The sequence below is a fragment of the Amblyomma mixtum genome, chromosome 4 (genome assembly GCF_055824585.1).
Source record: "Amblyomma mixtum isolate Tamu chromosome 4, ASM5582458v1, whole genome shotgun sequence".
Classification (NCBI taxonomy): Eukaryota; Metazoa; Arthropoda; class Arachnida; order Ixodida; family Ixodidae; genus Amblyomma; species Amblyomma mixtum.
Window position 1 is genome coordinate 2,436,372 of NC_143015.1, and position 71,916 is coordinate 2,508,287.

The 71,916-nt window shown below is 50.0% G+C and overlaps 1 protein-coding gene across 1 annotated transcript; it reads right to left on the reverse strand.

Moving 5' to 3' along the window:
* Positions 1–9,194: 9,194 nt before the first annotated feature.
* LOC149345490 (uncharacterized) lies at positions 9,195–47,558 on the reverse strand. Its single transcript, XM_089586091.1, has 4 exons — positions 47,546–47,558; positions 14,279–14,973; positions 14,055–14,240; positions 9,195–9,203 (listed from the first exon to the last, which is right to left on the reverse strand). Exons 1-4 carry the CDS (start codon positions 47,556–47,558, stop codon positions 9,195–9,197), a joined length of 903 nt encoding a protein of 300 aa, XP_089442217.1.
* Positions 47,559–71,916: the final 24,358 nt, after the last annotated feature.

Below are 71,916 nucleotides of genomic sequence, written 5' to 3' on the forward strand. Positions count from 1 at the left end.
CGTTCGCCGTAAGCACACAGGACGACACGCGTACCTGAACCTACTCAGCGCTGAAGAGCATCAGCGTCGGAGAGAAAACGTTGGAGATGTATTCGTACGTTCCACCGCCAGACGGCACAATGCGAGAAATCGTCTTCAGTGCCTACAGCTGTGAAACGAACGCAGAGATGTTTGCCGAGTTCTCGAAGCGCAACCCCAAACTCAACGTGGTCGGTGGACGCCGGCTGGGCATGTCGAGGCACATGATCGTCACGATAGCAGGGAAGGGGCGGCCGAAGTGGATTCAATACGTGGCGTGTGTCCTTCGACTGTTTCCCTTTCACGACCATGGGAAGGCATCTTATAACTTCCGGAAGACGGGGCATCCGACAGATGTGTGCCCGTTACCTCATCGTACCCTACGTTGCCGTTGAGGCGGGGTGCACCACCACAGCGTTCGTGGCGTCAGTTCTTTCTTGTCTCTTGTGTATTGCGCGCGTAAAGACGCTTCCGAGCATCCACACCCGTCGGAAGGGACTCAGGCTACATGCACTCCCAAGTGCATTGCATGCACCGGGCGCCACAGCACCGGCAGCACAAACTGCAAGTACCGCTTCATCAAGCGAAAGCAGGCGAGCAGCCTTCACACCGACGAGAAGCAAAGGACGGATGGAAGAGCGGGAGGGAGAGGAAGATCCAGGCTCCGGGACAAGGAGCAGCGGGGAACGAGTACAGGAGCTGTTCGTCCTCATTCCAACCTTGGCTCAGGAACGCGGACGTTCATCGTCAAGGGCCCGCAACCCCTGGAGGGCGAAAAGTTCTAGGCGAGGGAGAAGACCATCGGTCGGACGCAAGACTGTCGGGTGGAAGCAGGAACATGAAATCGAAGCCCTTTTATTGCGAAAGCAATACTACGCTCATTAACGTCCTTTCGCATAGCGGCGGCCGGTAGACACGTTTGATCTTTAGAAGGACCTCGGACGTCATACCAGGGTTAGAGAGGACCTACCAAGTCGAGTCGCCGCGCAGCGGTGGCCGGTAGTCATGCGTGACATTCAGAATGACCTCTTACGTCATGCCATGCCTAGTGACGTCATAGCGTGAAGTCACACCAGGGTGAGAGAGGGGCTACTAAGTCGAGTCGTCGCGCAGCGGCGGCCGGTAGGCATGCGTGACCTGTAGACGCAGCGCACTGTCTTCCTGTTGTTGGTGGCGCTGCGCTTTTCCTTTCACAACCTACCAGGCTTAACCGGAGCTAAGCCCCCGCCAATTTTGTAAACAGGTGGGGGAAACCTCTAACACCATACTAGATCTGCAGTCCCGGCTCAAGGAACGAAAGAAGCCAAAGCCGAAGGCAGGTATCAAGGTAGTAGCCAACCCGCCAGCACTAACGCCGGTAGTTGTTAAACCTGCGGTCCCCTCCGTAGAACCGCACGGCAGCACTTACAACAGGATCCAAAGGAATAGTGCGATGGATACCGGGACATCAATTTCCTCCAAAGGTAGGCTCCCCCTAAGAGGAGGAGGAGGTCGAGCAGAGCGAGCAAAGAGCAGATAGGCTCCTTCAGAGAGGGCTGGACTACGCTGAAGGTCCCGTCACAACTCATCACGCAGCTGTGAGAGCGCATGGGCGGTTCAGACGCTAGGATCGCCGCCCTTGAAAACAAAATGAACGCTAGGATTACCGCCCTCGATATGAAGGTGGTACAGCTCATAGTGTATATTTACGGGAAGTTTGATGTGTTCACGCTGCTAATATGGCGAAAACTAAGATTTATTATTCGCGTGCACCAACAAACGAAACAAGGAAATTAGGGTCCGGCAATTTATTTTCTGGGGTTTCGGCAGGACCAAGGGCCACCTGCATCTCCGCACTCAAATTGTCGAGGGCAAACCCGTTGCAATAGCACTGTAGCAGAATACAGGGCTAGTCTCATTAGCCAACTATGAAGCACGCCATCAGATAGGAGTGGTGGATAAGCGGGAGCTGCTAACCGCGATTCTCGTTCACAGAAACATTACACCAATACAGCACGAGGTTGCTGGAACGCAAGCGAACTACACCCTTGTAGAAGTGGTCCCCAGCAAGAAAGAGGAGCGGTACCTCTATATCCTAAACTTGTAGAGCTCTCCGGCGGACAAGGACTCGAGTGTCCTGTACCCCCTGTGGCACATGGTGAAACTGGTAGCTAAGGCAGAACTTATTGTAATAGGGTATTTTAATCCAGTGATATGCGTTGTGGGGCTAGTTGGTTCATACTCAGATTTCTTTTATGCGCACAGATAGACGACACAATAAGACAAGGTAGACAGCACGGAGCGCAAACTTTCAACTATTTTATTCCGGAAAAAGTACATGACATTTATACCAAAAAAGAATGGATAATCATCAGTGCCACGTGCAAGCCAAGACCCGGGAAAAGCACATAGGAAGGGCACAGGTGACTCATCTCTTATGTAATTTATCTAAAAAGGCAAAATCTTTATCATATATTGTCACAGATGGTGCACTGACACATGAACTACCGCTTTTCCTTATATGGTAGGCCTCAGCCAATTCTCGCGCAAGCGTATCAGTGCTCCTGCACAAAATGCTGGTGCCTTGGAGCGCTGCATCACACAGTTTTCCTGCTTTCTGTTTTTCGTCGTTATCTTTTCCACACTCACAGATGTGCGCCGGCAGGTGCAATCACCTTTGACCTATCCACAAGTCGTGGAGGACATTACTAATTTTAGACGACTCTCCAAAGGATTGGAATTTACTTTTGAACTCGCCAATGACAGCTGTTTGCAATTTTTAGACTTGAAAATAACCCTTAAGGACGAAGGCTTTTGCTGGAAGTACCAACCGCGTGCACAGAAGAAATTGTTGCCTTTTGATTCAAGCAATCGGAAACTGTTAAAAGTGCTATCGCTTTGATGTGCCTTGAGTCATCTCTAAGAAATTCCTGGTGTCACATGGCGCAGGAAAGCTTTCACGATCAGGTCGCGAAGCTAAAACAGGCAGGCTTTCCCCAGATAGTAGTGAGTTCAGTTGCTGAAGCTCTTCTCAAGAAGATCAAACAAGAAAGGAGTAGGAACCCGACAATAGTTGAAGTTGCAAAAAAGAAAGTGAAACCCGTGGTCATTCCATATCAGCATAAAGTGGCTCATAACCTCAAGCGCGTGGCTGACAAGTTTAAGGTACCCGTGGTTTTCTCGGGCCCAAGGAAACTCTCTTCACTGTGTCGCCTGATTTCGCAAGATGGTAGCCGCAACTCAGATTGCAAAATAAAACGTGTTAATAAGTTTGTGAAGTGTGAAAAAGGGGTAGTGTACAAAATTCCGTTGAAGTGTGGGAAGGTGTACATTGGGCAGTCCGGCCGATGTGTTAATGAGCGGTCAAGGGGACACAATTTGTCTTTGAAGAACGGTACCGGTTCGCACCTGCCGGCGCACATCAGTGAGTGTGGAAAAGATAACGACGAAAAACAGAAAGCAGGAAAACTGTGTGATGCAACGCTCCAAGGCACCAGCATCTTGTGCAGGAGCACTGATACGCTTGCGCGAGAATTGGCTGAGGCCTACCATATAAGGAAAAGCGGTAGTTCATGTGTCAGTGCACCATCTGTGAAAATATATGATAAAGAGTTTGCCTTTTTAGATAAATTACATAAGAGATGAGTCACCTGTGCCCTTCCTATGTGCTTTTCCCGGGTCTTGGCTTGCACGTGGAACTGAAGATTATCCATTCTTTTTTGGTGCAAATGTCATGTACTTTTTCCGGAATAAAATAGTTGAAAGTTTGCGCTCCGTCCTGTCTACCTTGTCTTATTGTGTCGTCTATCTGTGTGCATAAAAGAAATCTGGATATTTTAATGTGCACCGCCCGGCATGGGAATATTTCAAATGCGACCAGAAAGACGTCAAATTTCGGAAACGATTCAGGACTTGAGCCTCACCTTCCTAAACGACCCACAACTACCAACCCGCATTGGCAACAGCGTTAGTAGAGACAGGAGCCCTGACCTCACGGTGGTGAAAAGCGGTAAAGAAGCTTAGTGGCTTAATACAGGCGTATCGATGGGTACCGACCACTACATAGTCTCCACCGTCTTTGATATGACACAGCACCGACGTAAGACACCCCCATCAAAAATTAGATTGGGATAGATTTCGCACCATGAGGGAAAAGCGGGCAGGCGGTGGCATCACTGACCTGGGCGAATGGATCGACGAACTGAAAACGAACGCAGAACTAGCCACCAAACAGGTGGAAAAGACCTAGGGCCACCCTTGCGTGGACCAACGGCTTATGCAAATGTTTTCGGCACACGCGTCCCTCCTGTGTATTTGGATCTCGGGCAAACACAACAGGAAGCTCAGAATCTGAATTTACAAATTAGAAAGGCAGATAGAAGAACAGGCGGACGAGCTAATCAGACACCAATGGGGCCAGATCTGCGACGGGTTAAATTGGCAGCTTAGAAATAAAAAGTCATGGCTACTGCTGCGGCCCCTCTTAGATCCGACACAGAAGAAATCTGCGGCTCGGACCCATCTGAACCAAATCGCACTGAAATACATTGGGAGGGGTGAGGAACTCGGAGATAATTTAAGAGGCAGGGACCTCAACACGCACGGGATGCAAAGAAGCCCCAGTATATACGGGGATGGATAATGAGTAGCTAGACGAGGATACCACGAGCAGGGAGGTGGGGGCGGCGATAGAGAAGCTCCGCACGACCTCGGTGGCAGGCCCGGAGGGATAACAAACACAGTCCTCAGGAACCTGACAACTCTATGCAGCCTCAGACGAATTGTATGATCGAGTGTTTCAAGGAAGGGAAGCTCCTGCAGGCATGAAAACACCCCAGAGTCACTATTATACTAAAGCCTCGCAAGAAGCTCGATATTGACAACGTCAGGCTCATTTCACTTGCGTCGTTATTGGGAAATCTCATGGAACACATGATTCTCACTACACTGCAGAACCATGTGCAGATCCACCACCTAAAGCCCCCTACGATGATAGGCTTTAGGCCACACCTGTCTACGCAGGCTATAATTGTACAGCTATCGAAGGAAATCGTAGACCACGGGGACGGCTATGGGACACGGCTATCTTGGGGCTAGATTTAAAGAAGGCCTCTGACAACGACTGGCAATAGGCGATCCTGCACAACCTTTCGCAACTAAATGTAGGGCGCCACGCCTACGAATACATGCGGGACATCCTGTCGAACAGAACCGTGGAGCTATCTATTAGAGAGGTAAAATCAGGACACATACTTCAGGGCCACCGCGGTACACCGTAGTGATCTGTATTATCCCCTTTCCTAATTAACACGGCGCTAGTCACGCCTCCCCGTAATCTAGAACGCATCGAAGGAATCAGACACACTCTATATGCCGACGACGTCACAATATGGACAAACCGCGGGTCAGACGGTCACATTAAAGAAGCCTTGCAAAAGGCGGCGGACGCGGAGGATGTTAACGCCAGCTGGGCAGGCCTAGAATGCACCCCACAGAAGATGGTGTTGCTGGTGATCAGCAACAACGGAAGAGCTAGCAAGGAAAAACCCACCAAGATACGGATAGAGATCCAAGGCCACAATATTCCGGAGGTAAATACAATAAGGCTGCTTAGGAGATTTTTGCAGACCAACAGATCTAGCAAGTAACGCTGGGCATGGACGCTGGCCTCAGTCCAGCAGAGCATCCTACTCATTAAGCGCGTGGAGACTTGGCGACAGGAAATGACAGAGGGAGACGCATGTCTGCTCGTTCAAGCTTTTGTAATCAGTAGGCTCGTGTACGCCACCCCCTATCTGCACCTGAAGAAGGCCGAGAGCGAGAAGCTGAATGGCCTCATAAGGCAAGCATACTTTCACGTTGTAGTGACGGCAGTCCAGCGGTCAGGAAGACACCTACCAGTCTTAAAAACGAAGTTCTTTATTTGGGCTGACTTGCGCCCACAAAAGACCTGAATCACTCGGCGGCGGCGTAAGAAACAGACGTGCTCGTCTGTCGTCGAACTACGAATGCCCGCTGCTCGCGGCATCGTTCAATTTAAAGCCGGCAAGGAAACTTCGAGATAACAGGTCGAGATCATCTAGAGTAATCTAGAAACACGTAGATGCAGCTCGGCGTGGCTGTGACCAATCGAGATTAGTCCGGTCGCTTCTCGCGTCACGAACGCAAATGATAACACCCCTTTCCTGCGGGCTTGCGCGAACGAACGGACACTACAATGATACCTGGTATTACCCCCCTCCCAAAGAAGCATCGTCTCGATGCTTAAAAATGAAAATAAACACGGAAAATGCAAACTTTGAGTCCTTTAGCGTTCATAATATGGCTTCAGGCGTAAGACATGTACGACTTCCGGGCGTGTGCGGCGTCGCTGAGATGCTGTCCTGCCCTCGGGGATGACTTCATAGTCGAGGTCACCGATGCGACGGTGCAACGCGGCTACTCGCCAGATGTCTGGCCGCAACACGTGGCGCCTGTTCCGCGCTCTCATCGATCCAATACAAACACGCACGGAAACCCAACGCCAATTACATAGGGTCTTCCACAACTTTACAGGAACGACAGAACAGCTAGCGCACACGCTCAGGGATCGATACCTGTGCACCACTAAGGACCCCCGGAAGGCGGCGTTCTCGTATGCAGGCGAAGAGAACACGGAGCTGGACAAGCCTTTCCAACTCCACGACCTCCAGCCTTAAGCAAAATGAAGCGGGGCACTGCACCCGGGCGCGACAGGGTTACGGTCAAGCTCTTGGCCAACCTTCCCGACGCAGCCTACGCCGCGCTTCTCAAATACATCAATAGCATTTGGGACGGAGAGACTCCTCTCCCTCTCGATTGGAAATCGGCTCTCGTGACCTTTATTCCGAAGGCCGGCAAACCTATTGATGTGGAGAACCTTCGCCCCATCTCCCTCACGTCTTGTGTCGGCAAGCTGATGGAGACGATGGTGCGCGACAGACTCTCCGATTTTCTCGAAACACAGCACACTTTCGCGGACACCATGTTCGGTTTTCGCCCTCACAAGTCAGCACAGGATATACTTCTGCAGCTTCACCACGACATCTTAGATCCTGTCGAATGTCCCCACAACGACAAGGTGGTCCTGGCCTTGGATCTTAAAGGCGCATTCGACAACGTCAAACACGAAGCAATCCTGGACCACCTCAGTAACCCCAACTGTGGCCACAAAACATTCAACTACATAAAACAATTTCTTACAGACCGTCAAGCCTACATACGCATACAAGATACGGAACACGGGCCATACACCATCGGCTCGAGGGGAACACCTCAAGGCGCGGTCCTGTCCCCCCTCCTCTTCAATTTGGCAATGCTTCATCTTCCCTCCAAATTGTCTTCTTTGCCCGGGATCCATCACGCTCTTTATGCGGATGACATTACTATCTGGGCCACGCAAGGTAACCTGGGGCACATGGAATCCTGCCTGCAAGCAGCGGCGACCCTAGTCGACGACTACGCGGCCTACTGCGGACTCCAGTGCGCCCCATCTAAATCAGAATTTGTGCACATACGTCCCTCCCCTCGGGACACAACACCGCTTTGCATCAGTCTCCCCTCGGGACCGATCCGGGAGTCCAAGGAGATCCGCGTCCTTGGTCTCTTCATACACCATCAACGCAGGGTCGAAACTACCCTAGCCAAACTTCGCACAGTGGGAGACCAAGTGGGCCGCATGGTCCGCCGGGTCTCCAACAAGCGGGGCGGATTACGAAACAAGGATGCACTGCGGCTTGCCCATGCTTTCGTGACGAGTAGAATTCTCTACTCAACCCCCTACTTGCACCTGCGCAAACATGATGATGACCAACTGGAGGTCATCCACCGGAAAGTCATCAAGCGGGCTCTCGACCTCCCGGTCACCACGTCCAACCAGCGACTTCTGGCTTTGGGCGTGGTGAACACATTCCGGGAGCTTCGAGAAGCCCACTTAGTCAACCAATACACACGTCTTGCACAGACCACATCCGGTTGCCGCCTCTTGGACCGGCTACACATCAAACATAACTACCACATTGAGGAAAGGGAGAGAGTGCCAGAACCCTGGAGACGCGCCCTCCGGGTCCGACCCCTTCCCCGCAACATGTCCAGAGAAGACCATAGCGGTCGTCGCCAGGCGCGCGCGGAAGCGTTGGCGCGATACTATGGTAACCAAGAACACGTGTATTACGTGGACGTTACCGGCCCACACCACGGGGGGTGGTACACGGCCGCAGTCGTACACAACACAAACACAGTTAACGGGCTGACTTTCAAAGCCTACAACGCAACACACGCGGAGGAGATTGCCATTGCTCTGGCTCTCACGAATCCCAAGTCAAAACACATCATCACCGACTCGCGAGGGGCCTGTCGGAACTACGAGTTGGGCTGGGCTCCCCCGCTTGCCTGGCGCATATTGGAATAGAGCTGCCGATGCGAAGATCCAACTCCACGCAACCTGATTTAGGCCCCCGGTCACCAGGGCCTACAGGGAAACGAACAGGCCGATCAGGCCGCCCGCGCACTCTCTCCCCGGGCTATCTCCCTGTCCTTGGAAGCCTACTCCCAATCAGACAATCTGGCCCTTACATTCAAACACATCACCGATTACTACAAGGAGGAGCACCGGCGCTACCCGGCCCCTTGTAAGGGACTGGATCGCGCTGACGAGCGCCTCCTCATGAAAATTCTTACTAACACTGTACTGTGCCCGGCGGTACTTAAACATTTCAACGAATCCTTTGATGGCACGTGCCAGTTCTGTGGGGAGGTGGCTGACACCTTCTACATGGTTTGGGCGTGTCAATCCAACCCATCCATCCCCCCCAACCCCACCAGAGAGGACTGGGAGGCGGCCCTGCTCGGCTGTCAGGACCTAAAGAGCCAAAAGGCCTTGGTTCACCGGACGCGGGCGGCGTTGCTTGCCAATGGGGCCCCGGAATAGGGGCTCCACCTAGTATTGTTAGGGGAAAGGGCCAATAGGGCCTACCCCAATCACCTCTTTGTAAATATTTATTGCACTATAAATGTTTTTCACCACCACCACCGACGGAGAACCCTTGTCACAATGTTCGGCGCATTTTTGAAACAAAGAAAAACATCGCCGCGCGCACGGCGTCTCGCCGGCGCGAGCCGAGCGGGGGAGAAGGAAAACCCCCGCTGAGAGCGTGGCTCTCTCTCCCCTCCACCTCCGCTCACCGACACTGCGTGCGCCGAGGGAATGAGTCATCCATGTCGAAGATTTCTCTCGAACGTGCGAGTCGCTTCCACGGTTAACCGTGTGAAAGGGGGTAGCCTTGCGTGCGCTAAGACACCTCCCCCTCCTCTGCACTCGGACGTCGGCGACGGCGCCACGCCAGAACACCCTCGAAACTTCGAGTTGCGACCCCCGTACTCTGACCAATGGGGACGCGCGGCCGGCGAGAGAAAGGAAGGGAAACTATACGGGAGATACTGCGTGTATGTGCACGCCTACTCTGGCGCGTAGAAGAAACAGACGTGGAAGCGAGCCTATAAAAGAAGGCGTTGACCGCTATCAGTCAGTCCGGACCGCCGTTTAAGCTTCATCGAAGCGCGCCCGTTCGACTCCCGGGAAAACACCACTCGGCCAGCATCGGACCAACGAGGCAACTGTCGCCAGTCTGCGGGACGGCATCGTCGTGGAACTCTGGTCGTCGGACTGCCGCAGTGCCCGGTGAACAAATTGTGTTTTGTTTGTTTGCCTCTCTCTTGTGTTAGTGCACTTTAGGTGCAATATTGCCTTTGTGCTGTAGTCTCTCTCTCAAGTTTAACTTTACACGAGTTGCATTGTTCCGTTAATCACTTTCTATGTGTCTGTACTAGTCATTGTGAAATCCTCTGTATCGTCTCATTGCTGTATAAACCTTGTTTTGTTTTGTGAACCTTTGGTTCCGACCCATTCTCTGGCTTACGACCAGCGAAAGCTGGGCACCGAACGCCCAAAAACGGCTTGTCACTTGGTAGCTGGTCTCCGCTCAGCTTGCCCCGCTGAGTCGAGGGCAGCTCCTTTGAGTCCGAGACCGCTACCCTCACGCGCTCGAAGGGTGTCTGGGAGCTTCCCGCTTAAAAGTGCGCGGAGTGTGGGTGACAACCCTGTACGGGCCAAAGTAGCGTCGCAGCAACTTTTCACTCAATCCACGGCGGCGAACTGCCGTCCATATCCAAACACGATCACCTAGCTTGTAAATGCGCCTCTTGTCGGCGCAGATTGTAGCGTCGGGCGTCGGCGTGCTGCTGGTCTTGAATGCGAACCCGAGCAAGTCTTCGGGCTTCCTCGGCGCGACGAAGGTAGGCGATTACGTCGAGGATGTCTTCGTCAGAAACGTGCGGGAGCATTGCGTCGAGTTTTGTCGTGGGCTTCCTGCCGTATACCAGCTGGAATCGGAAAAAAACCTGATTGTCTCCTGGACGGCAGTACTATAAGCGAAGATCACGTAGGGCAGAATGGAGTCCCACGTCTTGTGTTCGGCGTCGATGTACATGGAGAGCATGTCTAAGATAGTCTTGTTCAGACGCTCTGTGAATCCATTGGTTTGTGGATGATAGGCAGTTGTCGTCCGATGGCTTGTCTGGCTGTAGTTTAAAATGGCTTGCGTCAGCTCCGCTGTAAATGCCATTTCTCTGTCTGTGATGAGCACTTCGAAGGCGCCGTGTCGCAGGAGAATTTGTTCGACAAAAAATTTTGCAACTTTCGTTGCGGTACCACTAGGCAACGCTTTTGCTTTGGCGTAGCGGGTCATGTAGTCGGTGGCCACGATGATCCACTTGTTAGCTGATGATGAAGTCGGAAAGGGGCCGAAGAGGCCCACCCCTATTTGCTGCAAGGGCTTAGTTGGCGGTGGTATGGGGTTCAGGACTCCGGCTGGTCTAGTCGGGGGCGTTTTGCGTCGCTGACACTCACGGCACGTTTTCACGTAATGGGAAACGTCGGTAGCTAGCCGCGGCCAATAGTACTTCTCCTGGATTCGGTGCAACGTGCCAGCAATCCCGAGATGCCCCCCAGTCGGCTCATCATGAGATGCCTGCATAATTTCCTGCCTGAGATTTTTAGGCACGACAAGAAGATGCACTGTCCTGTTGGGCGCGAAGTTCTTCTTCAGGAGGACATTATTGTGAAGGACGAAGGACGACAGTTGGCGCTTGAACACCCGGGGAGGCGATGCGGTCTTGCCTTTCAAATAATCTTCTACGCTATGCAACTCAGGATCCGAGCGCTGGTGCTGCGCGAAACTGCTAGCGCTTACCGGAAAGCGTCGTCGTCTTCCTCTTCCGGTGCTGCGTCTCCGTGGGCTCGCGATAGGCAGTCTGCATCGGAATGCTTGCGGCCAGATTTGTAGACTACAGTTAAGTCGAATTCTTGAAGACGCAGGCTCCAACGAGCAAGGCGGCCGGAGGGATCTTTCAAATTGGCCAGCCAGCACAGAGCATGGTGATCGCTCACAGCCTTGAATGGTCCTCCGTATAGGTGCGGTCGAAATTTGGACGTGGCCCAAATAATGTCCAGACATTCTTTCTCTGTCGTCGAATAGTTGGCTTCGGCTCTCGACAGTGAACGGCTAGCGTACGCGATAACTTTCTCCTGTCTGCCATTTTTCTGAACGAGGACTGCTCTTTAGCCCACACTGCTTGCATCGGTTGGGTTTTTTCAGCGTTTCGGCGTTTTCATCAAAATGCCCGAGCACAGGAGGGGACTGTAAGCGGCGCTTCAGCTCGTTGAAAGCTTGCTCTTGCGGCCTTTCCCATTTAAAAGAAATGTCAGCCTTGGCAAGTTGGGTCAAAGGCTCAGCGATACGCGTAAAGTTCTTGACTAATCGCCGGTAATAAGCGCACAATCCAAGGAATCTGCGTATGACTTTCTTGTCATTAGGCTTTGGAAACTCTGCGATCGCAGCCGTCTTCTGGGGGTCTGGGCGAACTGCATCCTTGCTTACGACGTGACCAAGCAACAGCAGCTCCTCGTAGGCGAAGTGGCACTTCTCTGGTTTCAGTGTCAGGCCTGAAGTCTTGATCGTTTCCAGCACTATCCGAAGCCTTCTGAGGTGGTCGTCAAAGTTTGAGGAGAAGACCACAACGCCATCTAAGTAGACTAGGCAAATCTGCCACTTCAAGCCGCGAGCAACGTATCCATTACTCGCTGGAACGTCGCTGGGGCAGAGCAGAGGCCGAATGGCATCACCTTGAACGCGAAGAGTCCGTCTGGCGTGATGAACGCAGTCTTCTCGCGATCTCTTTCGTCGACTTCAATTTGCCAGTAGCCGCTCTTCAGGTCCATCGATGAGAAGTACTTAGCGTTGCATAGCCGATCCAATGTGTCGTCGATGCGGGGGAGGGGGTAGACATCATTCTTCGTAATGTTGTTCAGGCGGCGGTAATCGACGCAGAAGCGAAGAGTGCGGTCTTTCTTTTTCACTAGGACAACTGGTGCTGTCCAGGGGCTCCTTGATGGCTGGATGACGTCGTCACGTAGCATTTCCTCTACTTGCCTACGGATAGCTTGGCGTTCTATCGGCGATACGCGGTAGGGGCTCTGCCGCAGTGGCCGGGCGTGTTCGTCTGTGACAGTGCGGTGCTTGGCAAGCCGGGTTCGTCGCACATTCGATGCTGATGAGAAGCAGTCGCTGTACCTTTGAAGAAGACTGCGTATTTGGTCTTGTCTGCTCCGGGTAATGCCGGGTTGATGTCAAACGTGGGTTGATGGCCTTGGTCAGATGGTTCTGCGGGTTGGTCGTGGAGGGCAAATATGTCTCTGACGTCTGGCAGCTCGTCGAGAAAGGCAATCGTCGTACCTTTGTTTAGATGCCGGTATTCTTTGGTGAAGTTGGTTAGCAGCACCAGGGCTTGGCCATTCCGGATTTGGGCGACTCCCCTTGCGACGCCCAGTCCTCGATCAAAGAGTAAGTGGGTGTTCCCCTCGACGATGCCTTCGACAGTTTCGATGTCTCCAGTACCTATGCAGGCGACGACACTTGATCGGGGCGGCACGCTCAATGCTTCGTCGAGGAAATTTAAGACAATGTGATGAGTCGCTGTCGTCGCGGCAGATATGGCTTTGTCGGTGGAAAGCTTGGTCGACTTGGATGGAAGGTCGATAATCGCCCGATGTTCATTCAGGAAGTCGATTCCCAAAATCACGTCTCGCGAGCATTTCTGTAGGACTAGGAAGGTTGTAGCATATGTTCGCCCATTTACTGTAACTCTCGCGATGCAGCGTCCTGACGGCGTAGTAAGGTTACCACTGCGGTGAGGATCAGCGGGCCATCCCATGTTGTTGTCACTTTTCTGAGTCGGACAGCGAGTGGCCCGCACATCACTGAGTAGTGAGCTCCCGTGTCGACCGAGGCAGTAACTGCGTGACCGTCGACCGTAACTTCAAGATCACTTGTTCGCGTTCCCGTATTGTACGTTGTTTTCGGTGTCCGATCTCGGCTTCGTCGAGTAGTGAGGCTGCGGTGCGCGTACTCCGACGTTATTTCACTGGGCAGCGGTAAAAGCTTCAAGTCTGGCCGCGTCGTCGTCGTCGGAGTTGTCGTCGTAGTTGAGGCATGGTCTTGAGTACTCGTCGATGGAGGATCTTTGTCATAGCGCTTAGAAGCAACCTCACCTCCAGAGGCTGCTTTATTCAGTTTAACCTTCGGGGGCTGGGGGACCCACGGCGTAACCTCGGCTAGGAGTACAAAGCGCGGGGACGATGGCGACGGGGAACGTGATAGGCGGCTCGGCGATGAGCATTCATCCCGACGCAAAAACTCTTCGATTTCGGCTGGTCGCTGGCCTGGTCGGGCTCGTGGGGCGTCGTAAGAGAACCCTCGGATGCCCATTCTCCTGTATGGGCAGTACCGGAGAATGTGACCGGCTTCGCCGCAGTGGAAGCATAGTGGGCGACGCTGGTCGGGTGTGCTCCACTCGTCGCATTTCCCCGGTCGTGTGCGACTCTCGTAGGACGGGCGGGCTGGGGCGAGAGGGCGGCGGTCCAGCGCAGCTGGCTGAAGGCGATAGGGGCTTGGGTCCCGTCGTCGAGGGGCAGGACGGCGCACAGCTGCGGCGTAAGTCATGGCTGGGGGCTGCAGAGGCTGCGTGGGTGTCGGCGTCACACCCAAGGCCTGTTGAACCTCGTCCCGGACGACGTCTGTGAGCGATGAAAGCTGCGGCTGTGTTCCCGTTGGCAGCAATCGTCGGAGCTCTTCTCGCACAACTTGACGGATAACCTCCCGCAGGTTACCCTTGTTAACGGCGTCCAGGCAGTTTGCTGAAAAGACACGCTGCTGGCGGTCATATTGGCGGGCTCGGCGTCAAAAGTTTTTTCCATTGTGGATGCCTCTTCTACGAATTCCGCGACGGTTTTCGGTGGGTTCCGCACGAGGCCCGCAAAGAGTTCCTCTTTAACTCCTCGCATGAGCAACATCACCTTGTCTTCTTCCTTCATGCTCGCGTCGGCACGCCGGAAGAGACGCTTCATTTCCTCAGTGTACACTGCAACGGTCTCGTTTGGGTGTTGTATGCGAGATTGTAGCAGCTGCTGAGCTCTCTCCTTTCTCACGACGTTTGTGAAAGATTTGAGAAGCCGCTCCTTGAAGGTTTCCCAGTTCGCAAGGCTGGCTTCTTCATTCTCGAACCAGACTCCTGCTGGTCCGTCCAGGGCGAAGAAGACGTACCTAAGTTTCATGGCATCGTCCCAGTTGTTAAAGACAGCCACACGGTCGAACTGCTCCAGCCATTCTTTGGGGTCGGCGGCAGGTGAAGCGTGGAAGGATGGCGGCACTCCGGGCTGCTGCAGAATGATTGAAGTGGTCGTCTGGGGCAAGCTCATTGTGGACGTTGCTACTTGCTTTCGCTTAGGGGTAGGGTCCGTCAGAGTCCCGAACTCAGGTGCGTCGCCTAGCAGACGTCTGCTTGCGCGGTGGACTGGAGTCAGGTCCTCCGGTGAATGACTCAGAGGGCTGGCGTCACGACTTGCTGGGGGTGTCCGGTACATAGAAGGCTACCCCGCACCTCCACCAGATGTCACGTTGTAGTTACGGTAGTCCAGCGGTCAGGAAGACACCAACCAGACTTGGAAACGAAGCTCTTTATAGGCACCCTGCACCCGCCAGGCACCGCCACCGTCGAGGCTGCGTTCAGCTCCCCCGCGCGGCCAGTTCCTCGTCCCTGTCAGGAAGGCCCGCGACTGCGAAGGGATGGCGTCTGCTAGCGGCTGCCGCTGTTCGTGGAGGCGGGATTTCGACCTATTCATTCATGAGGCTGAAAAATTCTTTCGAAGAGCGAACGTCAGGAAAGGAACGAAGCTTTTTGAAGCAGGCCATGTACACAATGTGAAACAGGTGGTGTCGTGTGGCGGGAGCGAATCTAGCTCCCCGGTGCATTCCGCAGACAAGCATCACTGCGCCGCTGAAAACGAGCAGATCAACGCTAAGAAATATTTTTATCTAATACCTGTCAGCTATCATGTAGCTATCTTCCCGTAGACAGCGTGTAGCCGCCAGCTGCAGTTGCAAGGCAGGCAAATGTAAACACGCTGCTGCCGTTTCCGTCGTTTTGGAGCGGTGTAAAACGCTCTCGAAAACGAGCCACCTGCAAGCCTGGGGTGTTCCTGCATTTAGATAGGCTTACCCTGAACTTTCAAAGACGACCAGGTGGCACAGCATTGAAGGTAATTAGAAAACTCCAGTTTCTGAGCGAACGGCGCAAACCTGACTTCATAACATTCTCGTTTGCCGCACCTCTGGTGTTCGATATGGAATACCCTGCCCAAACTACGCCTTGAAATGATGTGCCAATTGCGTAATCTGCCACTCATATTTTCTCTTTGTTCAGCAACTGCCAGGCCATTATCGCTACAACACGCGCGTCAGTATTTTGGTTATATGAAATCCCCAATGAGCGATCTTTTGCAAGCAGAAGAGACTGCAAGCTGCGGCGAAGCGCCTGCGCGCACTGAAACTCCTGTGGGAAACATAAAGCTTTTTGACTGGGATTCTGCAAAAAAGGGGTATCCTGGCTATATCATGCAGGATTCTTGCAGAAAGTTTGTGCTCAAAAAGCAGAATTTCATTGTAACGATTGTTTAATTTCTACGCATTTAGTACAAGTGCCCTGATTCTTCGACATTAGGATTTATGATTATTGTACAAAATTATCACCCAGTCGTTCGAACGTGGAGGCAAAGATTTATCAGGAGCATGTTGCCGTTGCCCCGAAAACGTGTCTTTACTGTCGAAAAAGACGCTGTACGACAAGGCGCAGTGGAAGTGAGCAAGGATTGCGCGCATAGCTGAAACTAATGTAAACTATTCTTTGCAGCGCAAAATTTGGGCTTCTTCCTAACGTGTGACTGCGGGCGAGTTTCGGCGTGGCTTTTTGAGCCCACATATTGTTTACACCAATGCATGAGTCAAGTAAGCTTCTGCACGGGTTTGACCACTGCTAGACCAGAAACCGCGCGTGCGTGTTGCCCGTCGCGAAGGGCGGGCAGTCTCCCAATGTCGCGTCGGAAATCTACAAAACCTTGTCCCAGGCGAATTTATATACGCATTATTGCATCCTGTAACACAGCAGTGTGTCCTGCTGTTGTTGTGTGCCATTTTTTGCTCGGTAAGGACGCCCAAAACTGCTTCGATACGGCGCCCGCAGCGCAGCGGGAGCTGTCGGACTTCTCCCGCCTTCCTGACAGGGACGCGCGCCGCCGCCAGTGGCGCGCGCGTCGCGCTGGAGTTAGATGCGCAGGGTGCCTATTTGGGCTGACTTGCGCCCACAAAAAAACTGAATCACTCGGCAGCGGCGTAAGCAGCAAACGTGCTCGTCAGTCGCCGAACTACGAACGCCAGCTGCTCGCGGCATCTTTCAATTTAAAGCCCGCAAGGAAACTTCGAGATAAGAGGTCGAGATCATCTAGAGAAATCTGGAAACACGTAGATGCAGCTCGGCATGGCTGTAATCAATCGAGATTAGTCCGGTCGCTTCTCGCGTCATGAAAACAATTGATAACACCCCTTTCCTGCGGGCTTGCGCGAACGAACGGACACTACAATGATACGTGGCAGTACATAGCGTCTCTTGGCCACCTCAGGAACACGTCCATCGCGGGACTCTTGTCTCTTCGGATCCACAACACAACGGAAGAACTCATAGAGGCAGAACTCACGCTACAGGAGCAGTAGCGGAGACACACAGAGCCGGGGCTCCGTATATTAAGCGATCTGAGCGTACGGGGGAAGACAGCTCAGACCAAGCAGCCCTTCCGATCGATACACGCAGGCGCATGCGAGTTGAACCTCTCCACCAAAACGTGCATGCAGGACACATGAAGGACGCAGCAGGGACAGGGCGATAACGCGAGGCGCAAAGTACGAATGGGACAAAAGTGCCGTATGCGTCGATGCGGCAGAATATCGAATCAAAGACAAGACCACCTTTGCTAGGGCCGCGGTTAGCATCTTCCGCGAGGTAGCAGCCATGGCGGTCACGGACAAAGTAGACTCCGCGGAGGCCGTCATAGCCCTTGGAATGTTCAGGAAGGCGCTAAAGCAATTCTTGGCGATTCCAAGACGGCCATTCACTGCTTTGCGAAGGAACGCATCTGGGGCACAACCTATACAATTATAAAAACGTTATTTAAAAACAGGAGTGAATTGGACCTAGTTTGAGTCCGTGCCCACGTGGGCGATCCGGGTAATGAAGCCGCTCACCGCTATGCTGGACGTCTTGTCAGCCGAGCAGGTGAGGAGGCTTCTGACATGGGAGCGCCCCGAAGTGGGGCCGTGGACTCGTATCAGGTCATAACGGCATACTAGAAAGAGCTACGAGTGTCCCTGCATCTTCCAGAAGATTCTCTCAGCAGAGAACAGGCTACCACCTGGCGACAGCTGCTGACGCGGTCGCAGCCGAACTCATGTACATGCTCTAACATATTCCCTGATTTGGTGAGCCCGTTCTGTCTGTCAGTTATGCCGCGAGCCTGCCACTTTGGACAATATAATCTGGGTCTGCTCAGAAGATCTCCTTCCAGTAAATCTAACTATATCTCCCTCTCCTGAGCTAAGGGAAGCTGCTCTCGCCAGTTCGGAGCCGTGCTTTCAGTCTAGGGCGAAGACGAGAGCGCTTGAGGTCGCCGACAGACCACAAAATGCCGGCTAACTGGAGCAGCTGATTGACCCAGTACACCCGCCATTTGATTTTATGATTTTTCCTCTCCCTTATATACAACCACAAAGAACACAAAGCTGCGGGAAGCTGCGGGAGATAGTTGACATGATCTTGGAGAAGTGCCATATGAAGTCTTTTTTTTTGTCATTAAAGAACGGTGGACACCACTTCAAAATAATAACAAAACTCCAGGTGGTGGTGGTGGTGCAAAACCGTTGTTAATGCCATTTGCAGGAGATGATGGAAAACGTTTATTTATAATATTTGCAGGATAGAGAGGCGCGCCCTTATGGCGCGCCCTTATGGCGCGCCATAAGGGCGCGCCATTTACAAATTCAAGGAGAGAGTCTCTAGTCCGGGATCCCTGTGGCTTCCGCGGCAGCGCGGGCACTAGCCACGAGAGTTTGTTGGCTCTTTAAGGTAGAGCAGCCGAGCACGGCAGCCTCCCAGCTGTCTCGGGTAGGTGAGGCGAAAGGAGGGTAAGCGGGGTTAAGGCACGTTCGCACTTGGGCATTCGGCAGCAAGAGCGAGCGGAATTCGCCGCCGCGGCGGAAATTCCGCCGAAATATTCAACGGAAACCGGATCGGCAAGGACAGAATTCTGCCGCTGCAAAAAATTCAAGAGCGCCGATCGATGTGTGCGAGCGAGTGAGCATTGTAAGATGCGCGGATCCTTTAATCAGCAGTTCCGGCATTTGTGTCCTTTTTATCTGCAGCGCTTCCAACCTTTTCGTCTAACTGAGAAGAAAAAAAAATTATAATAAGTGACTTAACGAGACTTTACCATTCAAAGGATATTCTTTGCAACGCTCGCCTCGGCGCATTGTCGTGACGCTTTCCACTGCAGAAAACAGATGGCGCCACTGTCGCCCTTCAGCGAAAAAACTGTGTTTGTGGGTTTTGGTTCAACGATCTCTACGCAGGCGATTACGTTTTCGCATCATGCACGGCTCAACTAAGTAAGTACCGGTGTAAAACTTGCTACCATACAAAAGTTACCATAATACGCAACCTCTGTGTGCAATTTCACCGCAAAAGAGCTAGCGGTTGAGGCTGGAAAATTTTTGAAAACATTCACGATAAAAACGCCCAATACTCTATATAAGCGAAGCAGCCAACGCTCCCAGCGTTTTGTTTGCCCTTTCGCTGTGGGATAAAAGCGGCTAGGCTGTGTTTGGTAAAAATTAGGAATGTTTTCTGAGTGACAGCCGGTTTAAGTTACGGTACCTCAGGAGGCGAGTGTCGTGGCGATGCCCGGTGGTTGAGCGCTCCAAACATTACACACGTGAAGGAGGTCGCCATAGTACTCGCCACTAAAAACCGGACTCCCGGGTTATTATCACCGATTCCCGGAGAGCCTGCCGGGGTTTTACATAGATGCGAGTACCGGGATCGCCCGGACACTCGTGTCGTAATCTGGACTAAACTTCAGTAAGGAGAGTTAACCGTAGGGCCCAACAGACGCCCACGTGTATAAACATCTCAGTCTAAAAAAAATAAAAATGGGATACGAGGACACTACTTCTACTACTGTTACAATTACTATTACTACCATGTACAATTGGAACACCTACTAGAGTGGAATTAGAGAATAACAGACTAGTGCAGTCATGCCTAGATAAAATAGCAGTAAGAGCACCTGATTGCTCATTTTGTTCATGTATAATTTCAGAAAGGTTGGCCGACCACTACTTCGTAGCATGCCATCTTGCTATACCGAATGCGTCTGGAACCTCTAACCGGCAGCTGATTCTCGTCAACGCAAATGTCTTATCACCGTTGTCAATCAATCCAAGCTTGATAATCTTATCGCTTCATTTGTTTGGGCAACGTTAACGAATGAAATTTCAGCGGGCAAAGTCTATGAAAAATTTTTTGTGCAGCTCAAAACCTTTGAACTACAGTGCACTCGGTTGGTAACTAAAGCAGTCAGAAAGGGTCACTGCTGTATGAGGCCGGAAAATCTTAATGCAATTTTGTATAGAGGCAGTTTGTGGAAACGGTGCAAAAGAAGTCCGAGAAACGTATCTCTGCGTTTAGAATACAAGTCAGCAAGAGACACGGTTGTCGCCCTTTTGCGTGGGGCCAAGCGCCGATACTTTCTTTTATAAACTCAAGCAATCTTCAAATGGTGTGAGTAAACTTGGTCGTTGTAAATTATCTCAGAGGCTTTAATTCTAATAAATGTTCTGTTTTCGAATCTTTTCCGCAGTAGCAGATGCTTTCAACAGGCACTTTGTAAAAGCGTCGCAAAGAGCTATTATTCCAACTACTTGCTCTAGTTCGTTAATGCAGTCCATACTTGCGTCTGCTTTCCTTCCTAGGCTCTTGAAATGTGAACTGGAAGAGACTCTTTTTAGTTTTCGTGCTAACAAGCCAACTGAATATAAATGAATGCCGTTACATATTATTCGCAGGAACTTTAACGCTCTGTAAGATATTGTCCTTTGTATACTGAATGGTTTTTTGTAGGGTGACGAAAGTCCGGAACGCCTGAAAACTGCAGTTTTTTTGCCCCTACACAAGTCAGGACATAAAGATGAGATTGAAAACTACCGGACAATTTCTGTTTTGCCTGTAAATGCCCAGGTCTTGGAAAAATTATTTTTGCACTATGCCTTCCTTTCTTAACAAATTTTCGGTCCTTAACGATCGCCAGGTTGGCTGCATCGCTGAGCATGGTATTATTGCCCTTCTCGAGGAATTTTCGGATGAATTCTTTCCAGCGTTTAACCACTATCTTTTCACGTGTGCTCTCTTCTTAGATGTAGCTAAAGCATTTGACTCCCTTAACCATCAAATATTGTTAAGCAAAGTGTATTCGTCAGGTTTCCGGGGGCCATTTCACGACATTCTCTAAAACTATCCCAGCAAACTATATCAAGTTCTGGCTACCGATGATAAGAGCATTTTTAGTTGTATGTTGCCGCTGAATACGGGTGTTCCGCAGTAGTCAATTTTGTCTCCATTGTTGTTTAATATGTTTGTTATTGACTTCCCTTCGGCCATTTCTAAATGTTTGGTGTTCCAATAAGCTGATGGCATGACACAGCGTTACTGGCAAAGCATCTATTCTACAGAATGGCCTCTGGTTTGTTGCAAAATGACATTTACAATGCCATGCGCTGGTTTGTGGAGAATGGAATTGCTGTCTATGCACAAAAACACAGCTTGTCTGTTTTCGTTCCCCACTAAAGACAACTGTTATTAACATTCCTATTTTATGCGAAGCATATTACTAGAGCTACACTACAGCCCGTCGAGCGCAGGGGTGGAGCTACCATTGACCTTTAGCGTTACCACATGACACCACGTAACAAAATGATGTCACAGCAGAGGAGAGATGGGCTTCCGGCTCGCGCGGTCGGCCGCGGCGGTGGAGGCTCCACATCAGAGTCGCGGCGGCTGACCACGTGACAACATGACGTCACAGCAGAGGAGAGATGGGCTGCCGGCTCGCGCGGTCGGCCGCGGCGGTGGAGGCTCCACATCAGAGGCGCTGCAGGTGACCACGTGACGCTACAGCAGCGATATAAAGCTTAGCTTGCCTCCCTCTCCGGGCACTTACGAGGCGGCTAGGTGTTGTGATGCCGCCTAGAAGCAGGGCTGATTTGAACGAGAAGCGTAAGCTTCAGCGTGCCACAGAGACCGATGAAGAGCGGGATGAACGTCTGGCTAAGCGGCGTGCTCAATATGCGGCTCGGCGACAACGTTCTACAACAACTGAAGAACAAAGCGAGGAACTTGTCAGCAATGCTTCCACTAGTGCTGCCACCGAGTCCGTCAGTAGTTCTACAAGTTTGGAACGCTGGAATGCTACGAAACGGAATAGGCGTACGTCGAGGGGAAATATTGCTACAACCGCGGGTACTACAGCTGCAGCTGCTGCTGGGGATACATCAATACAGTCTATAGGGAATGGTGGCGGTGGTGGAATAACTAAGGGTGTTTCCAATGTACTTTCCATGGGTGCCAAGAATGCTGTTGTAGCCGGTGCTGGGGCAGCGGTTGTACACTCTGCATTGAATTCACCGATGATCCCGTATATGGCTGCCATGGCAATCCTTGCTACACTTCTAGTGGTTGTATTAAAATGACCAAGTATTCAACCAAGGAAAGCCATGTATTACCAAGCCTAGCCATCAATATGCTTCGCATCTGACTAGGCTTGACCTTAGCTAAGCCTCAGCCATTTTATTTATTTATTTATTTATTTACCCTCAGGGCCGTTAGGCGTTACAGAGGGGAGTGGGAATAACATGCAAGTATAAAAAACAAAACAGCAGCTAGAAAAATTGAATATAGTTACAGCACACACTGGTATAAAATCAATAACAGAATTAACAAAAGGCAGCATTACACAAAACAAAACACAAAAGAAAGCAGCAGCTAATAAATTAACAAAGTTATAGACACATACTTATATAAAATTAATAACAGCGTTACGAAACGCAGCAGTATCCGTAATTACAGCAATATTCTGGGGAAGGTGATTCCAGCTGACACAAGTTCTGGGTATGAATGAATCGTGAAAACATCTTGTACGACAAGGAGGGATCCAAACTTTGTGATGGTGATCAATGCGTGCGGAAATATACGGTGGTCTTTTTAGTAACTTCTCTTTAAGATAAGGATTATGATAAATTTTGTGAAAAGTACATAATGAAGCTATTGACCTGCGATGGGAAAGAAGCTGTAAGGAAAGGTTAGTTTTCATGGCAGTTACACTACTAGTACGATGATAGTTGGAAAGTATGAAGCGACAACCGCGGTTTTGAATAGATTCTAAGTCAGAAATGAGAGATTCGACCCCAGGGTTCCACACCGATGAAGCATATTCCAATTTAGAGCGGACCAATGTTTTGTAAAGTAATAGTTTTAATGAACTCGGTGCACATGAAAAATTTCTGCGAAGGTATCCAAGCATGCGATTGGCGTTATTTGTAATGTAGTCAACATGAGTTACTTATATACTTATATACTTATATACTTCAAACTGTATTTCTTGTAAATGTTCACCTATTGATTATGTCGAATGTGTTAGGTAGCTAGGAGTGTCTTTTAACAGTAGCTTAATCTGGCATCACCACTTATCTAATCTGCGTTCTAAATTGAGGTCAGTGGCATGGTTCTTGTTTAATATCAAAATCTTTGTGCCTTTATCTATAAAAGATTATTGTCAATGCTTTGTCATACAGTGTGTTAAGATATGGTATTACTATCTTTGGCTTTTGCTCGGAACGTTGGATTTGCTGGATCGACTGCATTTTAAAGAATATTCTGAAAAACGTAGCTCATAGCACACCCACTTTGTCAGCTGAAAACATCTTCCGTGAACTAGGTCTCCCGAACTTCATATCCTTGTTCATTGATGCGGTTGTCCTTAAGCATTGCCGGTCCAGTGAATTTAAACAGGAATATACCCCGACGAGACACATTAGAAAACATAACCGTTACAATGTCCTCGTTCAAACACGAGGTATAGTGCGGCCAGGCGTTGCGCTTATGTGCCGGCTACTTTTAACAAACTGCCGGATGAAACCTTTACAGCTAGTTCTAGGGGAAGCTGAGAGAATTATTGAAGAATGAATGGTAGAGTTTTTGGTTTAGTGCAATCGTTCTCGCTTTGTGAGATTTTGTGCCTTTATGCACTTTCCAGTTTTGTTTTTATTAACTTACTAATTTTTAGCGTGCTCTTTTTAATCTTTATTGTTTGTTTCTGTCTTTTTTGTATATGTACGCATTTTCATGCTTTTCAGTCACTATGTATTGTTTTTAGGGACGGTCCTACAAGCTATCTAAAGGCTTAGACCGGCCTGTCACGCTTGGGTTGCTACTGACGGGGACAAAATAAATTATTGTAATTGTTATTATTAAACGCTCATTCAGCAGAGTAGACGAGCGCTCTACGTGGATGAAAAGAATTGTTTAGAAGGTCACAATGAAGAAAATAAGTGATACTAAACGAATAGCGGCGAAAAGCGAGGGGTACTAGGTGCAAAGAATCACGGGTGTGAGCGAAGACGTCACGTGTTCGACGCACCCCGTCATCCGAGCAGGATTTTGTTTTTGGACGACGCCTGGTCTGCGCCACATTCTAGGCAAACAGGACTGTTGCCATTTTATCAGAGCCAGAACTATTATGGAGACGCCAATCACCGAGCTGCCACAAAACTAGTAGTTATTTAACTGTAACGCCAGGTTTACACGTGATCAAAACACAGACCGCACCAAAACGGTAAATTTGGTTGAATTTAACTCGTTAAAGAGCAAAGGAAGTGCATTTCGCAAATTTTCAGCGTTATCTGTTCACTCATATTGCAAGGAAGGAAGTTAACGTAACTTCTAATGGGGGTACTTTCTGAATACTGGCATATTTAGATCATGAAATTTCCTAAGGGGGGAGGGTTTCGCTGGCGGTGCTTTTACTGTAATTTGTGAAGTAATGGAATGTTACCCTTCCAAACTGTTTACAGCACTGGCAATTGTAGAATGGTCCGTACCGCAAAACAGGGTGTCGAAGGGGTGCCATACCTAAACCTAAACCTCAAGTAGAACCAATACTATTGCTCCGAATCAACCCAAGTAGCTCATAATGGGGACCCTATAGTTGGTCCCACATGGGCAAGAGGGGCTGGGCAACCACTAGAGCGCTTACGCTGGCCCCCTGTGGGAGATAAGTGAGCCGGCCCAAATTAAGCTCTCCCCTCTTTATTCTACATGGGTCCCATATTGGTGTTGCTAGAGGTACCTAAAGCCACATTCCTATACCTAACCCACATCGGATCCTTGTCAGTTGGTTGGTTGGCAACAACTATATTGTGTGAGGGTGGGTGAAGTGGGCAGGGTGTTAAGCAGAACGGCGACGGGCCCTCAGGCCACTCTAGATGACCGGGCACTGTTGGGCCGCGGCGACCATCAAGGCTCAGCCTACGATGCGCATCTGTAACTCCGCCTGTGAGCTGCCAAAGCAGTCTCACATCGCTCCCGTGATTTCATCTCTTGGAAGGGAGGTTTCGATTTGTTCGGGCAAGTCTGATAGGTGTGTTTGAAATCCGCTCTAGGGATGGGGCATAAGTTGCACGTTTAAGATTTCTCTCCTCTATGTATGATGGAGAGGAAGAAAGGAGAAGCCACGCTGGCGGTTTGTAACCGTTTCCATACTACCTGCTCTGTTTTGGTAAGCGAAGGGCGAGGAGGTCGGTAGATTTTGCGGGAGTTTCTATAATGCATAGGGATGTCGTGATGGTTGAGGAGGCGGTTCGTCGCACTTCGGAACGAGGGCAGGCCGTCGACAGCCCGGTTAATGAGAGCTCGTGCTTGCTCCTGGGCGGCCGTGTTGCCCGGGTGTCCGCAGTGCGCTGAAACCGAGCGAAGGGTGATGTGGCGGTTGGGAGTGGGAGCAGACTGGAGGATCTTAGCAGCCGGGGCGTGAATTTTTGTACTTTGCAGAATTTAAGATGGCTGTCTGAATCAGAGAAAATGTATTTTGAGGAGGATTGGGTAACCGCACGTGCTATTGCCGCCTCCTCCGCTTCGATGAGCTGGGTCGAGCTTCAAATGATAGCACAGGTAACTAACTTATGAGCAGTGTGCGTCACAGCAATAGCGAATGCGGACTGCTGAGGATATTCGTCGGCGTCCACATGGGCGGCAGGGTTGGATGGAGGGAAGCGTTTGTGAAGGGCCTTAACTCTGGCAAAGCGTCGCATGTGATTGTACTCCAGGTGAGTGTTTTTCGGGAGTCGAGGGACATACATATTTCCATTGATGGCGTCGGGAGGGGAATACAGAGAGTGATTTGACCGGGTAGGTGAATTTGTAGTCAGTTTAAGAGTTTCTGCCCGGCTATCGTCCGATAGAGTCGTTGGTATTGGTCCATTATTTGTGCTTCGAGTAGCTGTTTCAATGTATTATGTACCTCCAGCTAAATAAGCTTGGTGGTAGCTGTAGTTTTGGATAGGAGAAAGGCCGTTTTGTAGCCCGTTCTGAACAGGCCATTCACCTGCTCGGTCTCTTTGAGAGAGAGGTAGTGGAGGGAATAGGTAATTGTACACAGGCAGAAGGCCAGGTTGAAGCGGCGCGTGTCCGCCTCTCTGATGCCCCTGTGGCGGTTGGTGATGCGTTTCATTAGTTTGACGATGTTCTGCACAGATTTTTGAATAACTTTTATAGCATTGGTATTAGTGCCTTTGTTGGAAATATAGAGGCGTAGGAGCATAATAATTTCGACTGTTTCAAAGCTGCTCCTTCCAAGGTGATGTGAATTGCAGGAGGGCGATGTTCTTTCAGATTTATTACTAACATTCTGATTTGGATGCCGAACAGCTCAGGCCTATACTTTGGGCGTGTGAGGACACAACGTCGGTTGCTTGCTGCGGACAAGATTATGGTTGGTTTATGGGGTTTAACGTACCGAAGCGACTAAGGCTATGCGAGACGCCGTAGTGGAGGGCTCCGGAAATGTCGACCACCTGGGGTTCTTTAACGTGCACTGATATCGCACAGTACACGGGCCTCTAGAATTTCTCCTCCAAAGAAATTCAACCACCGCGGCCGGGTTCGAACCCGGGTACTTCGGGTCAGCAGCCGAGCACCATAACCACTGAGCCACCGCGTCGGCTTGGACAAAGTTATATATCACCGTGACTACCATTGTTAGTCGAGACTGTGATGTCGTCTGCGTACAGGGAGTGTTGCAGCGACGGGATGGTTGCCCATTTGCGTGCTAGGGGAATGAGGGTAATATTAAATAGGAAGGGGGACAGGGCAGCCCCACTGGGGGCCCTCTACTTCCTTTCATGAAGGCTTGGGTCTGGGTCGTGCCTAGTTGCAGGCAGGTGGTCCTTTCACGCAAAAAAGCAGCTATGCACCAGTGCGTACGGGAGCCCACGTTTAGTGTGCTCTGTGACTGAAAGATGGAGATAAAGGATAACTCTGGTAAGATGAGGGAAATCAGGCTTGAGTACTTCTTCCTTTACTGTAGCATGACGTTCTGAGCCCACAGCACTGCTCAAAATTATAACATGTGGACCGCATACTCAATAAGCTTTTGCGCGCACTATGTCAAGGAGATGGGGCGCATATCTTGCAGGTCAGGAGGTTTATTTCCCCGCCGGAACACACTACAGGATTCTAGGACAGAAAATGCTGTAGACTTGCCGTATTTTTGGCATGTCTTCTGTAGTGTGCATTGTATTCTGTAGTCTGCTTTCTTTCTGCAGTCTGTCATGTCTTGTGTAGTCTGTCTTGTCTTCTGTAGTCTGTTTCTTGGCTTCTGTATTCTGTCTTGAGTAGCGCCTGATACGCTTTGTCACAGTCGTTACTGAACAGTTATTGTGTTAACCGTCACCTGTCAGTTAACACGGGCTATATGTATTCTGAAGTCATGCACAAGAATGTAGTAGTAGTAGTAGAAGACGTTTATTCGGCCAAAATTTACAGGCCGAGCATATCGACCGCCTGGGCGACCAGAAGTCTCTGTTCTTCCTCCCCTTCAGCGCCAAGCCAGTCGAGCCAGGTGGTGATGGATAAAGAAGGTGGGGGGTAGGAACCCGACTGCTGAGCAGCCGGGCAATAGAAGAGGCAATGGGCAAGGTCCGCATAGATACAGGGGCAGTTGGGACAGGAAGGGTCCGATCGATAGCGATAGAGAAAGAGGCGAGACGGGGTGATGATTGCATTAATTTGAACGTGCCGAAGAAGGCGAGCCTCCGGCACTGTGAGTGATGGATGAGGGGGAGGGTAAAGGCGTTTGTCGAGGCGGAGCTCGAGGTAGGCCTCTTTTATGGTGCGGCGAAGGGTGAGTCTCCCACCGTCCTCCGAGGGCTTGGGCCAGGGGATCAACGGTGCCCGGAAAAGTGTGTCACGGGCGAGCTGATGAGCCACCTCATTGCCGTCAATCCCTGAATGCCCAGGGACCCAGCGGAGGAAAACGATGGAAGGCTGCAAAGCGGAGACCGCCCGTTCGACCTCCTGTTTAAGAGAAGGGGTTAGGGTGCGTTTCTGTATCTGGTGTATAGCGGCTTGTGAGTCTGAATAGACTGTGTACTCTTGAAGAGAGGAAAGGAGGGCAAATGACTGGAGGGCATGCGCAATGACGAGGACCTCGAGGGACAATGCATCCGGAGGGCGTAGAAACGGCCCGCTGGTGTGAGTTTCAGGAGCGGGGAGGTGGGGGTGGTACAGGGCGTAGCCGCAGGAACCTCGAGCAGCCACGAAGGAGGCATCCGTGTAAGCTACACCTTGGGTATCAAAGAGAGGGGAATGGTGCTGTGCGGCCGCATGACGACGGCCGGCGTGCAGAACGGGGGACATGTTGGACGGAAGGGGGAGGATCCGAAGATTGGGAGCCGGGGTGGGAATAGGAGAGGTAAACGGGGCGCAGGGAATGGACGAGATACCCGCTTGAGTCAGTAACCACTGACCCTGACGGGTAAGGGAAAGCCGGGCAATCTGCGAGTCATGATGGAGAGAGAGCAGAGAACGGAGAGGATGAAAGAGGCCTGTTGCAAAGATCTTTGCAGTAGAGGTAGTGATAGGGAGGTTGAGAGCTGCCTTGTAGAGGCCCACAAGGGCAGTCTCAAGGGCGTAAAGTTGAGTCTGATTGAAGGAAACGTAGGGTGCAAAGTACAAGACCTTGTTGAGGGCCAGCGCGTGGGCAACTCGGCACGCATGAGCCTCGTGGAGACCTGAGCGCCGAGTGACCACGCGCCGCAGGAGGTGAGTTACGGAGTAGCAGGTGGTGACAGCACGGTGGAGGGCTTGCACGTTCTTGGCTGCATGCAAAGGAAAGCCAAGAACTTTGCACTGCGTGACGACAGGAATGGGAGTGCCAGAAAGGTGGAGAGAGACGAATTGGTTGTGTGAGCGCTGGTATGAGGAATGGTTGAGGAGAAGGAGCTCGGATTTTTGAGGAGCAGGAGAGAGGCCAGCAGTGGTGAGAAAGGAGTCGATGAGATCTAGGCCACGTTGCAGGGTGTCCTGTACGTGACCGGGAGAGCCAGACGAACACCAGAGAGTGATGTCATCGGCGTAAAATATATGATGCAGGTCGGGAATTTCAGCTAGCTGGGAGGCGAGAGGGGCCATAGCAAGATTGAAAAGGGTAGGAGAGAGAACAGCACCTTGAGGAGTACCTCGGGTGAGGTTGTGGGGGTCGGACAGATAGGTGTCGACTCGAAAGCGAGCGACACGTTTAGAGAGGAATGAGCGGATATAACAGTACATGCGAGAGCCACAGTCTAGGGAGGAGAGTTGGGAAAGGATGTGGTCGTGGCAAACACCGTCGAAGGCCTTGCGAACATCGACGGTCACAAGTGCGTGAATTTGAGTGGGGGTAGGTGACAGAAACGTGTGCTGGAGAACTAGAAACATGTCCTGTGCACAGACGTGGCGTCGGAAGCCGATGAGAGAATGAGGGAAGAACTCCCTCGTCTCGAGAAAATTAGAGAGGCGAGTCAGGGCCATTCGCTCAAGGGTCTTACCAACACATGATGTCAGGGAGATTGGGCGGAGGTTAGAGAGAGAGGGAGGCTTGCCCGGCTTTGGAATCATAGAAATGAGGGAGGAGGTCCAGGAGCTGGACAGGCAGCCGCTGTCCCATGCATCATTGTAGGTTTTAAGGAGGAATTCTTTGGCGCAGTCAGGAAGGTTGCGAAGTTTGGTGTATGTAATGGCATCCTCACCGGGAGCCGAGCGTGTAGCATTAGCAGCCACAGCCGATTCGAGCTCCCGGAGAGTGAAGGATTGGTCCAGATCGGGGTTAGGTCCACCGCAGTACACCGGGTAGGAGGGTGCCAGAGGGGGCGGGAGATAGAGAGAGGCGAGCTGATCAAAAACATCGGAGGGAGTTCCTTGAGTGAGGGCTTTAGCTAGAGTGGGAGCAAAGGCAGGCTTAGTGCCAAGGAGGGATTTGAACAGAGACCATGTGGATCGCGAGTGCAATGCAGAGTCAGGACGGTCACAAAGAGCACTCCAACGAGAGTGCTCGAGTGAGGCGCAGTGGGCGACGATCTCGGCCCGCAGAGCAGTGATCCGGGAAGAAAGTTGGGCATAGTGGGGTTGGCAGCGGAAGGAGCGTTGAAGGCGTTTACGGCGACGCCATAAACGGAGTAGGTGAGGATCTGGGTCTGAAACTGGGTGACAAGAGCGAACACGACGGCTACTGGACGTGAGCGCTGCAGTGATGCGCGACGTCCAGTCGTCGTAGGATTGAAAGGAGTCAGAGGAGAGATTAGCGCGGAAGGCGTGCCAGTCAGTATCAGTGACCGGATGACTTCGAGGGATGTGGGAAAGAGAGGTGGAAATGTGGACAAGATAGTGGTCACTGAGAAGAGTTTCGGCTGTCACTTGCCAGTGAAATGAAAGTGAACCCCGAGAGAAAGTGAGATCGGGTGTCGTGGGACGCTGTGAGGCAGTGCCCGGTCGAGTAGGGGAGCCAGGAGTATTGAGAAGGGTGAGGTGGCGTTCCTGGGCCAGACAGTGGAGGAGACGGCCGGGTTTGAGGGTAGCCCCAGAGTGTGTGAGGGGCATTAAAGTCACCACCAAAGAGGAGATGGGAGTTAGAAGGAAGAGAGTGAAGGAACTTGCCCAGGGCGGAAAATAAAAAGGAGGTAACAGGGGGGTTGTAGAAAGACAAAAGGGCGAGTGAGACGCGGGAAGAAGGGTGGTAATAGACCACACCAACTAAATATTTAAGAAGGACGTAGGGGATATCAAGTGGCTCCACGAGCACGTCGCTACGTACATAAATAGACGCAAGTGGTGTGGCCGTAGCGGCATGGTAGGCGCGGTAGCCTGGGACAGTGCGGGCCGTCCGGGTCTCCTGGAGAAGGAGAAAATGGGGCAGGGAGGGGCGGGCGAGTAGATACTGGTGGAGGGGGGTCTTATTATGGCACAGATTTCGGCAGTTCCACTGCACAATCTCGAGGTCCTCGCCAAAAGCCATCATGATAGTGCAGAGGTAGAACTTCGTGAGGGTACGCGTTCCTTCTTTTTGGCCGGGGGCAGTGACTCATGCAGGGATTGGAGCGTAGAAGTGAAGGATTCTAATTGTTTGGATTGTGCTTGGAGGGTGGTAAGAATCTGCAGAACCGATGTCTCTAGCTGAACCAAGCCAGTGTGGTGTGCCTGTGTGGTGGTTTCGAGAAGATCAGCCAAAGGGGCGACCTGGGCGGTGGAGGAGGGAGTGGTGAGTGTGGCAAGGTGCTCATTTAGCTTGGTAAGCTGGGAGGTAAGAGAGGAGGTGGTTGTCTGGAGGGTTTGGGTCAAGGCGTGGGTCTGTTGTTGTAGATCGTGGGAAATTCGCTGTTGCTCTCGCTGCTGGCGTTCCAGCATAGCGAGCCGGAGGTCGAAGGAGCGGCTCTCGTCAGTCAGGGATGGAGAGGGTGGTCCAGTGGAAGAGACGCTGGAAAGGGACGCTGGAACCGAGGAGCCTTTAACTTTGGCGGCGTAGGAGCCTGGTGGTGACGTGACCGGAGCTGACGGAGGTTCATGATTAGAGGAGGAGGAGGGGGTGGGTTGCGTGGCCCGGCGCAAAGCTAGGCGTCGTAGGTACGCAGCTTTGGCACACTCGCGTTGTTTACCGAGGAGAAAGGGGCAAGTGGGGTCGAGGGAGGAGTGGGTGTTTACCTGGCAATGAACGCACCAGGGCTGGGCACATACATGAGCGGAAGGGTCGGCGGGTAGAGGAGCAGCACAGCGACGGCACTTTGCCGGAACGCTGTGCTGTGGACACTGATGGGTGCGGTGTCCAAGAGCGAGACAACGGGTGCAAGTGGGAGGCTTAGGCTTATGGGGACGGCACCGGAAGGCAACGCGTTTGAAATACACAAAGTGGGGGATTACGGTTGCAGCGAAAGTTATGAGCACCGACTGAGTGGTGCCCATCATACGAGCAGCAAGAATATCGGTTTGAATGATTCGATGTCATGCATGAGGTCATCAGGGGTGAAGTGGCCACCGACGTTATGGATGACGCCGAGGCATGAGATGGGAGGATTAGGGCCATATGTTTTAATGGTGATAGGCTTACCGTGAAGCTGAAGATGCATGATAGAAAGCAGGAGGTGGGCGGTGAGAGGGGAATGAGTTTTTAAAAAGACGAGGCTTTGGGCTGGCTTGGCCTGAAGGGTAATCTCCGCACTGCTCTCGAAGGACAGTTGTACAGCGGAGACGACTGCGGCGAGGACGTCGTAGAGCGATATCTTGGGGTTGAGGGTGCCAGGGGGAAGCTGGATGCCAACTGTGATGAGCTCGGTGCGGGGCCGGGTGGCGGAGGCAGGCTTACGGCAGGCACCTATGGTGGTCCAGCCGACCTCAGGGGCCGGAATGAGATGGCCGTCGACCGGGGACGCCGTAAGGTACATGTCTGCTGTGTCGTCAGCCTGAGCCGCAATCTGCGACGCAGGTACCAAGGTGCTGGGCTTGCTGTCAGCGGGAAGTGTGGTCCGAGTAGGTGCGGCGGCACTGGCGCAGTCGAACGCAGTCGACTGCGATGCGTCTGTGGGCCCGAAGCTCTTGGCTTCCCTTAATGCGTGGAGTTGGCCAGCAGTGGACGCTGCGGCGGTGACGAACGCTGCCGGCTGCGTTGCGGCTGTCGATTCGGAGCTCCCAGCGTCGGTGAACGCGACGGGAATGGGCGCGGTGGTGTGGCCGGTGTCGAACGCAGCCGGTTGAGACATGGCTGTAAGCGTGGTTGGAGTAGGCCCCGCTGCGGCCGCGTCGGAAGAAGTTGACACCGGCGAGGTATGGGTGGGTCTCGGCTTCAGGGGCTTGTTGAGACGCTGCATGCCAGAGGTGCAGGCGCGGCGCGTTAGGGTTAGTGAGGCGCCGCGCCGCAGCAGATTTTTGGAGGCGCTTGGAGCGCCAGCTCGACAGCGGGCCTTGATGCGAATGGTGTCCTCGTGGTGCGGATGTCTTCCTGACGCGATGGAGTGTAAATCCAGGGGCGGGCAAGGCCCTGGACCAGGCCAGGGGCAGGTGAAAAACGGAGCACGATAGTCAGCCAGCTAACCAGGGCGGCGCCACCTAGCGGAATCCAAGAATGTATAGCTTGTTAAGACGTTGAATCTCTTAAACCATGCTCCAGTCCAGGTACTGACATAATCAATGCGAAGTTTCTTAAGGGTTCTCAAACGTACTGTGCACTGCTGCTTCGTAAGATACTTCAACAGTCCCTCGACAATGGTTCTCTGCCAGCTGACTTGGATGGTCGGGAAGGTGGTCCCGATGCAAAAATCAGGTAACAAGAATTCGCCCCTTCATTACCGTCCCATATCTTTAACAAACATTCCCTATAAAGTATTGGAGCCCATAAGATACACAGGTATTGCAAACTTCCTCAAATCAAACTCATTTTTTACAGACATGCAGCACGGTTTTCATGCGCGACTGTCTTACGAAACTCAGCATCATTCACGCATAAACTTAATCTCATCCTTGATCGCTGCTGAATAGCTAAATAGCTTTACTTTCCGTCCCTTGTGTTCCCTGTGCGCTATTTTTTACATCATGAACGTTATCCAACTTGCCCAACTTTCCGCTTTGCTGAATAGCTGACTGCGTCTTTTTCTATCTCGCAAAAGCCTTCGAAAAGGTATGCCACAAATTGCTACATTTTAAGCTAAGCAAACTAAACCTTGTTTTCTTATGGAACAGCGCAACGGCACAAGGCCAGATGACGAGAAAGGACGATTCACAACGCTGACTAACAACAGAAGTTTATTCAGGAAGCCATGCTTATAAAGGCACCAGCGACACTGAAAAACAGAAAAACACAAAGAACCGTGACAGATATCCCTCCGACCAGCCAAGTGTTTGATAACACAAGGTTAACACGTGTGCAAAAATTCATGTTCTTTCTGCAAGATAGAGACAGAAGGGGTGCTTACACACCTCTGATCCAACTTAATGATCTCAGATGCATCGATAACTTCTCTAGTCGGCTGATTTTTGTGTTTATCAACCATCCTGCTGGAATGAAGAAGATGGCTCATCACCGCCACCAACGACGACGAAGCGCTAGCGCCGCCCGTGAAAGGCTCGTGCTGGCGAACTGCCGCTTGTGTGCCGGGCTCTCGCCTCGCTGGTTCCTAGACGACTTGCGCCCGGGTCATCGTTGCCAGCGCTTCAACGTACCAATAAACCACTCTACATTTGGTGGAGGTTGCGGCGTTCACTGTTCCCCATCACCGTGGACCTTCGCAGTCACACCATCCAGATGGCCAATACCAGTCAACAGCCCGCCCCCCCGCCGCAGCTAGTCATTTGCTCCGGTGCTGTCCGGCAGCGCGACCCCGCTGTTTTCAGCGGCCACAGCGACCAGGATGTGGAAGATAGGCTGGAATCATACGACCGGGTGAGCCGCCAGAACAACTGGGATGACAGCGTCAAACTGACCAATGTTATATTCTACCTGAGCGACCTGTGGTTCCGAAACCACGATGCCGACATTCCCACCTGGGCCGTTTTCAAGAGCACTCTTGAAAGTTGAAATTTACTGAGGAATACAATCAAATTTGCAATTGTATACAGCGAGAGGTCCCATGGTACAAGACCGCGGGCGGGACCTCCCATGAAAATACATTTCAATATGCAACGTAATATAAGATACACAACATATTAATTAGTGAAGCACAGAATAAGTATCGATACATAGTGTAATATTAGTTACTGAAATATTTAAATACAAACAATGTAATGCAGGATAATGTACAGTAAAACACTCACAGATGCCGCATAGGATCAATAACAAAAAAAATTACAAATTAAGAAGAAAAAGTTTTAGTTTCACCTTGAATAAAGAAAGCGTATTAGTTGCGGAGATTTTCGGCCGTCCCGCCGTGCGGAAACTGCGCGCTGAGCAAAGCCTGCGTGTCCGAGCTCAGCACACGGACGAAACTTTCGCAAGCTACATTGAATATGTAGTGGACCTCTGCAAGCGTGTTGATCCGGCTACGTATGAGGCTGACAAGATTAAGCACGTCCTGAAAGGCATCGACGACGACGCTTTTCAGATGTTGTTGGTGAAGAGCCCCACCACCGTCGCCTCGGTTTATACCCTGTGCCAAAGTTTTGACGAGCTGCGCAAGCAACGTCTTTGCGCTCGTCGCCCTCCCCCGCCTGCCGACTCCATCTCCGGCCTGGGAATCAACCACGACTTGCTAGCCACAATCAAAGACTTCGTGCGGGACGAGGTCGCCCGGCAGCTCTCGCTCATATCTAACCCACACCCGTCACAACCCGTCCTCAGTCCTGAGATCCGGAATGCCATCACGCAGGAGGTCGCCGATGCACTTCCTTGTCTTCGGCAACCGCCACCCTTGGTTCCCCAGGCCGGTCTACTCCCGATCCAACCGTGCCCAGTTGCCGCCCCGTTAAGCTACGACCCTCCAGTAATCGTGCCGCCTGTGCCCGCATCCTTGCCTCTCACGTATGCCGAGGCTGTCAGAAGACCACCGCGGCCGCAGGCCTATGCATATGTTCCTCCTACAGTGCCTGCGCCTGTTGTTTCCCGACAGCGTTTCGCGCCCGCTGCCTACAATCCTTGGCGCACGGCTGACAACCGACCGATCTGTTACGCCTGCGGTTTTCCAGGCCACGTCGCTCTCCTCTGTCGACGTACTCTGTCTGCGCGTCTCCACCCCCTGCCGGACTACCGCGATACGGATCGAACCTTTCGCCCACCTTCCGAACTACCTCATCAGGGGACCTCACCTGACCGCGCGTTTGGTCGCCAGCCCTACGTTTCCCACCGCTCGCCCTCCCCTCGGCGCCGCTCCTTGTCGCCACTGAGGCGTCGCCCCATCCCCGCCGATTAGGAAAACTAGCAGCCGCAGTTCCTGGGGCACGAACTGCGCTATCATCGCCCTGCTTAAGTCCTCGCCTTTCACCGCCGAATCTTCTTGACGTGTTGTAGACGGCGTCAAGACACTTGCACTTGTGGACACTGGGGCCACCGTTTCTGTCATTAACGAAAACTTCTGCCGTTCGCTTCGAAAAGTTACCACCCCATCTTCTGGACTCTCCCACCGTACAGCTAGCGCCGAGCCCGTTCATCCTTCTGCCGCTTGCACAGCACGCGTAGTCATCGCCGATATTTTATATGTTGTCGAATTTTTAGTTCTCCGTGCAAGCTCCCATGACGTCATCCTTGGCTGGGATTTTCTATCCCGCCACAGCGCCGTCATTGACTGCGCCTGTGCGCATGTCGTCTTTTATACGCTCTGTGATATGCCCTTCGACGAGCCTTCGATTCGCCGTGATGCTAAGCTTGTTGTCGCCGAGGACACTCACATTCCCCCTGACAGTGCTGTGCTTGTCCCTGTTTGCGCCGCCTCTGTTTCTGACGCCACCGTTCTCTTTACGCCTTCTCCCATCCTTGCTTCTCGACGACGCCTCTCTGTTCCCTTCGCCGTCATCGACATTCAACACGGTACTGCCGTCATCCTCGTCTCTAACACCGCCTTCTCTGCGTTCTCCCTGCTTCGTGGCGAGTGCCTTGGCCATTTTGAAACCGCTAACTTGATCACTTCCTTGGACACCGATGTGACCTCCTCCAGTCCCGACATCACTGCCCTCACCCCACGTGGCGCTACTCCCGATCGCCCACTCCCTTCGGACATTTTCGACCGCTCTATTGACCCCGCCCTCGACACAGCTCAACACGCGCAGCTTCTTGCCCTGCTCAACCAGTTTCGCTCATCGTTTGACCACCAGTCCTCTTCTTTGGACCGTGCGACCACTGTCCAGCACCACGTCGAAACCGGTACCCATACTCCTCTCTGCCAGCGGCCCTATCGTGTGTCACTTCCCGACCGCCGCCTCATCGCTGAGCAAGTGGACCACATGCTGCAACGCGGCATTATTCAGCCATCTTCCTGTCCTTGGTCATCCCCAGTTGTGCTGGTGAAGAAGGATAGCTCGATACGATTTTGCGTGGACTATCGCCGGCTCAACAAAATTACGCGCAAAGACGTCTACTCGCTACCCCGTATTGACGACGCCCTTGACTGCTTGCAAGGCGCCGAATTCTTGTCCTCTCTGGATCTCCGTTCTGGCTATTGGCAAGTGCCGATGTCTGAGTCCGACCGTCCTAAAACGACATTCGTTACCACTGACGGCCTATATGAATTCACCGTAATGCCATTCGGTCTCTGTAACGCTCCCGCCACGTTCGAACGAATGATGGACAACATATTGCGCGGCCTCAAGTGGAACATTTGTCTCTGCTACTTGGATGATGATGTTGTGTTTTCGCCCGATTTTCCGACGCATCTCCAGCGCTTGCGCCAGATATTGAGCTGCCTCACCCGTGCCGGCCTTCAACTTAACCTCAAGAAATGTCACTTTGGCGCCCGGCAACTGACAATACTCGGCCACCTCGTATCCAAAGATGGCGTCCTACCTAATCCTGGCAAACTCCGTGCTGTGGCTGATTTCCTTAAACCAACTTCTACGAAGCAGGTGCGCCGATTTGTGGACCTCTGCTCCTATTTTCGGCGCTTTGTCCCTAATTTTGCCTCTATTGTCGCGCCCCTTACGAAACTCCTCAATGGTCCGGCCTACCTGTCTACGTGGTACTCTGCCTGCGATGAAGCTTTCACTGCGCTCCGTCGTCTTCTTACTTCACCCCCTATTCTTCAGCACTATGACCCCAGTGCTCCTACTGAGGTGCACACCGACGCAAGCGGAATTGGCCTCGGTGCTGTCCTGGCCCAGCGCAAGCCCGAATTTTCTGAATACGTTGTTGCGTACGCCAGCCGTGTTCTCACCAAAGCAGAGTCGAACTACACCGTGACTGAAAAGGAGTGTCTGGCCGTAGTGTGGGCTCTCACGAAATTTCGCCCTTACTTATATGGCCGCTCGTTCACCGTCGTTACTGATCACCACGCCTTGTGTTGGTTGGCCTCCCTCAATGATCGCTCAGGACGCCTTGGCCGCTGGCCACTGCGTCTTCAGGAATTCGATATTACCGTAGTCTACCGGTCGGGCCGCAAGCACTCTGACGCCGACGCCTTGTCACGCTCGCCGCTGCCCTCTCCTGCGCCCTCTTCCCTCGAATCCGATTCTCTACTCGCAGCGCTCACTACTATGGACATGCCCAATCAACAACGCCAGGATCCATGGATTTCTTCCTTGCTCGATGCCCTTCGTGCAAACTCTACGTCCTCCTTCCCTCGGGCCCTTCGTCGCCAAGCTTCCCATTTCGCCATCCGCGACGATGTCCTGTCCCGCCGCAACTATCGTCCGGACGGCCGAAAGTGGCTCCTCGTGATTCCCCGCCATATTCGGTCTGAGATCTGTGCGCACTACCACGCCGACCCGCAAAGCGCTCACGCTGGATCGCTAAAAACCTACGAGCGGATACGCCAGCGGTACTACTGGCGGGGCATGTACAACTTTGTTCGTCGCTACGTTCGCTCCTGCACAGCCTGTCAGCAGCGGAAGTCGTCACCTCGACCCTCGACTGCCCCGTTACAGCCATTACCATGCCCGGCTCACCCTTTCGATCATGTGGGCATCGACCTATATAGGCCGCTCCCCTTCACGACCGCTGGGAATTGATGGATTATAGTCACCGTGGACCACCTCACTCGGTATGCTGAGACCGCTGCCCTACCTGCGGCTACTGCTCGCGACGTCACCTTCTTCCTTCTTCATCACTTCGTCCTCCGTCACGGCGCTCCGCGAGAACTTCTCAGTGACCCGGCCGTGTTTTCTTGTTTGAAGTTGTTCGCGAGCTTCTCGATGCGGACCACTCAGTCCACCGTACCATTACCGCTTACCACCCCCAAACCAACGGCCTCACCGAACGAGTCAAGTGCACTCTTGTGGACATGATCGCCATGTACATTAGCTCCGACAGCTCTAATTGGGATCAAGTCCTTCCGTTCGTTACCTATGCGTATAACACCGCATCTCAAGCAACCACCGGCTTTTCCCCATTCTTTCTTTTATTTGGACGACAGCCTTCCTGTCTGCTGGACACAATCCTTCCCTACAACCCCGACAGCTCAGAATATACTTCCCTTTCTGACATTATCCGCCATGCTGAGCAGTGCCGCCAGTTGGCTCGCTCCTTCACCGCCGGACGTCAAGGGCTCCGGAAACATGAGTCGGACCAAGACACGCCCGCTACACACTTCCACACTGGACCCTTGGTCTGGCTCTCTGTTCCGGCTGCGTCCAAATTTTCGCCCAAGCACATTGGTCCTTACCGCATCTTAGAGCGTACGTCACCAGTGAACTATATCATCGAACCGGTGACACCTTCTTTGGAACATCGCCGCCGTGGTCGCGACGTCGTTCATGTCAGCCGCTTGAAGCCTTATTACAGCCCTCTCGTCGTCTCCTCGCCTTGAGTCTCCAGGATGGCTCCCTCTTTCCGCCGGGGCAGTTGCAATGAAGAAGATGGCTCATCACCGCCACCAACGACGACGAAGCGCTAGCGCCGCCCGTGAAAGGCTCGTGCTGGCGAACTGCCGCTTGTGTGCCGGGCTCTCGCCTCGCTGGTTCCTAGACGACTTGCGCCCGGGTCTTCGTTGCCAGCGCTTCAACGTACCAATAAACCACTTTACACTGCTTTTGTCATGTAAAGACTGGCAAGAACAACCACGGCAGTTGACACCGATGTGGCGGGCAGCATTCTTGACAGTTTTTCTGCTCCCTCACCCTACCGTTCAAACAACGACCAGTTTGGCCAACATAGGAACCACCACAACTCAAAGGGATCGAATACACCATATTTTCTACACACTTCACAAATTTAGCCTCATGCTTTTTTGTGCAGACGGGTTCAGCTTCAATTGACTTTTCGGGGCCATTTGCGCGCGCGCAAACTTCTCAATTTCACAGTAGCAATTTTACATGTACCGTTGCCCTGTTTCACAAGAAATAATGTCTGACCAACGTGCCCATCAGTTATTGTTGTAAAACTAAACCTTGATCCGAGGCTTTTTTCCTGGCTCGGAATATTTCCTTTGCAACCGGTCTCAATTCGTAATTGCTAACAATACTACCTCCCCATCAACCGCCGTTCATTCGGGAGTGCCACAGGGATCTGTTTTAGACACTCTTTTATTTATTATCTTCATTAACGACCTACCTAGTTGCGTAACCTCGAACATACACTTATACGTTGATGACTGTATAGTTTTTCGCGGTATTAACGACACTAAAGACGTGTCCGCTCTGCAAAATGATCTCCCTACTATAACAGCAGGATGCAACTTATGGCTAATGGAACTTAATTATTCTAAATGCAAAGTTCTACGTGTCTTCCACACATCGTCTACTACGGGTGCAGATTGCCTAAATAATACCATACTCGAGGCCGTCACGTCATATCGCTACCTCGGTGTTCATATATCTTCCTCTCTTGCAATGTAGAAGAACTTCTTGCTGGGCGAGTTGGTGCATAGCTTTCTTGGGATGGCGTTGCGCACACGAACAAACGTACACAGGAAGAGGCAGAAGACAGAAAGAGCGCACTTTGCGCTCTTCCTGTGTATGTTTATTCGTGTGCGCAACGCCATCCCAAGAAAGCTCTCTAAATTGGTCGTCCATATTAACGCCATAATTAATAATGCTAACAGCATGCTAGGATACCTACACCGGAATTTCTGCAATTTCTGTACCTCCCTAAACTCATGTTATTTAAAACCCTTGCCTGCAGTAAACTACAACACACATCGCCAATTTGGGACACCAGCTACGCAAATCCAATTAATGCGCTCGAGCTTGGCTATATAACGCCGCCCGTTTCATCCTACTTAACTTCAATTGTACTGTAAGTGTCACCTCCATGAAAAATACCCTGAACCTCCCACCTGTAGCCTCCCGTCGAAAATTTTCACGGTTACGTTTCATAGATTTTTTTACAACTGTCGCAATCTACGCGATCAAATGATATCTCCGCCGTTTTTCATCTCTCGACGGCTAGATCACGTTCACAAAATCGGTATAACGTCGCACGAAACAAAAGCTTATTCTGAGTCGTTCATTCCCCGTACACACCAGACTGGAATCACCTTCCCGGAATGACAGCCTGTATTCAAGACAACCTGCCCTTCCGTAACAGTTTAGCTAACATTGTATACTAAGGCTCACAACAAATGTAATTATTGTTCTCCATTACCTTTGTTTAGTTTAGTTACCTTTGTTTGTTCTCTTACCTTGCGCTTACAACTTATGCTCACTTCTTTTACTGAATTGTATAACCAGGAACATGACGCTTGTGTGCTCAATTTTTTGTTTTTGTTCTCTTTCTATAATTTGTAACCACTCCCCTCTGAAATTCCATTGGCCCTGAGGGTATCAATAATAAATAAAATAAAAAGACACCTGTCAGTTACCACAAGCTTTGTGCATTTCAAAGAAATTCATGCACAAAACCTCATAGCTTTATTGAAATAAAAATGATCAATTTTTTATTGTTACATGCTTTTTCTAAGCTCGCTCATTCACGCTGTCCAGTGCTGTCCCAGTCAGTTTCCTAGCTGCATCTCCTATGAGCGAAGAAAACTGGTCTTGTTTTGGCTAAAAAAGAATTTTTTTTTAATACTCAATTGCGTCAGACACCCATTTTAATCAAGCCCACTTATAATGGCTGGAATTATCATCAGCGTTCCTTTATTAGCAGCAAAAGTGCTTGCATATCAAGTTAGGCATTAGGTAAATGACACTGCATCCCAGTAAAAAAAAAAAAGTCTAAGCCTCATTGCCTAACCGCTGTTACAGCCAACAAGTTGGCACCTCAACAAAACGGAGAGTTGAGCTAGTTGGTACATGTTGCTTGGAAAAAACAGCGCTAAGACGAAGGACAAAGAAAAGAGGACTAAGAGAGGCTTAAGAGGCGTAACACTTCTTTAAAAGGGGCTCCGTCGTCAAACTTGGCCTTGCATTACAGGAACTGTTCCCAGAATAGCCAACCTGATTCTTCTGAAAAATCATGTACCCACATTTTTAATGAAACTAGGATCCTGTAATGAAACTAGGATACAAAGATAAACTAACACGGGCAATCCGTGAAGCCTTTCATATCCAAAAAAACAGTGACTCGTGCGTGAGCATCCCCTCTTGAACAGTTCATGACTGTGAACTAAAGTATCTTGATCCAGGTTATTGATGTATCTTTGTAGCTTTTGGTGTTGCCATGCGCTCTTGGTTGTCGATGGAGTATATATTGCGTGTTGTTTCTAATAAAGCTTACAGTTGATAGCGCCGGTCCTGTAGTTCTCTTTTCTTTGTCCTTCGTCTTAGCGCTGTTTTTCCCAAGCAAGTTGGCACCTCAAACCTGCCCCCACTTCCAAATAATTGCGATTGAGACCAACGCAGAAATCAGACTTTCTGCCAAACCCCATTACACTGCCACGCAAAGATGGAGGCAAAAAATAATGGAGCAAGAAAAATGAAAACTGTTGGTAACAGCTTGAAATCAAGAGATGGCCAAAACTTCTCTGCTCGGGGCACATTATAAAACCTGACAGTGCGGACTCCGGCCGCAATATAGAAGAGACTACACAAAAGACGTTCCGGCTCTCATACGCAAGCCTTGTTCACAGTAAAGAACGACAAGCGGGGGCGCCAACTTACGTATCCTTAAAAAGGGGGCGCGGGAATCGTGCTTAAGCAGTTGTCGGGTTTCCACAGGTCGTTTGTATCGTCAAAGATTCCAGGTGAAGGCGAGGGAATTTCTTCTTTTCTGTCGCAAGAACATGTCTTGCCCCAGTCGATAACATGCTGTTTCGATATGGAGTGCTCGGCGATAGCACTGGAAACCACTTTTCTCCTTTTAACGTCGTTTTGATGATATTTTAGGCTCCTTGCGAAGTTGCCAGTTTCGCCAATATAGACGCAGTCTCAGTCGGAGTAGGGAATGCTGTAAACCACGCCGGGATATTTTTTTTTGCGAAAACGTCCTTTACGTTCACCAAAACATGTTGCGGTTTTCTGGTCGGAACCTGGGCAATGTCAACATTGATGGTGCGCCGAGTGCGTGTCAACGCCTCTCTGAATACGGGGGTGTAGGGAACAACGGCACATTTCAGGGGCAAGACACAGAAGTTTCACTTTTTGGTCGACACAGCTGATTCTCGACCGATGCCACGAAACATCGATATGCCACGCACATCGAATGAATGGAATCTCCTTCCTTCTTCGACAGCCACCATCAGAGATCATAATTTATTCAAGAATGTTATAGCTAACATTGTTTAACTAGTTGTATTTTATACTGTGTTGTTTTTCCTTCGTCTGTTTTTTTTCTTCTTTTTCTCCTCTTCCCTGAGCGCCTTAGCTAACAATGTATGTGTAGGAGTCATGTTTGTAGCTTGCCGGTTTTAATTAACTCCTGTTTGTTAAATTGATTTCATTTTTTGTAGGGGCCTTTTCAGTTAAGGATCTCTCAGACTCGAAGGCAATAGAGCAGGCTTGTACGGCAAGGTCAACAGGGACGCAGGTGAAAAGCTACTTGACGTGAAACGAGACTAGGAGCTCGTCGTCCGGTAATATGCCGCTTACCTTCTGGATGAAGTGAGTCGAATTTCGCACTTGTGTCGAGCCGCAAGCCACAAGAGGCGAGGTGATGCGATGAAGGTAATCAGATAAGCTGTAGAGGGGGAAGCGGCTGTTGTAAACGATTAGACGCATCGGCATACCAGTGTTGTGCACTTTGGGAGGGCCGTAGAGGGCGGCGGCCGAACCGTTTTTGCACAAGAGCTTGAGGTAAAGTGGGCTGTGGTTCGGAGGGATGAGACTGAAGACGTTGGTGAGAAGTTTCTGTAAATCACGCTGCACTTTGGCGGTTGGGTCCCTGTCCAAACAGCAGTAGGTGGTGCTAAATTGAAGTAGGTTCTGCTTACATAGTCTGTTCGGTCCAAAAGGACAGTGGTGTTGCCTTTGTCGGCGGGAAGTATGACGAGTTCCTTATTGTTCCGAAGACTCTTAACAGCTTGGCGCTGTTCCGCTCTAAGAGGGGGGCAGAATCGTTCCGGGCGGTACATGGGGAGTAACCTGATGGCACGAGTCCTTGCTTCATCTGGACGTACTGTGTTCACTTGATTAACAGCGTTCTCCACAGCACACAGCAGCTTCTTAGCCTCCAGGGTGGTTGCAAGGTTGAAATTGAGGCCAAGGTTTAAAATGGAGAGTTCAGCGTTGCTAGGGTTATAGGACGAACGTTGTGGACAACCTTTACAGGTGCAGCTTTGGATGTAGTTGACGGTGACGGGAGAAGCCAGTGTAACTTGTTTTTGTGGGAGGCTTTAGCATAACGGGAATGCAATGGAGACTTATGATTAGTATGCAGTTAAATGCTGGCAAATTAATCCGGGTAGAGCAGCTGTAGTCGACAACGAGCGAAAAAGGCATCATTTTCTCGGGCTCTACGCTTCTAGTGGCACTCAAGTATCCTTGCTTGAAGAAGGGATCATTCAGCTTTGGCGACAACACTGTGTCTAACGCGAAGCGAACAAGGAATAAGGGCCAGGAACTTGCAGGTTCAAACGGCACCTACAGCTCAATCTCGCTTGCAAGTCCCTTGCCCTTTTTCCTCGCTTGCTTCGCCTCATCCGCCCAGTCTGTACAAGCTCCGGACAAGTGTTATCGCCAAAGCTGAACATTCCCTTCTTCAAGCAAGGATGCTTCAGTGCAAATAGAAACTTAGAGGCCTAGAAAATGAAGCATTTTTCGCTCGCCGGCTACATTCGCTCTACCCGGGTGAGTGTGGAAGCATTCAATTGCATGCTAATCATAAGGCTGCAATTCATTCCCGTTCTGCTGAAGTCTCGCAGAAAAACAAGTTACACGGGCTTTTCCCGTCCGCATCAACTACGTACAAAGCTGCAACTGCAACGGCTGCCCACAACGTTTCGTCCTATAGCCCGAACAACGCTAAACTCTCCGATTTATACCTTGGCCTCAATTTCAACTGTGGACCTGCTGCCGAGAACGGTGTTAATCAAGTGGACGCGGCACGTCGAGATGAAGCAAGGACTCTTGCCATCAGCGTACTCTCCAAGTACCGCCCGGGACGATTCCTTCCCCCTCTTACTACGGAACATCGCCAACCTTTTAAGAGCCTTCGCAACAAGAAGGAACTCGTCATACTTCCCGTCGACAAAGGGAACACCACTGTCCTTTTGGACCAGACTATGTAAGCCGGATGCATAACCTACTTGAATATGGCAACACCTAGTGTCGATTGGACAGGGTCTCAACCGCCAAGGTGCAGCGCGATGTGCAGAAACTTCTCACCAACGTCGTCAGTTTCATCCCTCCGACCCACAGCCCACTTTACCTCAAGCTCTTGTGCACCAACGGTTCGGCCGCCGCCCTCTACGGCCCTCCCAAAGTGCACAACAATGGTATGCCGATGCGTCCCATCGTGGACTGCAGCCGTCCCCCCCCTCCCCCCACAGCTTATCTGGTTACCTTCATCGCATCATGTCGCCTCTTGTAGGTTGAGGCTCGACACACGTACGAAATTCGACTCACTTCATCGAGAAGGTAAGCAACATATCACCTGACGACAACGAAGTCCTAGTCTCGTTTGACGTCAAGTCGCTTTTCACGTGCGTCTTTGTTGACCTTGTCGTGTAAGCCTGCTCTTCTGCTTTCGAGTCTGATAGATCCTTACCTTAAAGAACACCTACTGACGTTCCTGACCTATGCAGACTTCTACAGTTCTGCTTCAGCAACACGTATTTTGTATTTAAAGGCTTTTTTTACCGTCAACTTTAAGGCACTCCATGGCTGCCTCTATCTCCGTTACCGTCGCGAACCTCACCATGCAGTGTATTGAACGCCAGGCCCTTGAAACCTTTGCTCAGCCGCCAAACGTTTTCCTCAGATACGTAGTCGACTGTTTCTGCAATATGCGAAAATGGGCTTTGCCTGCCTTTTCGTCGCATTTCAACTCCTTTGAGGACACCATTCATTTCACCACCGACGTCGAGGCGAACAGCGCGTTGCCCTTTCTAGACGTCTTTTAAAACGCGATAGTGGCGAACTATCATTCAGCGTTTTTAGGAATCTCACCCACACGGGGCGCTATCTTAAATTTGGATCCGTCCACACAGCCTCATATAAGAGATCGGTTGTTGCCACCTTATTGAAAAGGAGCCAACGAATTTGCAGTTCTCCGGAAGACAGGGCAGAAGACTTTCACATGGTGCTGCAAGAACTTTCACGCATTTACTATTGAACATCTTTCGTGGAATCGGTCGAAAAACAGCTGTGTCGACCAAAAAGTGAAACTTCTGTGTCTTCCTTCCTTAAATGTGCCGCTGTTCCCTACACCACCGGAATAAGGGAGGCTTTGACAGGCATTCTGCGCACCATCAATGTTGACATCGCCCACGTACCGATCAGAAAACTGCGACATGCTTTGGTCAATGTAAAAAGCGTTCTTTCAAAAGAAAAATATCTCGGCGTGGTTGTCGTCATTCAGTGACGCTTCCTTGAACGTACCGGATGCTGCTGCCGCTACTGAAACGAACGACTGATGCTAACGGATGATTGTCTGGAAGCTCCGAGCTAAGCGCCCAAAGCCGGCGGCCGAGGTTGCTCGATGGATGGATGGATAGGAGCGCACCCCTTTGAAACGGGGTGATAGCAATTGCCACCATGCTCAGCTTTTCTTTGTTTATTTTTTTATAATTTTTAGAATTGTTATTTTTATATTTTTATTTTTATTCTTTGTGTTACTTTTTTATTTGTTAGATTTTATTTCTTTTTTTCGCGGCAGCGGCGCGCAGCTGCTGCGCGGCGTGGCTTGGATCTGCTGGGACAGCAGCGACGAGCTGCGTCGGGCCCCAGTTTTCTCTCCGTCTGGCATGACGTCACAACAGAGGTCAAGCTAAAGGTCAAACGTGAATCCGCCGGGACGACGCTGAAGGCTAAAAACATAGCGCAGTATTGCTTTCGCAATAAAAGGCGGTTCCATCCGGTTCTGCGTTGGCTACCGTCGTCTGAACATCATTACACGTAAGGACGTTTACCTTCTCCCTCGTATCGACGACTTCCTCGACTGCCTACAGGGCGTTGAGTTCTCGCCTTGGACTTGCGCTCTGGCTACTGGCAGGTGCCAATGGCAGAGACCGATGGCCAAGAAACTGCATTCGTCACACCCGACGGGCTCTATGAATTTAATGTCATGCCCTTCGCCCTCTGCAATGCCCCCGCCACATTCGAGCGCATGATGGGCAACCTACTCCGCGCACTTAAATGGCATACATGCCTTTGTTACCTAGATGAGGTTGTGATCTTTTCACCGGATTTTTCGTTTCACCTACAGCGCCTTGAGACTGTTCTTCGCTGCGTGGCCGACGCTGGCCTCCAACTATATTTAAAAAAAAGTGTCGCTTCGGAGCTCGCAGCTCACCATCCTCGAGCATGTCGTGTCCAAGGATGGCGTTCTCCCGGACCCGGCAAAGTTGCGAGCTGTAGCAGAATTTCTGAAATCCACTTCTGTAAAACCTCCGCAGATTCCTCGGCCTCTGCTCCTATTTCCGCCGCTTTGCCCGCAACTTCGCCACTATCATCGACCCTCTGACCAAGCTCTTTTCCGGCCACGACATTTCAGCCTGGTCGCCAGCCTGTGATGAAGCCTTTACGACACTCCGTCACCTCATGACCACTCCGCCAATTCTGCGCCATTTCGACCCTCGTTCTCCGACGGAACTCCACACCGATGCCAGCGGCGTCGGCCTCGGTGCAGTCCTCGCGCAGCGCAAGCCTGGCTTTGATGAATACGGTGTCGCATACGCCAACAGGACAGTAACAAAAGCTGAAGCCAACTACTCTGTCACTGAGAAGGAGTGTTTAGCCATCCTGTAGGTGATCGCCAAATTCCGCCGTTACTTGTTCGGGGGCCCTTTTGATTATTGTCACCAATCACCACGCCCTCTGCTGGTTGTCCTCTTTGAAAGATCCCTCTGGTCCAATGGCGCGCTGGGCTCTTCGACTTCAAGAGTACCGCATCCGCTTGTTCTACCGTTTCGGCCGTAAACATGCCGATGCTGATGCTCTCTCACGTTCCCCTCTGCCGACTGAGCCGGTGCCTTCTATATCCGCCTCGAATTATTTGACGCTTGAGCCCGCTGATATGGCTTCCGAGCAACGCAGAGACCCGTTGATCACTTGCCTATTGGATTTCTTAACTGACTAATCGTCTCGACCTCCTTCCCGTGCTCTGCGTTGTCAGTCCCAGCATTTCGCCATCAGAGACGAGCTGATTTACCGCCGGAACTACCCTCCCGATGGTCGCAAGTGGCTGCTTGTCGTTCCGACCCATCTGCGCTCCTTCATTTGCTCGTCATACCACGATAATCCCCAGTGTGCCCAAGCTGGCTTCTTGAGGACCTTCACCCGTCTACGACATCGGTACTTTTGGCGTGGGATGTACCGTTATGTGCGCAAGTTCGTTCAGTCCTGCGCCGCATGCCAGTGCCGAACAAACCCACCTCGCTGAACCGCCGCTCCTTTAAAACCACTGCCTTGCCCAGCGCAGCCCTTCGAGCGTGTTGGCATTGACCTCTACAGCCCTCTTCCCAGCACATCAGCCGGCAACCACTGGATCATCGTCGGCATCGATCATCTTACTCGCTATGCCGAAACGTCACCTTTACCATCTGGTACAGCCCACGACATTGCATCTATCATCCTCCATCGCATCATTCTTCGCCATGGTGCTCCCAAATAATTGCTGAGTGATAGAGGTACGATCTTTCTATCTGAAGTTGTAGAAGCTCTCCTTCAGGAATACAACTTCGTTCACCGCACCACCTCCGGCTAACAACCGCAGACAAATGGCCTGGTTGAGCGTTTTAACCCCACTCTTGGCGACATGCTGACCATGTATGTGGCTTCCGATCACTGCAACTGGAACCACGTTCTAGCTTTCGTCACCCGTGCTTGCAACTCCGCTCCTCAAGCCACCACCGGATTCTTTCCATACTTTCTCCTGTACGGTTCTCAGCCTTCTTGCACAATGGACACCATTCTCCCTTACCGACCTGATGCTTCTCAATTACCGACCCTTTCTCAAGCCGCCACTTATGCCGAAGAATGCCGCCAACTTGGCCGGTCTTTTGCTCCACACGCCCAGCGGCAGCAGAAAAACACCCGTGATCCCTCGGCACTTCTTCCCACTTATCTTCCTGACTCTTCGGTCTGGCTCTGGGTTCCTTCCTCAAGTCCCGGCCTTTCCTTCAAACTTCTCAGAAAGTACCAGGGCCTCTACCGCATTCTTAAGCAGACATCCCCCGTCAATTACCTCATCGAACACCTTACTCCGTCCACTGTTCATCGTCAACGAGGCCGTGAAATTGTCCACACCAACCGCCTCAAACCATACTACGATGCCCCCGTCGTCACACCACCCTAGGCCACCAGGATGGCGCCTTTTCGATCGGGGGCAGTTGTAAGACAGGCCTTCGGCTCCCGAACCCTCAGCGGCTTGCTTAACGAAGACGACGACGAAGACAACGGTGCCGATGCTTGTGCGTGCGCTGGACTGATCGCTGCCTCTGGTTTGAACCGAGAGTGTACCGCTAGCCGTTCGCGAAGCAGTGCCTTCGATGGTTGTGTGGTGGTGTGACACTTTTATTAACAGCCTTTATGGTAGGCGTTCAATAGGTCCTGGGCCATGGTGACGAGAGCGCGTTGCAGTTTCAGATCCAGGGAGGCAAGCCAGATGGCCAGGGGGGGGGGGGGGGGAAGGTTAGGCGGGGGACTGGACGGATACGTGGCACTGTGTAAGGCAGTGTTCTATGTCTGCATATGTGCGTGGACAATTTGGGCACAGGTGTGGAACTGTGCCGGTACAGATAAAGGTTGGCTGGTGTACGTAGGAGATTAAACTGCATTCGGCGAAGAATGAAAGCTTCAAGGATCATTAAGGATGAGTGTGGTGGTGGTAAATCAGCTAAGTCGAATTTTTTCTGCGTGTATTATTCGTCGACATGTGTCTGTAAGCCCTCACCGCCTGCGCCGTCGGTGGGCTCGTGCATGGGATCCCCGGCACCCGGTATAGTATCGTAGGCAAGCTGGTGAGCCAACGCAATGCCGGGGATGCCCATTTGACCAGGTATCCAACGAAGGGTCACCGGTCGTTGCATGGCTTAATGCTATGAGGGCGGCATCTAAGGCCGATCGGGTAGGGAAAGGGAGGGCTCTTTCATGGAAGGCGCGCAGACCTGCCTGCGCGTCTGTATAGACAACGTATGCGGGTGCGGGGGGTAGGGTGGCACAGTGTGTGATGGCATCGGCAATCGCGTGTATTTCTATGGCGAGCGTGGAGGGTGGGGAGGTGTATGGACCGGTTGTGTGAGTGCTGGTTGGAAAGAAGCATGGGTGGAGGAAGAAGGCTGCTGGGGAGCTCGCGGTTTCCGTGAGACAAGTGTCTGTGCAGATCACCGGCGCAGCGTCCAAAGGTTTCTTTAGGTTGTATGCTTGTGCCTGGCGGCGGCCTGCGTGTGTGTGGGGGTACATGTTGCGAGGAATGGGTGCGAGGCCGGAGTTAGGGGAGCAGATCGGAGACTGCGGTGGGTCTGGGAAAGTGGTGGGCGCGTAGGGAGTCTGGGATAGTATTCACCGCCCAGCTGGTGTACTGTGCAGGCGGATGATTTGTCTCTCCCTGTGCAGGTTAAGGAGGAATGGAAGGGGATGGAAAAAGGCTGTTCTGTACAGAGAGTCTGTAGAAGCCTGAAGGAGAGTCCTAGTGTGGCTTTGTATAGTGTATTGAGGGCTCGGATTAGTTTTCTTTGTTGTGTACTTGTAAGTCGGCAGTAAGGGCTATAAAACAGGAATTAGTTCTGGGCCAGCGCTTGATCAAGGCGCCTGGCGTGTGTCTCGGAGAGTCGGCCATGTTTTAAGACTACGCGGTGGAGTAAGTGTTTCATTGAGTGGCATGTGCGTATGGACAGATTGATGCCACAGTGAAAGTGTTAGAGGTCAGTGGCATACCCAGGATGCGACAAGAGTCGACACGAGGGATGCGCTGTCCGGCTAGCGCGAGGGAGATGGAGGGGTTCATCGTACGTTGATATCGACTGCGTGTTATGAGTCGAAGTTCAGATTTATGCGTAGCGGGTTGCAGGCCCGCTTAGGAGAGGTGGGAGTAAATGGTGTTAAGTGCCGGTTGGAGTGTAGTTTGGACCTCTCCCGGTGAGCCAGTGGTGATCCACAAGGTGAGATTGTCTGCATAGAAAAGGAAATGAAGGTCGGGAATATCGGAATATAGGGCGAGCGGGACCATACCTAGGTTAAAGAGAATGGGAGAGAGGACGGCGCCCTGTGGAGTGCCACGAGTGAGTGGAAAGGGGTGAGACAGTTTGTCGAGATAGCGGATACGAGCGGAGCGGTGGGAGAGCAAAGCTCTAATGTAGTTTTACATGTGTCCGCATTGCATGTCAGCTAGGATGGCGAGGATGTGGTCGTGTGATATGTAGTCGAAAGCCTTGCGTATGTCAACTGTTACTAAGGCTTTGACTTGCGCAGCGTCTGGAGCATTAGTGCTAAAGAAGGTGTGTTGAGGGAGAAAGAAAAGCTCTTGGGTGGAGAGTGCTCGGCGAAAGCCAATGAGGGTGGTGGAGATAGTCGGTGGCGTGGAGATGGGAAGTGAGGCGGGCAAGCACCATGTGCTCCATGAGCTTGCCCGCTCAGGAGGTGTGTCACTGTGTGACTGAGACTTCGGTATTGTCTTGTTTTGTTTTGATTATGTTTTTATTTTTCTGATTTTTATATTGTGCCCGGCACACAGTGCTTTCTTGGACTGTTACTGTGACCATGACTTTGCAGTCACTTGGGGTTTCTCTTTTTTATTATTATTTATTCCGCGGACTGCACGTTGTGCTTTGGCTGTCTGCATGCGACTAACGCTTACTGTGATGAGCCTTTTGTTTTCTCTTCTTTTGAGTTTTTTTAACTGCCCTGTTTTTCGCTTAAATTTTTTTTCTTCTTTGGAACATTTAGTTCTTTTTAGTTGATTTTGAATTGGCGTTAAGCCTGTAAATGCTTTCCTAGTCAGGGCATCCTCTTTTTTTATGCTTTTCTACCTTTTTTGAGAGGACCAATAAAAGAGTGAAAGGATTTCTGTATAAATGAGACCAGGGACGATGTCCAGTCCACTAGCAGGGTGTCAGAAGTCCAGGCGTCATTAATGACACTAAGAAGAAATGTTTGTGCTTCGGGGGAAGGTTCTTGAGAGTTGGGTATGTGATTTTGTCTGCACCGGGGGCACAGTGTGTGTTACAACGTGTGAGTGCTGTGTCAAGTGCTGTATTGCATGAAGGGGACGTCTAGTGCGGGAAGGGCTGGGCCATGATATGGTGAGTTTAAAGACGATTGTGAAGGTGGAAAATAAAGTTGTTGCAGATTAGTGAAAACCTCTGTTGGAGTATGGGAGGCGAAAAGGCGTTCGAGCGTGGGTGTGGGATGAGTTTGTGGGCCTAAAAGGGAGCGGAGAAGGTACCATGATTTTTTTTATGTAAAGTTCCGTCTAAGCGGTCGCATGTTCATGTCCAGTGTTCGGTGTCGAGTGTCTTGCAGTGCGATATAATGTCGTTCCGGAGTGCTTGTATTCTTTCGCGTAGCTGTGTGTTGTGTAGTTAATGTGTGTTGGAGATGTGTTCTCCGCTTCCACAGTCGTAGAAGTGTAGGATCAGGGTTGTCACGGGGGGTAGGAGTGGCAATTTCACGCGTGGCTAGGGGCTGGGTGTTTCTTAGATCAGCGACCCATGAAGTGTAGTCGGAGGGGTTAGACTGGGGTCGGGTTAAGAACCGGCGAAAGTCTGACCGCGAAGTGTGTCGCACTTTCAACCGGCGTCTGGGGTGTTGTGTGGGCATGTTGATAACATGGATGGATTAGTCACTATGTAGGTATGTGTTAGTATTGTGGCAAGTAACATGCAGAATGTGTAGAGCAATGGTCAGGCCGGGTGTGGTGTCTCTGTGATAGAAGGAACCTTGTCTAGTGGGCCTAAAAAGTCAGTCAGCAAGGAGTAGTGTCGAGAGTATATTGCCACCTAGCATTGCCAGGTGGCGCATAGCTGCTGACGACGTCGAAGTAGGGCTCGCGCCGTGTGGAATCTGTCGCTTTTGCTGCCCAGCTTGCGTGGTCCTGTCTTTCTTCGCACTTGGTATTAAAGCCCCTTCGTCAACAAGTACGTTACAGTCTGGTGGAGGTGCTGGGTAGCAAAAGTGACAGATTCCACACTTGGGATGAGGTCCTGCCGTATGTCACCTTCGCCTATAACACCGCCCTGCAGGAAACTACGCGCTTTACACCGTTCCGCCTTGTGTACGGACGTGAAGTCCAGAGCATGCTTGATGCCATGCTCCCGTGCCCAGAGATGACCAACTCGACCCAGACGCTCAACAATTTGCACAAGAAGCCCGTCAGCTGGCCCGCGTGCACATCGGGCAACAACAGAGCACCGATGCGCGCCGTTACAACCTTCGCCACCGACAGGTTGACTGCAAACCCGGTGACCAAGTCTGGGTATGGACTCCTGTCCGTCGCCAAGGCTTGTGCGAGAAACTGCTCTGCCGCTATTTTGGCCCTTACAGAGTGATCCGGCGTGTGAGTGACGTAAACTATGAAGTGGTTCTGGACGGTGTTTCGCAACCTCGACCCCGAGAGCCCAGCTCTGACTTTGTGCACGTTGTGCGGCTTAAACCGTACTATACTCGGTGACGCAGACGTGTTGATGACTTGGAACGCTTTAGTTGCGGAACTTTGCTCGTTTTTTTGTTTGTTTTTTGTTACGTCGACAGCGCTCTTCTTTTTCATAAGGGGGGAATAATGCCACCTAGCATTGCCAGGTGGCGCATAGCTGCTGACGACGTCGAAGTAGAGCTCGCGCCGTGTGGAATCTGTCGCTTTTGCTGCCCAGCTTGCGTGGTCCTGTCTTTCTTCGCACTTGGTATTAAAGCCCCTTCGTCAACAAGTACGTTACAATATGTGATTGGGGAGTAAGCGTCCTGCTTTGTGTGTGGTTCCGTAGCCCCACTCTGTGTGTGGTGGGCTGAAGTCACCTGCCACAAGGAGCGGGGAAGTGATGGTTTGGAGGAAGTCGAAAACATGGGGTAGGAGGGAATGCTGTTTGGGGGGTTGTAGAAGTTAACGATAATGGTGGGGCGTGATGTAGGTGCAAGAAAGAGCTCGACGGCAACTAGTTCCTGTGTGAGTATATCAGGAATTTGGAGGACTGATAATTTGTGGTCTCTTCGGATATATGTTGATATCAGTGGTGTTCAATCCGTAGAACTTGCATGAATCGATCTGTATACCGGGAGGGTGCGTTCGCCTCGGGTTTCCTAGAGTAGGAGACTAGAGGGGGTGGGGAAGGGTGAGGAGATGTTGGGAAATCGACGTACGTGGCGTACGGATGCATAGGCAGTTCCATTAGAGAAGGCTATTAAATGGGGGCGTGTCATAGTATGATGTGTCTTCGGGGTTGGGGCTCTGAAGAAGGCCAGAGGGCTTTTTGTTTTCGAGGAGTGGAGAGTCAGATGGTGAGGAGAGGGAGGTAAGTATATGTTGAATTTGTTCTATGAATTCCGCCTGCTTGGCGGCGGCGTTGGAGAATGTAGTGACTAGAGCTGTGAGCTGAGTTATCTGCAGTGTTTGTGTCTGGATTTGTTGTTGCAGGGCCTCTTGGCGTTGTGGTATGGTGTCAAAGAGGGAGGTGAGGTGGTTCATGCTTGTCTGAAGGGCCTGCATGTCGAGTCGAAGCTTGGCTAGGGTATCGGGTTGTTGTGTGGGGGTCATGGAGTGCGCCGGTGCAGGTAGTGGAGTTGAGGTAGTGGGACGTGGCACACCTGGATGCGGTCGCGAGACTGGTGTTTCTTGCCTCAGGACGCTGGTGGCATCCGTACTGGAGATTGGACTCTGGTGGGAGACAGGATCTGGGAGTAGGATTTATTTATTTTATTTATTTATTTATTTACCCTCAAGGCCTAGGAGGCGTTACAGAGAAGTGGGTACAGGGGTTGAACAAAATTCCAACAAAACAATTTGAAAAAAAAAGAGATAAAGCACACGCGTACAGGCACTCCCGCTTGGGCAGCACTGCTGCCTACAGTATTTGGAAATAAATAGAAACTGAAACATATCTTGCAGGGCTCAAGAAAAGAAACAAAATGCTCCAGACACAGCAAACAAGTGATAAGAAAAAACATGAAATAAGCAGGCTAGACAGTCAAAAAAGTTTTCAACGCGTCTTTGAATGCCACAGGATCTTGAATATAGACAATGGAGGGGGGAAGGTGGTTCCAGTCCGTTATAGTTTTTAACAAGCAAGAGTAAGAAAACAGATTTGTACGGCAGTGTGGGGCGCGAACTTTATATGTGTGATCGACACGCGTTGATATGGAAGTAGGTTCAGAAAAGAGTTCACTTTTCAGTAAAGGGTTATTGAAATATTTTTTTTAAAAGAGGCACAAACGGGAGATCTTCCTTCGAATGTGCAAGTTCGGTAAACCTAGTTGTGATTTCATTAGGGAAACACTTGCAGTACGGGCATAATTAGACAGAATGAAGCGCACTGATCGATTTTGGATTGCTTCGATGTCGTAGGTTAGTGTGGAAAGAGCTGGGTCCCATATTGCGGAGGCATATTCTAGTTTCGGTCGAATTAATGTTTGATACAATATTACTTTGAGATGATTTGGTGCTTCAGAAAAGTTCTTACGCAGATAACCGAGAGTGCGATTAGCATTGCTCGTAATATATTTCACATGAACATGTCATGAAAAGTTGTTTGTTATATAAACACCGAGATATTTATAGGATGTAACATTTTCCAGAGCTATGGAGTTAATTCTGTAGCAGTAAGGTATAGGCAGGTTGGTACGACGGGATATTGTCATGATTTTGCATTTACTAGCATTTAAAGTCATAAGCCAATCGTTACACCAGTGTTAGATCGCGTCAAGGTCGGACTGCAGGAGTATGTTATCATTAGCGTTTGTGATTTCACGAAAAAGAACGCAGTCATCGGGATAAAGGTTTATGGATGAGGAAACACAGTCAGAAAGGTCATTAATATATATTAGGAACAATAACGGGGCCAAAACAGAGCCTTGTGGGACACCGGATTTTACAGAAGAAGTACATGAAGTAAAATTGTTAGCTGTAACAAACTGGGAGCGATTAAAGAGGAAACACTCAATCCATTTCATGATGCAGGGGTTAATGTTCAGAATGCTTCATTTTAGAAGGAGCAGGTTATGGGGGACTTTGTCGAAGGCTTTTGCAAAATCGAGGAAAATGCAATCAATTATTGATCCATGGTCGAGAGAGGAGGCTATGCTGTCAGTAAGAGATAATAGCTGTGTTTCACAGGAGTAGTGTTTGCGAAAACCGTGTTGGACAGGAGTAAAAAATGAGTTTAATTCGAGGAACGTTATAAGGTTAGACTAAATTATATGCTCTAATAATTTGCACGGGAGGCTCGTTAATGTGATAGGTCTATAATTAAGAGGGGAATGAGCATTACCGGATTTGAAAAGCGGAACCACCTTACCCACCTTCCAGTCCTGAGGCAAAATGGAGTGCTGTAGGGACTGTTCAGAAATGCTGGCCAAAATGACAGATGAATATACCTCAGTGTTCTTCAAAAATTTTGAGTTAACCTCATCAACACCACAAGAAGACGAAATCTTCAAACCTTTTATCAATTTCATTACTCCGACTGAATCTATGACGATAGGATCCATTGGCAAGAATGTACGATTGCGTAGCTCGGGTGTGAGAGCATTCATGACATCTGAAAATGACTTAGTAAACATGTCATTGAGTACATTACAGCATTCGTTACTGGGAATGACTTGACCTTTATCGTCAGCAAGTGCTATGGCATTTTTTCTGGGCGGGTTGATAACCGACCAAAATTTTGAGGGGTTACTTGAAAGAAGGGAAGGAAGGGTGTCATTAAGGAATGATTTCTTTGTTGGTTTAAGGGCAGCGCGATACTGCGAAGGGACGTTGCGGTATGCAAGCCAAGTTAAAGGGTTGTTGGCCAACTTGGCTCTACGGAAGAGTCTTTTTTTTTGTTAAGTAGTCTCTGCAAAGAAGTTGTGAACCAGGGGGACCATTTCTTGCTTGACAGGCTATATAATGGTACATACTTACTTATTGATGCCTTAATTTTGTTCCAGAATAGAACCCAATTTTCGTCGACTATACGGCTGAAGAAATCTGGCATATAAGTATTGACAAAAATTTCAAGTTCTTGATTAATTGCTGAATAATTGGCTGTGCCATAGTCTCTGATTCTTTTAGATTCGTAAGTTGGATGTGGTGTGCGGTTAGCTGATATTATAAAGTGGATACTGCAGTGGTCACTCAGGCCTGGAAAGTATGTGATCGAGTGCACGAGATTAGGCGCCGTTGCTAGAATTAAGTCAAGTAGATTAGCTGAACTCGGACCAATTCTGGTAGGCTGCGATAAAAGTTGTGTCAGACCGAAGTCAAGGCATAAATTCACAAAAGATGCGCTCTCGCCGAACGCGCCCTTGATTATCCGAGTGTGCTGTGACCAGTCGATTTTCGGTAGATTAAAGTCGCCAAGCAGGAAAAGTGGGTTTGGGAGAAAACGTGACATTAAGTCGTGTAAACCATCGTGCAGTTCATTGAAAAATTCTAAGGAGGCGTTTGGTGGTCTATAGCACAAGCAAAACAGAATATTCTGGTGATTTAAAAAGACACGAACATAAAGGATTTCTAGGGTAGAGCTAAGCACAATCTCATTCGACAAAAGATCAGCATTCACAGCGATAAGAACTCCACCCCCTCATTTGCCCTCCCGGTCACAGCGATAAATACAGTTTTTCTTTTCACAATCAAAAAGCTCTGAACTGTCTACTTGATCACAGAGCCAAGTTGCAGTCAAAAGGGCAATATCAACAGAGCATGAGTCAAAGCCTGCAGATAAAGCTTCACGCTTGTTAAGGATACTTCTAACATTTGAAAATAAGAAGGAGTGGTTGCACTGCAATACATTCGAAGTACGTCCTTTGTTAGCATAACGACGTGCTTGTCGATGCTTCGGAACTAGATCTCACACGTGCCGTAACGGGGTCATTGGTTAAGGGTAGCTCGCAGACGCTATCAGTAGCAGATGAATACACATAGCATTTACTGTTCATAAAAAGTTTGTTGTGGCGTATGGAAAATTGGCTTCCGCTGGCGTTTGCAAAGTCATACAACTTTTTACGCGAAAACCTTATTGCTTTACAAAAGTCTTCGTTAACAGACACTTTAGAATCTTTGATCTTGCTTTTTGCGGCCAGAATGCTCTTCCTGAACTTAGAGGACAAAAATTTCACAATAATTGGTCGGCACTTCCCAGAGACAAATTTTCCTAACCTATGGGCGCGACTTATGCGCTAGTCGCTCGAGCCAAGCTCTAAATCCATTGCTGTGTTCAAAAGCGAGCAAATTTGTTTTTCGGCTTCCGCCCAGGTTTCGGAGGCATCATCAGGAAGGCCATGAAAGATTAGGCTCTCTCTTCTGGAACGGTCCTCAAAATCATCTAGGCGATCGGTTAATGCAGCGATTTGAGAGGTAACACTTTGGGTAGCATAGTCCTCGGAAGTGTGCAAAGAATTTTCTACTATCGAAAGTCTGTTATGCATGTCTGCAACCTGTTGCTCGAGAGAAGTCTGAGCTTGCCTTAGTTCCTTCAGGGAGGACATAACTTCATCATGTTTGGTGTCCACTTTTTTATGCAGCGACTTAATCAGCGAAACCAATTCTTCGTATTGTTTACTGGGATCATCTTTGCAAGGACCGGGGTTTGACTCGACATCGCCACTCGTGAGCAGCAACTTTGCAAGAAGAACACATTCGCAACTCAATGAAAACAGCACTCGTGGGCATGGAAGCAGCATCAAACATTGTTCGACCTTTTTGAGTAAAGCGAAGGTACGTAGCCTACCTGCACGAGAAAGCGGAAAGGTGTCTGGTTGGTGTGCGTCATTGCAGCGCTTCCATGCCCACTGAAGGGGTTGCCAAGCTGGTGGTGCTTTAAATACTGCGTCGAGGATGCGTGTCTCGATGCGTACGACGGGTCTGCGATGAGCCAGAGGACGCTGGCTTGCAGGGACGATGTTGACGGCTCGCCGAGGGAAGAATTCCATGGGCACTGGAAAAGGGCGTCTCCACTAACCGGTGGCCGTAGCAGCGTTCCAGGCGAAGCGCAAGATAATTCCAGGGTTGCAAATACAGTTGTAATCTGCACGAGAATGCGGAAAGGCGTCTGGTTGGTGTGCGTCATTGCAGCGCTTCCATGCCCACTGAAGGGGTTGCCGAACTGGTGGTGCTTTAAATACTGCGTCGAGGATGCGTCTGTCGATTGGTGCTGCAGTGGTCGGTAGTTTGGGCGTTAGGGAGCATTGTTTTCTTGGTCTAGAAGGTGCTTGCAGGACATCTGCATAGATATTGGCAATTCCAGTGTGAATGGTGAACGGACGATGCTTGCGAGAGGAGGGGTTTGTAGTGGTTGCGGGGATTTCAGAGCTACTGCCCGAGAGGTGGTTTGGCGGTGGGTCACAAGGTCTTTGTGGAGGACTGTGCTCGGGCTTGGTCCTGCTGCTTGCGGACAGGGCAGGTGTCGGCAAAGGTAGCATTGTTATTTTGACAGTGCAGGCATTATGGGGCACAGGGATGGGCAGCCTTCGGGTGGAGAAGGGTGGTGGTAGAGGTAGGGGAGAGGGCTTGGGTGGAAGGGCACTGGATCTCTCTGGGCCCATATTGAAGGTAGCGAAGACAGAACAATGCACGGGGACAGGGTGGTCACTGTTTTAACATCTGAGAAGTGTTCATTTATATCAGCGAACTGTGTGTGATGCTGTAGATATCATGTTATTAGTGATATAGCCTTACTACGAATGCCATTGTAGTTAAATTTCTGGAGCAATATTTGATGATTAACGAGGTCAAAAGCTTTGCTGAAGTCAAGAAAAATACCTAATACTATACGTCAGTTCTCAAAGTTATACAATATGATTTTTTTTTTCAGAGAGAAGGGCAAATTCTGTTGATCTGATTTTTCGAAAGCCATATTGCGACGGGCTTATGATACCGTTGTTGAGCATTTGCGGGGTCGCAGCGGAGCACCAGAGAAAGACGACCAGCGTGGCAGGCTTCTAGTTCCGGACTGCCCGTGCCGGGCGTTCGCCCCGAGCACGCGCTGTCCATCTTTATTTTTTCCTAGCGCGCGCTGTAATGCTGATCTCAGCGCCGACGCTTTGTAGCATCGCCGGGCGCTATACGGCCCCCCGCCTAGACGGAACGGCGAAATTTGCGCGCCGACGGGGCAGAGATGGAGTAGCCAGAGATGGAGAGTCCGGTAAGTTCATGTCAGGTGCCGGGAAGAGCCGTCGGGTGGAGTGCGCGGGCTCAGGTGGACGAGCCTGGCTGCTTCGCAACGGGCGAATGATGCTGGGTGCCGAGTTGACAAAGGACATGGGGGCAGGGAAGGCCATGGTGGGGCCGTCACCGACTGTAGTGCTGCCCGCGGACACAAGTGTCGTCGGTGTTGGAACGTTGGAGCCGGTGTCGGTGGGAATCTGGCGCGCCGAGTACGTCGTCACAAGCACTGGAGCGGGCGAAACGGCTCCGTGGACTGAATGCAGATGTGGTGCGACAGCAGCAGCTGTAACAGTATTTGGCACAGGTGTGACCGTCGACACAACGGTGACAGCCGGGACGATGGCGGAGGAAGTTGCAGGGCTCATTGTCAGGTGCTTGGGTGAAGCGGGATCGACAGTCCGGAGCGGTTGGCCAGGGATGATGCGCGTGTGAGCATGGTCGGCGGTAGGTGGCTGCAAAGAGGTTGTTGCAGTGACAGGCCATGCAGCTGAGACGGCTACATCAGATGGCTGGCTGGGAGCAGAAGACACAGCTTTTGGATGGACAACTGCCGCACTGCGCGGTGTGGGTAGCTCGACCATTCGCTGCTGAAGTTGGCTCAAGTCAGGCACCAAAACAGACGCTTGCTGCGACAGTGTCGAGCTGCCAGGTTTAGACTCCGAGAAGCGGTTGACAGTACTGAGGGCTTGAAGTGGGGCCTCTTGGGCAGGCGGTGTGGCCGCCGGGGTAGTGGGGCTGGTATGTGGCATATGCTGCGGTGGCGGCAAACTCACTTCGCCTTTAGCACGATCGCTCAGGTCAGTGACTGACGACTTTAGCGGAATGAGCGATGAGGCCGCAGGTGAGCGTTCGGCTGGCAGCGATGCTACGCAGTAGGGTACAGACGTTGGCAGAGTGGGGCACTCGTCGAGGAAGAGCTCGACTGACGGCGGCACTATTGCAGATAAGAGAAGTTGCTCACCGGGCTGTGCCGTAGATGCTGTATCGTCCGTATGGGAGGCGGTATGGCCGGAGGTGCTGAAGAGGGCGGCGCGAGGCGCATTTGTCGCTGAGTTCGCTAACGTGGCAAACGGTGGTGGGGCAAGCACCTCACCGAGCTGTTGAGGGAATGACTGCGGACTTGGGGCCGTGGAATCGTCGCACAGTACTGCTAGCGTGTCCGGAGTAGCAGGATGTGTTGTCCGAAGCCATGCGGCAGCGTCTGGTGCGGTCGGTGCTAAAGAAGCCTGGCCGGAGACGCTGGACTGGAGTGGCGGCGTGCGGCGAGGGGCCGCTGAGGCGGGCCGGGTTCTGATGAAGGCTGCGTGGGCGCGAGCGATGCCGGTGCAGGGCCAGAGGCTGGCGGCGGCGAAAACGGGTCCGCTGCGTCGTAGAGCGGTGGCGGAACATAGTAGGCGCCGAAGTGCGCCAAGACGGCCGCACGCAGCTCATCGTATGGCCGGCAGCCGAAGGCAGAGTAGGTGAGCCGACGCAGGAGGTCGGGCGGGAGGATGTCGCAAAGGACTGCGTGTTTAAACGGCTGGATGGTGATGCCGTTCAGGTACATCGCAGCCTCCAGTTGGGCGAACCACCCGCCGACGCCTGCAGGCCGGAACGCCGGGAGCGGCGGGTCGAAACTTGGGTGCTACCAGTACGCCATGCTAGGACGCCGCTGGGATAGAAGGCACGGTTCGCCGGGCCACCACTGTTGAGGATTTGCGGGGTCGCAGCGGAGCACCAGAGAGAGACGACCAGCGTGGCAGGCTTCTAGTTCCGGACTGCCTGTGCCGGGTGTGCGCCCCGAGCACGCGCTGTCCATCTTTACTTTTTCCTAGCGCGCGCTGTAACGCCGATCTCAGCGCCGGCGCTTTGTAGCATCGCCGGGCGCTATACCGTAATGGTCAGTGGAGGATGCGAGACGCTCGAGAATCAGTTTCTCAAAGCCCTTTGAAAAGACTGGCCAGATTGAAATGGGACAACATTTTGATAAGTCGGTTCGGTCACCTTTCTTATGTACTACTGTTACTTTGGCGGATTTCATGCTCCGAGGAAAAGTTCCCTCTAAGATACAGATTTTGCAAACATCACGTCTAGAACATATTTAACGGGCTTGATCTGAACTGCAGATGAGTCGGAAGATTTGCTATTGTTTAAGGACATAAATGCAGCTACCACTTCATTGTGGGATTTGGGATTCAAGAAAACTGTTTTATTTACGGCGTCCCTATCACGGCTTATACCATTTTTGATTGTCGGTGTGGAGCTGATGAACAGAAAGTAATTATTAAAGGTATTAGCTAAACCTGTTCCTTTTTAGTTCGATGCCATCTCTTGGGAGGCTTGTAATCGATTGAGAGGCACAGTCAAACACAAATTTAAAATTTTTCTAGACGGAATCCGACCGCTCTGCAGTTGGACTGAATAGATTGACATAGTAATTGTTTTTAGCCACTCGGAGCTCTTTGGTGACGTAATTTCTGAAACTCTTGAATGCGCTCAATGCGTCGGGACTTCTGGTTTGTAGAAAGCGTTTGAACAGCGCATCTCGATTTTGAATGAGCTTTAAAAGTTCACAGTTTACCACATCCCGATTCACATTACTTCTACCACATTCCCACATTCCGCCACATTACTACACTTCTACCACATTCTACCACATTACGAATTCACATTACGATACGAGTGCTGTTGCACCCGCTTTTTGCACGTGACGGTGTGAACTACGGGCAAAAAGATGGGCAGATGGTCACTAAGCGGAAAATTAATTACACCAGATCGCAGGTGGCTTGCTTCTACATTTGAAATGAAAAGATCCAGGAGTGTCTCGGACAAACTGAGTGCCTTGTTGGCAATTTGATGAGATTATTACACAAATGCGCAATGAGTAGGTTTACAAATTCTATTTTCGTGTTCGATGTGGCAAGTATATTAATATTAAAATCACATACAATGATTAGTTGATATTTGTGTTCATTGATGAATTCTAAGAACACATCTAAAAAAGGAAACAACTAGGTAACATCAGCAGATGGGGGGCCGGTAGCAAACAGTGAACAGGCGGGATTCTTAGAGAAGCGTAAGCATTTCCTAATGCGGCGTCACAGAATAATATTCAGGAAGTAATTCGCATTCTAAGTTACCAGATACGGGTATAGACACCCCCCACCTGGCTTTGCTTGCCGATTTAAATAGTACGACTTGTACCCTGGTAGTGCAAATACGTCTGCCTCAGTGACAAACCAGGTTTCGGTAAACATGATAGCGTCAAAATAAGTAATCGGTGCACTGAAGAAAAATTCGCAGTTCATGCTTATTTCGACTTTATCTTACATTGAAGTGCACAGAGTTGCAGCGCTTACCATTGTCACAAGAAATGTAACTGCCAAGATCTGCGAGGTCAACCATTTTACTAGCAAAACAAGCCATAAGGCAAGCCATAAAATCAATGAAAAAGTGCCCGTGAAAGAACCAATGGTAATGCGGGAAAACACTCTGCGCGCAACACCAAGGAACAGCATTTTGCCATTGGCTTTCTTGCGGTGAAAAGGAGCAAAAATGCTTGGTTATTCAGCTTTTCATGCGAGCATATAAAAATCTGCTTGCGTTTCAAGGCAAGTGCTGTTTTTGTGCTCACATTATCCGCTGCTGAAGCGAAGGACGAAAACGCCCATGTTATCTTGAACACTCTGGGTGGCGCTGGGTGGCGCTGATGAACACTCTGATGAACGTGGGTGGCGCTGATGAACACTCTCAAGGTTAGGTTATTTGTAAACATAAATACCCCCGAAAGCAGAAGGTTTGACATCCGTCGCCGTAGCTCAGAGGTAGAGCACCGGACGCGTAATTCGGAGGTAGTGGGTTCGGATCCCACCGGCGGCATGTGGTTGTTTTTTCTTCTGCTTTTCTAATCAATTAGCTTTAAGCGACAACATATTCAGTATTATTCTTACTTGATCAACACCACAAAAAAATTAATTAAAAAATCCCCTGTGGACCTTGGTTTCTGTGGCTGTTGGCTTCTCTCATATTTATAACGAGCCCCTCATTCCCCTTCCCTTGTTTGCTTAATTGCTTAGCGAGAGCCTCGGTTCTGGCAGCCTTGACGCCATAGGAAGCATAAGAGGGTTCTCACACAGCTTCCACCCTCGCCGTCCGATGGCGTTCTATGTCACACCAGCGGTAACTGAGGACGTTCCACGTCCGCCGCTTACGAACGTGGGTGGCGCTGATGAACACTCTCAAGGTTAGGTTATTTGTAAACATAAATACCCCCGAAAGCAGAAGGTTTGACATCCGTCGCCGTAGCTCAGAGGTAGAGTACCGGACGCGTAATTCGGAGGTCGTGGATTCGGATCCCACCGGCGGCATGTGGTTGTTTTTTCTTCTGCTTTTCTAATCAATTAGCTTTAAGCGACAACATATTCAGTATTATTCTTACTTGATCACCACCACAAAAAAAATTAATTAAAAAATCCCCTGTGGTCCTTGGTTTCTGTGGCTGTTGGCTTCTCTCATGATATCTTATGTTTTTCGAGCACGAGACGCTTTTATGATTCTGCTACCTTTACTGATTTAGCGGTGTTTTTAAGAACTTCAGGTAAGTTGTAACGTGGCAATGGAAAAATAATGGCACCAGCATGCCTTTCTAGGACGATTTCTTTGCTAACTGCATGTGTACACTATTTATGTCGCGAAACCGCAATGCGTGCACCTTTGTTTCCTACGTATGCTTGAAGATTTTGAGTTTCCTAGACACCACAGACGTTCTTAAAGGGAGCTTAGCTGGCTGTTTTTTGCATTCGTTCGATGTTTCACTCTTGCTTGCTGACAATAATTTCAGAGATATCGGATTGCTTAGCATATCTCGTGCCATTTCGTGTCCAGACGTACATCCTGCCACTGGCTTTCTTGCTCGCAATAGCCATTCCAAGAAGTCGCTGAAGAAAGGGACATAGGTGTTCATTCACTAACACTGGGGTGCTCGAGGTTCGGTCAAAGTCAGAGTTATCGAGTCGCAGCTTTTTCTCCGCCTTTTCAAGCAGTGCATCCCTCTTCTGGCACCTGTGAAACTGTACAACAATGTTGCTAGACTTGCTCTTACTTTGGACTCGATGTCAAGCTTCTATGTCACAAGCAGTAACGTCGACGTCAGCAAGAGTTCCAAGTTTTCATACAATTTCTACTACATTTTCATTAGGTAACTCATTAAATCCTTTAATTTTGATGTTTCTGCTTCGAAAATATTGCTGAGAGCTGATTAAACGAGACTCGGGTCAAATGGCGTCAAAAAGGGCCTTTGGGGATGGCGTCAAGCTCGGCCCGAAGAACACTGTTTTCCTCTTTCAAAGCAGCATACTCAGCACTCACCACACCGTAGTTTTGTTTAATTTCTTCAAAAACTATGTTCATGTGCTCCATACTTCGATTCGCCTCGGTAACATGTTCTCAGCGACCGGATCTCGGCACGTAGGTCCTGCTCGACAGCTTCTTGTCTATTCTTAATTTCAAAGCGTAGGTCATATCTCATATCGGAAAATTGTTTGTTTACATTGGCAGTCATGGTAAATCACAGGAAGAAAAGCAACGAAAAAACACATCTGCAGCAGTGACGAAATACGGCTAGAGTCCTGGTGTCCAATATATTGGAGATCGTGCTGACCTGAAACTGTCAGTGCTGATGAAAAAATATCTCTCACTTTTCACCTTTGTATTCCTACTAAGTTATTCTCAAAGCCTGCAAATAATTTGTGAACTCAAATGCATCCCGGGTCTCAGCAGACTATCGCGTGTTGCGCAAATAAACACACGCATAGAATGCTCCTCCCAGCTAAACGGGCGCAGTGTTCGAGCTGGAATTTCGCACAGAAGTGGCATTTTGTGGACAGAATTGTTTCATCCTACATTTGTATGGGTTACTTGCCTGAATCGATCAAAAAAAGTCGCATATTCGCATCGTCTGCGGCGACAGCGAAGAAAATCACACCGTTCTGTCAGCGATCGCGCCGGTGGCGCCATCTCGTTTGATGGCTGTGAAGATTCAACAAAAGAGAGAGGTTCGGGAGGTTTGAAGACGTGCTTTTAACAGTTTTTTAATGGTCACAGAAAACTTAACTTGCTGAAAACTTAGGTTGGCCAGGCTAAGATTTCTGTGACAATTAAAAAACCAGTTGAACCAGTCTTCAAATTTCCCGAATTCCCTTCTTTTGCTTATTCTTCACGACCAACAAATGCGATGGCGCCACCGGTGCGATCGGTGACAAACCGGCTTAATTTTCTTCGTCGTCGCCGCAGACGATGTGAATATCCGACTTATTCGGTTCGAATCAGGTAAGTACCCCTACCAAGCGTTGTATAAAACAATTCTGCCGACCAAATGCCATTTCTGTGCGAAATTTGAACTCGAACAATGCGCCCGTTTAGCTCAGAGAAGCATTCCACGGCGCACGTTTATTTCCGCGACACGCGATAGACTGCTCTAGAAATATTCAGTAGCTCTGACATTTGTTACCTGAAATTTTGTTGCGAGCTATTTAACAGCTGTCGCTGAATCTTGCGTTGCACACTGGTAGCTGTCTTGTCACTTTTGTTTCTGATCAAGCCAGTGGGATGGCTTCCAATACGGGGTAAAAGTCTTTACCAGTGATTATGCGATGTCACCCCAGGGCTTTGTGTGACCATGGTCCGTAGCATTTTGCAGTTGCCCAGATGTAAGCCTACTAGAGGGTGTTTAGCACCCTGAAGGACCGCAGGGTGTCTATTCAGGAGCACCGCTTTGTGGGTGCATCTCTAGGCACCTCCCCGGCCTAGAGTGCACAATGAATTTGCCCGATTTGCTGCTATCCTACAGGGCCACTGGCTGTGCTACCCACTCACAATTATTTTTGAGGAGCACCCGCGCGCAACCATGCACGCACTAACCTCAACCCTCCATCTACTCAGCAGCTCGGATTGGTGCTGTTTAAAGATTGCGCTGTGCTGTCCAATGCCTACTGCCATTTCAACTACCTGACTCGCCTACTATAAAATATTTCAATGGGGCAGTCGCCGAAACCGTAGGACAGGCCTTGTAGCTTTTAGTGCATTAATATGCCGGGCATTCTACACAAAGACGGACCTTTACAATTTTTTTTGTCTGGAATTTATGACCTTGCGGCCGTTCATCTTTGGCTTTGGGGGAGAACGATCATTACTGTCCACAAAAGCGGCTGCACATATCCTTCGTGACGGCTGTTGAAGGTTTGTCGCTGAATAGTTTTAGCGAAGGAAAAATATCACTGTTGTTCTGCTACAATCGGTGGACTCGGTCAGGAGGCTTGTTGCTGAAGAAGTTATGTCGTTATCTTAATGAGTGCAAAGAGGGCCGCAAATGTGAAGTTGTTTATTTACATCATAGATGTGGTTTGGTTTGGTTTATGAGGTTTAACGTCCCAAAGTGACTAAGGCTACGAGAGACGCCGTAGTGGAGGGCTCCGGAAATTTCGTCCACTTGGGGTTCTTTAACGTGCACTGACATGGCACAGTACACGGGCCTTTAGAATTTCTCCTCCAAAGAAATTCAACCGCCGCGGCCGGGATCGAACCCGCGTCTTTCCGGTCAGCAGCCGAGCACCGTAACCACTGAGCCACCGGAGCGGCCATCATAGATGTGGGTAGGTCCGGATAAAAAATGATCGGAGATCACATGAGGGACCGACTGCACCCCTTTAAATCTCATACAGCAGAAAAATGACACACTACATCGGAAATATCAAACGATCGGCTTTTACACACATACAGTCCATACAAACAGAATATTTATATCTGAACTGAAAAAAAAAACATCCTAATAACGTTTGCCTTTTATGTTAAAGGTGCTTGAATTTCCCACGTTGATTTTTTGTATTATGAGCTTTCACAGACTGTAGTTGGTTTAGTATGTGGGGAATGTTGAAACGCAGCTACAGAGATCTGTGACAACAGATTCTACTTGAGGGTTCCAGCTCATGCGATTGTAGAAAAGTATACCTAGTGTTTTAATCATCGCTTCCATTTCTAGGTTCATGCTTCCAATCTTTGTCAATGTTTTCTGTAGTTAGTGTGGCAAAAAGGAATATAACCCATTTTTCTCTATTTAGGAGGCTATAAGCCGGCATAGTTCGCATGAGAGGTGTAAAGTCTAAAAACCCTCGATTATCATATTGCAGACATTTTTTTTTGTATCTGGCTGCTAAATTATATTCGTACAAGCTATGCACTGGTACAAACAAGTAGTGTGAAAACAGATGATCGGCAGGAGCATGGTGATCAACACTGGCTATGTAACCAACAGCTTTTTTAGAACCTGTATCTTTTAGGCATATTTATTTGTTATATTGCGCTAAACCAAAAAAAAAGCTGAATAAATGCGACAGGAAGGAAGTGTAGGAATTTAACAAGAATTCCAACGACGCTACAGAGATTTGCGAAAACAGGTTCTACTTGAGGGTTGCAGCTCATGCGATTGTGGAAAAGTATACCTAGTGTTTTAATCATCGCTTCCATTTCTAAGTTTGTGTTTCCAATCTTTGTCAATATTTTGGCTAATTTCTCATTGTCTTGGAGGAAAAAGAACTGCTTCAGTTTTTTTAAGTATTTAGAAGTAGCGCATTGCTTTCACTCCTCGTTTTGAAACCAATCAACGCGTAATTTATAATTGAAAAAAAGATGAAAGGAGATGCCTTGCAGAAATAAGCTGGTATCATCTGCTTATGTAACAAATTTTAGTTTTTCATTAATTGTAACTATTATTTCGCTGAATAGGACCCGAAGGTCCCATAAAATGCTACCTTGTGGTGCACCGGTACAAACTGCTTAAAATGATGATAGATGAGAACCGATTTCTACTTTCTGAAAATGATGTTGCGGGTAAGACTATCAGGTGTAGGTGTGTCCTGCGTATTCTGTATCATTCCAGTTTCTACAATAAAACAGCATTATTGAGTAGGTCGAAAGCCTCTGTAAAGTCGACAATGACTCGTATAGAAATTTCACGATGTGCGATTGCATCTAGTGTCATTTCTTTTTTGTTTATAAAGCTGTTTTGCTTGATCTGCCGTGGATAGCACCATGGTGGCAAGGGGAAAGAAGCATGAACTTCAAGCAAAAGTAATTTGTATTTTGTAGGTAACTTACTCTAATCCGTTTTAAAACGCCCGTAGGATTGAGGCTGTCGATAATTAGGCATTGTTTTGCCTCCCTTTCTGCAGACCACGATAGCTTCTTATGTTTGCATGAACTTCTGCAATAGAGGAGTGGATAAAGCGAGGTTGTAAATATAGGTGCGATTGAAAGCTATGCAATCAACTGCGCAATTTATCGGTAGAACTTGAATGGTATCTAAATCGCGAGGTCTGCTATTATTTAAAGGGGCAAAAAATACTGGAAACTTCATTTTCATCACTAGGGTCTAAAAAGACCATCATCACTGGCTTTTGTATGTGGTTTTACACTGATCGTCGGTGTATTTTGGAAACAGGATCTTTAAAAAGTTATTCAACACTTCCGCAACCTCAATTCCTTCAGCATTGCAACCTTCAACAGTAAGATTATTAATATCTGCAAAACATGATGTGCCACGAAAAAGTCAATATGTGTCCAGGTTTCAGCACTTCCATCGCAATTTCTGCTCATAAACTCGTCATACAGATATATTCTTTCTTCTCCTAAGTGTGTAGTTAATTTATTGTGGTACTGCATGAATTTTTGTCGATCAGCCAGCTACTTAGTTTTCTGAAAGTTCTTGAATATCTTGGATTTCTTTTTAATCACTTCTAGAGATTCATGGTTGATGGAATGTTTAAGATTTGCTCTTGAATTCCTACTTACCTTTTTTGAAATGTTCAAGATATAATGACTTAAATTGGACAATGACTAGCTCATACACATCATCTGCTGTATTGGAATAAAATGCAGCATCCGACTTTCATTAATAATACTTTAACGAAACATTTCAAGAGTAATGGCCGTGATGCTCTGGGTTGTTTACCGGGTACGTACATCTGTTGTTTTCTTTTTCATGCTTCGCATAACAACATAAATCTATTAGTGGTCACTAATATCTCCACATAAAACTCTGGAAAAAGTATAGTTGCAATTAATAGTCAAGAGTTTTAGAATAGGGTCGGTACGAATAGGGTGACCCTATCCGCATGCGCTTAGCGTTAGGGGAACGGGTTCGCGCTTTCTGTCTATAGGCTCCCAAAGCATCGAAGAGTGGCGCTGCTGTGCTTGATGTGCAGCGCCGTCTATGGAAGAAAAGTAAACTGGGACGCTGATCGCTGCTCGCGCTGCTTTCACCACGCTTCCTTCCACGCGCACTTTCTTGCACGTGCACGTGCCCGCACTGTCACGATGTATCGCCTGCATTGCCTTTTCAAGAATATTATTCAGTCTGACGCGCAGTTAGGGAATTTAAAATTAATTAAAGGGAGAAACTGATTAGTCGCGTGTACTGTGTGGAGCAGACGATCTACGACGAAGAGGCACATTGGAATGCAAAATACGTTTCTGAAGTACGTGATAACGTCGTACTGTACGACGTGTAACTAGAGGCAAGTCCACTGTATAATTAATGCTCGAAATACGCAAGGTACTATCAGCTCTGTGAAATAAAGCGAGGCACTCGTTGATCGTAGTTGTCGGTTGTTGCATGCGATGCACAGGGTGATCCACTCACTTGGGAGTCGAAAGGACAAGCGACCAGGCAACAGCTCGACAACATCATTGTTTGCACAGCGCTTGTGTGTCCTCGTTCTTTGTCGTGTGTCTTGCTGTTTGCTCTGGTATTTATGTTACACTTGCAAGCGCGACCAGCGGGTCGCCTTCTCGTCAGACTTTCGTTCGAAGCGAAAACTCTCAGGAATGATGTTGTTCGCGCGTTTTTCGAGAGTTTCGTCTGCTTTGGCCACGTCTCCTAACTCGCGCTAAGTGCAATTCGCCATGCACTACGACGACCAGGAGGATGTCGCGACGGTTTTGATGTGCACCGGAACCGTACAAGCGCCATGATGACAGCGGCGCGTTTCTCAGGGCCGGCCTGCCGGCCTGTATGCCGGCTGCCGGCGTCAGAAAAAATTACCGACGATTACGTTACTTCGTAATGCGAAATTTGAGCGCAGCAAATAAGCTGTTTCAACTTTTCGATAGATTGAGGCAAAGAAATCGAGCAACACATGTATGCGCTATCACAGAATTTTTTTTTTTATTTTTCACACTTATTCCTTTAACAAAGACTCCACTAACAGTTCTTGACAGTCATGAAGGAAGCTTTGTGGTCGGAGAAATAGACTGATATATGTTCGACTTGGTACACCAATGCTTGATTCTCAAAGACGAGATCTATACAAGTGCCTCGCGAGGTTGTCACAGCCGTGGGA

What these genes read in the sequence shown, in the direction of transcription:
- LOC149345490 (XM_089586091.1), bottom strand. An exon ending in CCAATATGACCGCCAGCAGC is followed by an intron (nt 14,241 to 14,278) that starts GTGTCTTTTCAG and finishes GCCGTTAACAAG; the next exon opens with GGTAACCTGCGGGAGGTTAT.